This window comes from Apodemus sylvaticus, chromosome 3 (genome assembly GCF_947179515.1).
Source record: "Apodemus sylvaticus chromosome 3, mApoSyl1.1, whole genome shotgun sequence".
Taxonomy (NCBI): Eukaryota; Metazoa; Chordata; class Mammalia; order Rodentia; family Muridae; genus Apodemus; species Apodemus sylvaticus.
Genome location: NC_067474.1, coordinates 129,321,269 through 129,393,357, shown reverse-complemented (window position 1 = coordinate 129,393,357; position 72,089 = coordinate 129,321,269). Strand labels below are relative to the sequence as shown.

Genomic DNA, 72,089 nt, shown 5'->3' with positions numbered 1-72,089 from the left:
TGATATGTCTGTACTGAAAGAATGAAATGTTCATATGAAATTAAGGAGAATATGAGTTTTATAAAAATATGGCACATCAAAAGATGAGGAAGAACGTGCATGGAAAGATCTATGAAACTGGATGAGTGCAAACACAGTCACAGAGTTGAAGCACAGAAGAGACACAGACCTGGGAGATTATTATCTTCAAGTTTCTTAACTCCTCTTTCCATGACTAGCATCCTCAAGAATTTTGTCTCTCAGAAGTATTGGCAATTGATGGATTCTGTGGGTAGGAGTAGTAGAGCCAACTTAATTTATAGATGTATTCCAGTGCCCAGACTCCAGTAGATAGCCTTACATATGCTATGCACATACTGATATAGCTTGATGCTAAGACTGTATTACAAAAGACATTTCATTACTGAGTCAGAAAACATGGAAACTTCATACTAGGATTGACCCCAAAATTTCATCCCTACTGGATGGAACTTTATACCTACTAATGGAACAGAACTCAGATTTAATCATAATTTGAATTGTTGAGCTAGTTTTCATAGTGTTGTAGGGAATAGTAATTCACAAATCTTTATATACTGCTAGCTACAAATGCCCTATATGCCTACTGGTGCAATAGTGGCACAAATGTTACAGGAGTAACCATCTACTTTATAATTAGATTTAAGCCTCATTACCTAATATGGAACTCATTCCTAGTATTGATAACTGGGCTGAGAATCTGTTCTTTGAGTTGGCTCTAGGGCAAAACCTACTTCTATTATTCAGCTTAATGGACACTGTTAAATTGCCTCTAAGTAGTTAAATTTATGCTATAGATTAGTGCAGTTCTCAACTCTCATCAAAAACCTTACTTTAGCAGTATATGGTGAATATTAAACAGACTCAGAACTGGTTGCCATGCAGAGAGTAAGATACCATAGAATGCTCAGCCCTAAACGGAACATCTATATTATATGCATCCCTTCTCCAAGGCCTAGGGATCACCATGGAAGGGAGGAAGAAAAACTATAAGAACCAGAGGTACATGAATGATGTGCAAGAAGCGTGTATTCTCTGCACATGACAGTGCCATTGAACACATGAACTCACAGTGTCTGTGACCACTTGTATAAGTTTTTCACACAATCAATCCAGCCAGAATCCAAGCATAAATGGGGAGGGAGTTATAAAGTTTCACCACTGTCAATTGATGGCTACTATGAGAGGGAGAGTCAGGACTTTTTTCAGGATTGTGGCACTTGATAGGCTGCCCATGGTCTACCAGATGGCTCTATAGCTATGCTCATACTGGCAGCACTAAGGTCTCATTGGAGTTGGGAGGGAGAAGTTGTAGAAGTATGGGAGGAATTGAAGAGGAAGGAGTAGGAGATAGATTTGATCAAAACACATTAAGTGCATGTATGAAATTCTCAAACAACAAAAAGACATATAAAACCTTTGAATGTACTAAAACAGAATGGAATATTAATAACCATCCATTTTATTTTTTATCAATTTTTATAGGCAATGTCTAGTGGGTGCTATCAATTGTGTCTATGGATATAAACATGCATATTCAGAATAAAGTTCAATCATGTACCCATTTAACAAACATCAGTAGTAAATTTCCTTTAGGTCTTGTGACTCCCCAGACATGGGATTTTGTCCATGCTTGTGACACCATGCATTCATTCTCTTGGTGGAACAGGACTCAGATCTAATCATAATTTTAATTGTTAACCTAGAAACAGTTACACCACCATGATATCACCCAACCTCTTGTCTGGTAAGTTAGTAGTGTAACACACAAGACCCACAGCTCAGTTGAAAGTTCTGCTTCTTTATGATAAAGGACAAAACCAATTCATATGGTTTCACAAGGGAGCCAGTCTAAGAGTGCAGACAGGCTGACAAATGTTTCAATGTCCCTGTCTTTTTCTACACAGAATGCAGTAGCTTGCTTTTATAAAAATATGGTATTCTCTAACTATCTAACATAGCCAATGGATTTATTACAACTTGTACTTTTGTCACACCACCATGTGCACAAGCCAGAGTCCTCTGAACTAAATATATTGATATCCAACATACTAGTGAAGGTATTTCAGTGAGAAGAGCTTCTATAGCTCACCATGGCCATGCTACTGGGTGTGACTCTGAAGCAAATGTGCCCACACATACATAATCCACACACTACTGGAGCTCAGTTAGGAATAATGGGTTATATAAGATATGACAATTACCAGGTTCCCAGGTGCATCTACAAAATTATTCCAGAGGGAAAATGTTCCAGGGTCACTTGTCAACATTCCTTTAACCTGCCCTGTGAAAACTGTGGATGCAGCCTGCATCCTTCTCCAATCTGCTTGGTGTAAGAGAAATCACAAGCTTTAGTCACAACTCCTTCTTAGCAATCTGTGGTCTGAGTTCCTTTAACTCTGCTACCTAGAAACTATGGGCAGGTTAAAAAAAACCAAAGAGCTCTTCTATGGTTTATCCTTGGCAGATCTGAAATCCTCAACTTCTGAGAGTAGCAAGCAGTAGCAGTCAACAGCCATGATCAGGAGGTGCTCAGAGTCGACCAACCGACATAACCCCACGGTGAGAGGCTGCAGAGGAAAGCAGCTGTGCGGAGAGGAGAGCCAGGGTTGAAGTGCTCAGCAGTTCTCCTGGGGGGACGCTCAGGAAGTGAGGTCTATAGTACATGGTAGCCCTGCTGTTCAGAGCTACAGCTGACCTCATCACCTCAGGATAATCATGACGTGTGAGTGTGTGACCAGGCTGAGGGCAGCAGGTGGTTCAAATCCTGCACCCATCTGTCTGCCATGAGGCTGTGGTAGGAACAGAGAACCACAAACCCCAGTGGATGCCTTGACTTTCATAGATTATTCCTTGGTCAGGGAGTTTGATGGTTTGTGGATTTTGAAAGCACAGAAATAGGACTGCTGACACAAATCAGTGCTGTGCTTTCGTTCACCGTTTCAGGTGTGCTTAGGAGACACTACCTAGAATATTATTCACCTCGCAGAGTATAAACTGTCTTAGGAGTGTGGAAGAACCTGCCTGGCCCATGAACTGCAAAGTTCAGTGTAGCTAGCAGAGGCTTCTGGGATACAAAAAGGGAAACTACTAAGGCAAAAAATAGCTTTACCAAATACCTGAAATTGACCATTAAAGCTTAGCATCGTCTATCTATTTATTCACAACTTGACTTAAGCTGGGGTTATCTAGGAAGACAGAATCTCTGTTGAGAAAATTCCTTCCTGAGATTGGTCTATAGGCAAGTTTGTAGGGCATTTGTTGATTAATGATTGATGTGGGAAGGCCCAGCTCACTGGGAATGGTGCCACCCTTAGTCAACTAGTGTTCGGTGGTGTAAGATGGCTGTCTGAGCCAGGAATGATGTGCATATTTTTAGTCCCAGCACTCAGGAGGCAGAGGCAGAGGCAGACAAGCCTCTGTGAGTTTGAGGCCAGTCTGGCCTACATAAAGAACTATAGGCCTTCAAAAAACATCATTCAACATGGCCCCTGCTTCAGTTCCTGCCTCCAGCGTTCTGCGTTGAATCCTGTCTCAACTTCCTTGGTATGGACTATAAGCTGTAAACATAAAATAAACCTGTTCTATCGAGTCCAGTGGGAGACTCAGGAGAACTCAGTAAGTGCAGAATCTGCTGCAAGTCTTTATTGAAAACGAGCCACTTTTTGATCTTAGCCATTCTGACTGGTATGAGGTGAAATCTCAGGGTTGTTTTGATTTGAATTTCCCCGATGACTAAGGATGTTGAACATTTCTTTAGGTGCTTCTCAGCCACTGGATATTCCTCAGGAAAAAATTCTTTGTTTAGTTCTGTACTCCATTTTTAAGGGGGATATTTGGCTCTCTGGAGTCTACCTTCTTGAGTTCTTTGTATATCTTGGATATAAGCCCTCTGTCGGGTGTAGTGTTGGTAAAGATCTTTTCCCAATTTGTTGGTTGCCATTTTGTCCTTTTGACAATGTCCTTTTCCTTACAGAAACTTTGTAGTTTTATGAGGTTCCATTTGTCAATTCTTGATCTTAGAGCATAAGCTATTGGTGTTCTGTTGAGGAAATTTTCCCCTGTGCCCATGTCCTCCAGGGTCTTCCCCAGTTTCTTTTCTATTAGTTTCAGTGTGTCTGGTTTTATGTGGAGGTTCTTGAGCCACTTGGACTTGAGCTTAGTACAAGGAGATAAGAATGGATCAATTTGCATTCTTTTGCATGCTGACCTCCAGTTGAACCAGCACCATTTGTTGAAGAGGTTATCTTTTTTCTACTGGATGGTTGTAGCTCCTTTATCAAAGATCAAGTGACCATAATTCTGTGGGTTCATTTCTGGATCTTCAGTTCTATTCCATTGATCTACTTGACTGTCACTGTACCAATACCATGCAGCTTTTAACATAATTGCTCTGTAGTACTGCTTGAGGTCAGGGATACTGATTCCCGCAGAAGTTCTTTTACTGTTGAGAATAGTTTCAGAAGAAAACAGGTGCTGACGAGGATGTGGAGAAAGAGGAACACTCCTCCACTGCTGGTGGGGTTGCAAGCTGGTACAACCACTCTGGAAATCAGTCTGGCAGTTCGTCAGAAAACTGGGAATGATACTTCCAGAGGACCCTGCTATACCACCCCTGGGCATATACCCAGAGGATTCCTCAGCATGTAATAAGGATGCATGCTCCACTATGTTCGTAGCAACCTTATTTGCAATATCCAGAAGCTGGAAAGAACCCAGATGTCCCTCAACAGAGTAATGGATACAGAAAATATATACAGGATATATGCAAAATGTGGTATATATACACAATGGAGTTCTATTAAGTCATTAGAAACAATGAATTCATGAAATTCTTAGACAAATGGATGGAACTGGAGAACATCATCCTAACTGAGGTAACCCAGTCTCAAAGAACACTCATGGTATACACTCACTGATAAATGGATATTATTAGCCTAGAAGCTTGAAATACCCAAGACACAATGCTTATCAAATGATGCCCAAGAAGAAGGAAGAAGTGGTCCCTGGTCCTGGAAAAGCTCAGTGCAGCAGTGTCAGGGAATACCAGGACAGTGAAGTGGGAAGGGGTGGATTGGGGAACAGGGGGAGGGAAGAGAGCTTATGGGACTTTCGGGAAGGGGGGATCCAGGAAAGGGAAAATCAGTTGAAATGTAAATAAAGAATATATCAAATAAAAAAAAAGAAAGAAAGAAAACGAGCCAACCCTTCCCACTGCGAAGGTTGGAGTGCGACCCCAAGTCCACTTATATACAGCATAGTTAGAGATTCTTTGCATGCTTAGTGCAATGGGGGTGGGGGAAGGCTGATGAGACAAGTCATACTTTTAACACAATACCATTTGGCAGGGAGGAATTGTGCAGCTGAGAGGGGGATTCTCCTCATCTTTAGAGTTATTTCTGCAGCACTATCAGGGCCCAGTTTTATGACTGTCTGCGACCTCTGAGGTCAACTCCCTTCTGTGATTCAAACGTCGGACCCCAATCTTCTTACTAATATTATTTCTTTCTCTGTGGTCCCAAGGACAGGCTCCAGCGGCACCTGGGAAGAGTTTGGCCGTTTATCGGGGAAAGTGCCAGCCCTGGCAGTGCAGAGGCAAGGGAGGGTGGCATTCCTTTGAGCATTTGTGGTTCCTCAGGGTGTCTTGTTAAAAGGGACCTTTTATGGGTAGTGCTATTCCAACTCTGACAGATCTGGTTCTCTCTGAGCCGGCCAGTGTGGGAGAGAGCCCTGTGTTTGTTGCCAGAGGGTGCAGTTCAGAAGCCAGCTGTCTGAAAACCCATCAGGCTTGTCACAGGCGGGACTGTGGGGAGGGAGAAAGGGGATTTCTGCGGAAAGGCATAGAAACCAGCTATCTGTACCTACACACTGAAGTCTCTTTGGTGAGGCTTCCAAGAAACAGAACATTTAACAGCAGAAAGTTAGCATCAGCAAATCAAGGGCTACAACAAACCCTTTCCTCCCTAATTTGCTTTTGGTTATGTCTTTATTACAGCAGTAGAAACCCAACTAGGACAGACTAGCACAAATCACAGGCAAGATAAGAGTTTCCAACTTCAACACTACAACTACATGGATGACTTTGATTTTTGAGAAGCCAGGACAACAAAGATGTTTTTAGAGAAAATGGATTAAGAAGCTGGAGTTCAGAGGAATGGAAAGGTAATCAATAGTTATGAGGACAAAAACTGATGGGGAGACTACAGGAATGTGACAGAGAAAAAGGCAGAGAGACAGGATGATAAGAGACTCCCCAGCACACAGGTGGAGAGAGAGGCAGGTGGGCTGATAGAAGCAGGAAGCAGAAACTCAGGCAGGCCTAGGAGCAGGGACAGATAGGATGGCAGGCAGCAGGCACTCAGACTCTGTTATTGTTCCCAGTAGCACTACTGGAGCTTCCTGAGATGCAGGTGGACTTTAATAGGAGTTGTTGAATAGGGATGGGGACCCTGGTGGGATCTGGCAGTAGTTCAAATCAGAGCAGGGTCAAGGCCAATGTGACCTTCAGGGCATTCATGGCAAGTTGCTTCCCAATACATTTCCTGGGTAAGAAAAAGCCAATAAAAACAAAAAACCCACAAAAACAAAAACAAAACAATAGCAAGAACAAAATGCTCTCCTGTTCTGTGCAGAGTTGGGCATGGATTGTTCTCTCACCAAGACTGCCTTTCCCTCATTCACACATCCACCTCTGCTCCTGTGTTTTGACAAGGCCTCCTCTTCTCCCAGGACTAAGTCTGGCCCAGTGCTATTGTGGAGAAGAGACTGAAAGGAAAGGCAGTCTAGTGACTGGCCCAACCTGGGGTCCATCTCATGGGGAGGTGGGGGGCGGGGCACCAAGGCCTGACACTATTACTGATGCTGTGATGTGCTTACATGGCTGTCTGAGAGGCCCTACCAGAATAGGTAATTCTAACAGTGTTTGAAACAGCCATATCAAAACCTATATTCTGTCTGTCTGTCTGTCTCCCCTTGCCCCCTCTGTAATTGTGTTTGTGTGTGTATGTGTGTGTGTGTGTGTGTGTGTTTAATTGGAGCTACCCTACACAGACGTTTATGCTCATTCCAGATGCTATAGATTGCCAAATAAAAAGTCTGGTGCTAGGAGTGTGATACTTCCCTTCAAATTTCTGGACAGAGATGTCATAGAGACACCCCGCCCCCAAATAGTACAAGCTATTGCCATTGTCCTTAGCTGCCCACCAGAACTTGATAGAAAGACCTTATAAAGACCTTGTTATCGACGACACCACACACACTAATCATGGCACAGGGAGAAATCCAATAGGTACTGACCAGGAAGCTTCCTCGCTGCTGATTAGTTTCCATTGGACTGGAAGGTCCATGCAGGCTGTGGGGAAAGGGCTGAGCCAACAATGGATTGCCCAGCTGTTTTAGTGTTAGGAGCCAAACTATTCTGAGAATCAGAAGACAAGGAGTAATCATAAGCCAGGTTCCCTGACACATTGACAAGACAGGAGATAGTCATGAGAGACAGTCACAGTGAGAGGAATGTCCAACACGAGGCCCTGAGCCTCAGGATCACAGACCGTGAACACCCGGAGAGTGGTTGCTGTTTCTGTCTCTCTGTGATGATGGACAAGACCGGTTCCAAATGGTTTCACATGGGAGCCAAGTCTGAGCGTGCTGACAGAGGCAGACAAATGCTTTGGTGTCCCTGTCCCTTCCAACACAGAAGGTGGTGGCTTGCTTGCTTTCTCCCACTGTGTGGCATTCCCAGGATACCACAGCTTGCACTTTTGTCATACCATCATATTTACACACTAGAGTACTGGTGGCCAACACACTGCTGAAGATATTTCAGTGAGACAATCTCTCTGTAGCCCGAGTGACCATGCCAGGCATGCCTCTGAAGCAAGTGTGAATCCACATTCACAGTTCACACACCATTGAGGCTCAGTGAGCAAGAAGGGATTGTCTGAGATATGGCAATTGTCACATGCCCAGGGACACCTGCAAAGCTACTTTAGAGGGTAAACATCTCAGGGTAGATGGTCAACATTCCTTTAACACACAAGATGAGGAATGTGGGTGCAGCTTGCATAATTCTCCAACACCTCCAACAGGTTTGGCATGAGCTGAGAGGACTCTCAATAAAGTCCTTCTCACTGGTGGGCTGGATTTGTTTGCACTGCCTTGGGTGAAATCATAGAGTGGTGAAGAGAAACTCTGGCAGTACTAGTCCTTTCTTTGGCAGTTTTTAACTCTCAGCTGATGTCAGCAAGACTTGGGAACAGTTAGCACTCTGCTGACTCGGTGCTTGTGTGGGCCCTGGGTACTAGAACCCTTAGCCCTAGATGAGTGTTGTAGCTCTTGTATAGTCCCAGTAGGCGTGGAGTTCTGCAGTCACTATCATGGTTAGTGTCATAGTACCAGGGCTTAAATGCAAGGAACCATCTTAGAGGCCTGAGGCCAGTACACACACATACACACACACACACACACACACACACACACACATCTGTCAGCAACTTGAATCTGTTCAAACAATTCCAAGAGGTTGACTGTTACACTATTCCAGGAATGCTGGCCACTAAACCATCCCGTTGCTCTTTCTTAAGAACGTGGAGCTGTTGTGAGATGGTTATGCAGGTTCCGTAAACTTGCTTAATTGCCTCCTGCAAAAGATATGGCACAGTACACACACCCGCAGAAGTGCACTGCACTCATTACAGGAATGAGGTAATCTGTGAATCTGGCTTCTGCCTTTATAAACCTTCTCCCAGCTTCAGTCAGGGCAACAATCTCCAATCTGACCAAGAGGGTTGTGGTCGCTGCTGCTTAAATAAAACTTATCTAATAAAAACTGAGCAAGCCGGTCATTGGTTGGCCATTCTCTCCGTCTCTGCTCCATTTTTGTACCTGAACACCTTGTAGGCAGGACACATTTTGGGAAGGTGTTGTGGGTAGATTGTTGTCCTTATCCCTCCACTGGGAGTCCTGGCTGGCTAAATCCCACTTCAGGTTCCATATCTCCCACTGCTAAGGTTTATTTCTGAGTCTTTTTTCTCATTAATTTATTTATTCAGTGTACATCCCAATATCAGTTCCCCCACTCCTCCCAGTACCCCCCTCACACAGCTCCTCTACACCTTTCCTCTTCCCCTTCTTTTCTGAGAAGAAGGAGGACACCCAGTGGATATCCTTCCACTAAGGCACATCAAGTTACTGCAGGTCTAGGGGAATCTCCCAGTGAGGCCAGACAAGGCAGACCAGTCAGGGGAGTGGGATCCACTAGCAGGGACATCCCCTGCTCCTGGTTTTTGGTTTTGTTTTGTTTTGTTTTTGAGGGGGGATCCACATGAAGGCCAAGCAGCACATGTGCTACAAATGTGTAGGGGGCCTAGGCCTAGCCCTTGTATGCTTTTTCTCTTTGGTGGTGGTTCAGTCTCTGGGAGCCTCCAAGGGTCCAGGTTAATTGACTCTGTTGGTCTTCCTGTAGCGTCCCTTTCCTCTTCGGGTCCTTCAGTCTTTCCCTTAACTCTTCCACAAGTCTCCCCAAGCTCCATCTGATATTGGCTATGTGCCTCTGCATCTGTTTCTATTGGATGCTGGATGGAGCCTCTCAGAAGACAGTTATGCTAGGCTCCTGTCTGCAAGCGTAATAGAGTATCATTAACAGTGTCAATGAGTGGTTCTTGGCCATGGGATTGGTTGGGCATTTCTGTCCCATGTACCCTTCCCACTCTCTTTCAAATTCATGACTTCTTTTAATTACACATGTGTGTGTATGCACATATATATACACACACACATATATTCCTAGTTACATAAATATAACTTGCTCATTCTGCATAATATTCCTGATATATGTTTTCAGGGCTATTTGGTATTGAATAACCAAGTGATTTGCTCTTCCCTAGAGAAGATTTCCCCATTCCATGTTAGCATGTCTATTGATCATCTTATTAAGGTCTTGTTTAAGCACTTCATGCAAGTAAGACTTCAGAGATGTAGCTTCTTTGACATTTCTAAAAGACCCACTCTCACTGCAAACTTTCTGATCCTCTGTCTCCTATACTCTTTCTACCCTCTTCCCCAAAATAATCCCATGCTTAAGGTGCAGGAATTGTGTTAGGCATGTACTAGTTAGTATTAGGCTTAACAACTCTGCACTGGATCAGTTAAAGTTTTTGATAATGGTCTCTATGTTTAGTGATATGCTATTTTTGCATTTCCTTGTTATCATTTTTGAGATTATAATATTATATTTCATTCATATATATAATTACAAAGTGAAGTTTTCTTGATGGAGGATGAGAACTACACTTATATGTGGGTATAAAGATAAATACGTAGAATGCAGTTAGGAGTTATATTGGTTCAGTAACTGGCAGTTGTAAGTGCTCCTCCAAGATCCACCATGATTTTGTCAGGCCTGGGTGGTTGGCTAGGTTTCCAGTACCAGCTAATGCATGGCTTTACTCTTGCCAAGCAGGTCTCAAATCCAGTTAGATTTGTTGACTACTGTCAAGGTATGCATGCCACCTAGTGGTTACTGTGGTCCATTGGCCCCACCGCTGGGTAAAATTATTGGTTGCCATTGATTTACGTGGAAAATATTTCTGATAAAATTGTAGAAATATATAGAAAAACATGTTAAAATTAAAGATTATCATGGAAATTATATAGATAAAATGATAGGCTTAAAGATAATTCTAAGTTGATTAAAGGTGGAATTATAAACATTTTCAAATAACATTGAAGACTTACATGGAAAATATTTCTGGTAAAATTCAAGAAATAAATACATAAACATGTTAAAATTGACTATTTCATGGAAAATTTTACATAAAAATGGTTGATGTAAAAACTCTTTCTAAATTAATTGAAGGTGGAATTAGAAACATTTGTGATAAAATCAAAGATTTATATTGGAAACATTTCTGATAAAATGGAGGAAGTATATAGAAAGACATATTAAAATTGAAGATTATCGAGTATAGGGACATTCATAGAAGTAGTACAGGTGGCGATGGCAGTGGTGGGGGTGGCGGCAGCAGCTCATCTGGCAGAGAGGGCTGCCACCAGCAGAACCGAGGTGACAGGGACCAGGCAGGTCCTGTGCCCGCTACCACTGGCCACTGCTGGCTAGCCGTGCAGAGGAGTTGCAGTGCTTTTTACCACACTGAAGCCCCATTAGACCTCTGCCTCCTGCCAGCCAGCTACGAGAGGCGCTCTGCCATCTTGGCTCCCGGACGCTAGAAAGATCTGACAGTGGCCAGGTACACAGACATAGTCTGAGGCTAACATCGCTTGGATCTAAGCCTGTCAGGCTTTTGCCTGCACCCAGGCCCTGGGCAGCTCAGTGTGCCAACCCGGCCAAGATGTTGTTTGCCCTGCAGACTGCCCAGCACTTGCAGGGGCACACACCACCATCTTAGCTACTGGATGCCAGAGAGATCTAACAGACAAAGTCAGCTAGCAGACATAGCCCAAGGCTAACATCGCTTGTGTCTAAGCTTGGCAGGCTTTTGCCTGTACCTCGGTCCTGGGCAGCTTGGTGGGCCATCTGTGTGCCAACCCGGCCAGGGGGTTGTTTGCCCTGCAGACTGCCCAACACTTGCAGGGGTGTGCTGCCATCTTGGCTACCAGACACCACAGCGATCTAAGGAACAGAGCCAACTACACAGACATAGCCTGAGGCTAACATCACTTGGGTCTAAACCTGGAAGGCTTTTGCCTGCACCCAGGCCCTGGGCAACTCGGTGGGCCAGCTGTGCTCCAACCCGGTCCAGGGGTCGTTTGCCCTGCAGACTGCCCAGCACTTGCAGGGGCGCTCCTTGCCATCTTGGCTTCCTGACAGAACCAGTTAGCAGACATAGACTGAGGCAAACATCGCTAGGGCCTAAGCCTGTCAGGCTTTCACCTGGACTCAGGGCCTGGGCAGCTAGGAGGGACATTTGTACACCAACCAGGTTGGGGGATCTTTTGCCCTGCAGAGAGATCTGCACTCGGAAAAGGTCCCCGCAGCATCTGCAATCACTCCCTGCAGGAGAAAACGGGCAACACCAGGTTCACAGAGACAACTTGGGGCAGATCACACTAGGGCTCCAGGGGCACCCAAGAGGAGGGCAGCACATCAGCAATCTGTGCCATGGGAAACTCAGTCATCCAGAGGTGCTGAAATTGCCTCACAGGCTCACAGGAGGCTCAAACACCAGCCAATGACAACAAGACCAACTAATGCCAGAGATAACAAGATGGCAAAAGGCAAATGAAGGAATGTTACTAACAGAAATCTAGGCAATATGGCAGCATCTGAACCCAATTCTCCAAGAACAGCAAGTCCTGGATACCCCAACACACCAGAAAAACAAGATTTGGATTTAAAATCACTGGTCATGATGCTGCTAGAAGAACACAAAAGGGACATGAATAAATCTCTTAAAGAAATACAGGGGAACATGAATAAGTTAGAAGCCCTTACAATGGAAACACAAAAATCACTTAAAGAAATTCAGGAAAATATGGGTCAACAGATAGAAGCCAATAAAGAGGAAACACAAAAATCACTTAAAGACGGTCAGTGGTGGTGCACACCTTTAATCCCAGCACTTGGGAGGCAGAGGCAGGCAGATGTCTGAGTTCAAGGCCAGCCTGGTCTAAGGAGTGAGTTCCAGGACAGCCAGGGCTACACAGAGAAACCCTGTCTCAAAAAAAGTACATATATATATCAAAAAAACAGAAAATTCTAAAAGCAGTGCCCTTTTAAAAAAAAAATCACTTAAAGAAATGCAGGAGAAATTGAGTCAACAGGCAGAAGTCATAAAAGAGGAAACACAAAAATCTATTAAAGAATTAAAGGAAAATACAAACAAACAAATGAAGGAACTGAGCAAAACCATCCTGGATCTAAAAACAGAAGTAGAAACAACTAAGAAATCACAAAGGGAGACAACTTTGGAGATAGAAAGCCTTGGGAAGAAATCAGGGGCCATAGATGCAAATATCAACAACAGAATACAAGAAATGGAAGAATCTCAGATGCCAAAAATACCATAGAAACCATTGACTCAACAGTCAAAGAAAATGCAAAATGCAAAAATCTTGTAACCCAAAACATCCAGGAAATCCAGGACACAATGAGAAGACCAAACCTAAGGATTATAGGTATAGATGAGAGTGAAGATCTACAACTGAAAGGGCCAGCAAATATCTTCAACAAAATTATGGAAGAAAACTTCCCTAACCTAGAGAGAGAGATGCCCATGAATATACAAGAAGCCTACAGAACTACAAACAGACTTGATCAGAGCAGAAATACCTCCTATCACATAATAATCAAAACCCCAAATGTACTAAACAAAGAAAGAATATTAAAGGCAGTAAGAGAAAATGACCAAGTAACATATAAAGGAAGACCTATCAGAATTATACCAGACTTCTCACCAGAGACCATGAAAGCTAGAAGATCCTGGGCAAATCTCATACAGACTCTAAGACAACACAAATGTCATCCAAGACTACTATACCCAGCAAAACTCTCAATCACCATAGATGGAGAAAACAAGATATTACATGACAAAACCAAATTTACACAATATCTTTTCACAAACCCAGACTACAAAGGATAATAGGGGGAAAAACACCAATACAAGGAGGGAAACTATACTCTGGAAAAAGCAAGATAGTAACCTTCTTTCATCAAACCCAAAAGAAGATAACCACTCAAATAGAAAAATAACATCAAAAATGACAGGAAGTAATAATCACTATTCCTTAATATCTCTTAACATCAATGGACTCAATTCCCCCAATAAAAAGGCGGAGACTAACAGACTGGATAAGGAAACAGGACCCTGCATTTTGCTGCATACAGGAAACACACCTCAGTGTCAAAGACAAAAACTACCTTAGAGTAAAAGGCTGGAAGACAATTTTACAAGCCAATGGTCTCAGGAAATGAGCCGGAGTAGCCATTCTAATAATATCAGATAAAAGTGACTTTCAACCTAAAGTCATCAAAGGACACTTCTTACTGGTCAAAGGAAAAATCCACCAAGAACTCTCAATTCTGAACATCTATGCTCTAAATGCAAGGGCACCCTCATTCATAAAAGAAACTTTACTAAAGCTCAAAGCACACATTGCACCTAACACAATAATTGTGGGTGACTTCAACACTCTACTCTCCTTAATGGACTGATCAGGAAAACAGAAACTAAACAGGGACACGGTAAAACTAATTGAAGCTTTGGACAAATTGGATTTAACAGATATTTATGGAACATTTCACCCTAAAGCAAAAGAATATACCCTTTTCTCAGCACCTCATGCTACCTTCTGCAAAATCGACCATATAATGAGTCACAAGACAGACCTCAACAAATATAAGAAGATCGAACTAATCCCATGCCTCCTATCAGATCACTATGGAGTAAGAGTGGTCTTCAATAGCAACAAAAACAGCAGAAAGCCCGCATACACATGGAGGCTGAACAATACTCTATTCAATGATACCTTGGCCAAAGAAGAAATAAAGAAAGAAATCAAAGACTTTTTAGAATTTAACGAAAATGAAGGCACAACATACCCAAATCTATGGGACACAATGAAAGCAGTGCTAAGAGGAAAACTCATAACCCTGAGGGCCTTCAAAAAGAAACGGGAGAGAGCATACACTAGCAGCTTAACGGCACACGTGAAAGCTCTGGGACAAAAAGAAGCTAATTCACCCAGGAGGAGTAGAAGACAGGAAATCATCAAACTCAGGGCTGAAATCAATCAAGTGGAAACAAAGAGAACCATACAAAGAATCAACAAAACCAGGAGCTGGTTCTTTGAGAAAATCAACAAGATAAATAAACCCTTAGCCAGACTAACCAAAGGGCACAGAGACAGTATCCAAATTAACAAAATTAGAAATGAAAAGGGAGATATAACAACAGAAACTGAGGAAATTTTAAAAAATCATTAGATCCTACTACAAAAGCCTATACTCAACACAACTGGAGAATCTGGAGGAAATGGATGATTTCCTAGACAGATACCAAATACCAAAATTAAATCAGGATCAAATAGATCATCTAAACAGACCCATAACCCCTAAAGAAATAGAAGGGGTCATAGAAAGTCTTCCAACCAAAAAAAGCACAGGACCAGATGTTTCAGTGCAGAATTCTATCAGACCTTCAAAGAAGACCTAACACCAATACTCTTCAAACTATTCCACAAAATAGTAACAAAAGGAACACTACCCAATTCCTTCTATGAAGCCACAATTACACTGATACCAAAACCACACAAAGATCCAACAAAGAAAGAGAACTTCAGACCAATTTCCCTTATGAACATCGATGCAAAAATACTCAATGAAATTCTTGCCAACTGAATTCAAGAACACATCAAAACGGTCATTCACTATGATCAAGTAGACTTCATCCCAGGGATGCAGGGATGGTTCAATATACCAAAATCCATCAATGCAATCCAAGCTGTCTGCCAACCAAGTCAAGGACACTCTCATCCAGCGGGACCCAGCTGGAGCTCCCCTGCCCTGCTTCCCTTCCTCTCTGGCCCAGATCCTAGCCCTGAGGGCCCACACTTCTGCTCTCAGCTCTTCTGTGACACCCAGCATCACCTGCGGTGTCCAAGACTGTGAACCTGTTGCCTTTGAGCTCTGATGCCCACCTGGCAGTCCAATGGGAATGCGCACATTCCAACTACCCTATTCTGCCTTACCCAGCAGCACAAGCTCTGGGCGGGATGCAGGACATCACCCATTAATCCACAACCAGTGCCCCACACCTCTCATCTCCCCATTCCCTCATATCCATCCTTTGCCTTTGCAACTTCCCTCATAAAATAAAAACATACAACTACCACCACCACCACCAACAACAACAACAACAACAACAAAACAAAGCTTAGAAAACATCATTGAAGTTGTAGTAAGTCACAAGTGTGTCCCACAATATATCTTTCTGTCCACACATTTTTACTTGCAAATGTTCATTGCAATAAGTCACTGGTCTGATTCAAAACCTCTGACTTCTGTGACACCTCAGGACTCCTTCCAATTATCCTGTTGTTGCCCTGTGTCATGCAGATCTTGCAGCTTTGGATCAGCAGAACTGACTGTTTCATGTGTCCTTACCATTTACAGCTGATATAAGTCTTGGGGTGGGTCAACTCTGAGCCCTGGATCTGGACCTGGGTGGTAGCTGAGCTGGTCTGTGCACCAGCTCTCCCTTATCCACACCACCAAAGCAAGCTCTCCAGGCCTGCTCTAGCTAGGCCACCTAATGCCACCATCAGCAGGAGGCAGGGTCAGCTCTCCTGCTCTCATTCCCTTGGGGCTGGCTCAACTGCACCCATCTGTCCAGAGCCAGCTCCACTGTGCTGTCCAGTCAAGGTGCAGGGGCGACTCTCCCAAGTGCTGCAGCCCACAGGGGGTTGACTCGCCTATGTCTTCACCATCAGGGTCAGCTCCACTGTGCTGCCCAGTCAAGGTACAGGACCCTCTCTTCTGAGTGCTACAGCCAGTGAGGGGGCAGGTCTAGCTTTTCTGCTCTCCTACCCTTGGGGTCAGCTCTCCTGACTACCATAGGTGGTTAAGGGGGAGGGAGAGGGCATCACCTCTGGATCCCCACCACCTCATAGCAAATGAGTGATGGGGACAGATCTCCTGTGCTCTTGCCCTTGGGGTCAGATCACTGGCACCCCCACCACCAAAGCTAGTTCTTCTGTGCTGCTCAGGTGAGGTACATGGCCTGCTCTCCCTGGTGCTGCAACCAGTGAGCGACAAGGCCAGCCAGCTCTCCTGTGGTCATGACTCTGGGTCCAGCTCTCATGGACTGCTGCAGGTGGGGAGGGTGAGAGGGGGAAGGTATCACCCCTGCACTCCTCATGGCAGGGGAGTGGTGGGACCAGCTCCCCTGTGCTCTCACCTTCTGTCTCACTTACTCTCCCACCATCAGGGTCAGCTCTGCTGCCCAGTCAAGGTGCAGGGCTTGCTCTCCCAAGTGCTGCTGCTGGTAAGGGACAGGGATATCTCTCCCAAGATCATGACCCAACTTTCCCAACTACCAGAGGTGACAAGGGGAAGTAGGGGGGGCATCACCTCTGTGCCCATGATATCCCATAGCAGATGAGTGGCTGGGTCAGCTCTTCCATACTCATGACCTTGGGGTGGCTCATACACACACCTGCCACCAGGGCCAGCTTCACTATGCTGCCTGGGTGAGGTGCATGGCCTACTCTCCTAAGTGCTGGAGCCAGCTTTCCAGAGCACCACAGCCATTGAGGGGCAGGGCCAGTTCAGCACAGCCCCTGGAGATCCACATGGTATCCAGCAGCTGCCCTAACCAGGGATATCCACACGTTGTCTAGTGGTATTATGGGCCACAGATATCATCAACACTGACCCCTATTGCTGAATAGCAACAGACCCAGATGCAACACTTCTAACATATAATGGCACAAGGTTTACATTACTGTTACAAAAAGGGAGGAAAGGAAGCATAATGAGGAAATACTGGGCCAAAGCAAGACCAAAAACCAGCCAAGAAAACTCCAAGCTCTGCATCTCCATGTCTCCATGTCAAAGCAGTCTTCAGGTCTCCATCTCCTTTCAGCTTGTTTACAGCAGCACAATACTTGGGCTGGTTCTACACTTTGGTAATAGCTCTCTTTGGCAGGTGTCTCACAACTCTGGCATCACCAACATCTTGGGGTCTCTAAAGCAATCCAGGTTTCGCTTTCACAGCTTTACAAAAATGACCTCTCTGGGCCTCTGTACATGGACATCCCTGACACATGCCTGGTCTCAGTGCCTTTTCTTAGCCATGGAGGGAGAATCCATAACCCCTTTCTTCTATCCTTGATTCTAAAACCAGAACCATGTGGCCAAAGCTGCCAAGTTCTGCAGCTTGCTGGGGCTGAAACTTGGCCCCTTCCTCAAATTCATTTTTACCAGCCTTCTGTTTTTGATGGTTTCCTTCTCTGCCTATGTTTGGCTGTCCTGAAACACATTCTGTAAACCAGGATGGACTTGAACTTGGAAATCCACCAGCCTCTACCTTTGGTGTACTGGGATTAAAGGTATGTATCACCATGCCCAACCCTAAGCTTTCTTTAATTCCTTTTATAAATTGGAAGCCTAGCTGGGTGGGTCTTGCTGAGGTCACTGTGCCCTTTATTCCACTTAGCATCAGGAGTCTCTTTATTTATACTTTCCAGTGCTCCTTTTCTCCCAAACTGTACCTTTTGTATTTTTCTATGCTTAGCTTGCTCCTTTCCAGTATAAATTTGCATAATAACCAAGCAACACAGTAAATAAGAGGCTGTTTGGAAATTTCTTCTCCCAAAGCTATGAATCCATAACTCTTCAATTTAGCTTCAGGAAGATTTGAGGGTTGGGTGGAGACAAGGGCAAAAAGCCACATTCTTCACCAAAATATCACAAGAGCAGTCTAGGCCATATACTAAAATTCTTCTCCTCGGAAACTACTTTAGCTAGGACCCCACAGTTCAAATCACTCTCAGCAGCACTATCTTCCATGCTTTTACTAGTAGGTCCCGTTAAGCCTCATTTAAAGTATTCAACTGATTTTCTAATCCAAAGTCCCAACGTCTACATTCCTACAAACAAAAGCATGGTCAGGCCCTATCATAGCAATACCCCAGTCCCTAGTACCAACTTCTGTCTTAGGGTTTCTCTTGCTGTGAAGAGACACTATGACCATGACAACTCTTAGAAAAGAAACCATTTAACTTGGGACTGGCTTATACTTCAGAGGTTTAGTCCATTATCCTCACAATGGGAAGCATGATGGCAGGCAGGTGCTGTAGAAGTAACTCAGAGTTCTATATCCAGATCTGAAGGCAGCAGGAAGAGAAGGTGACACTGGGCCTTGCTTGAGCATCTCAAACCTCAAAGTTCATGCCCTCTGCCCCCACAGTGGCATACTTCCTCTAACAAGGTCAAACCTACTCCAACAAGGCCACATACTCTAATAGTGCCACTCCCAATGGGCAGATGAAGGCTATTTTCATTCAAACCAACCAGGCAATTCAGTATCTCTACACACCAAAGTTAAGCACATCTTCTCATCTTGAGACCCCTGAATTGACAACTATGAGCTCAACAGAGTTATAAGTTCCTGATTTACAATCTAAGGTTGTCTGTTTTTTAGGGGCTTAGTCTACTACAGTTGTGTTAAAGCCTAGGTAAAATGTCAAGGCCTAAGTAACGGTTACTTGGCTTGCCTTCCATTATAAGGAAACTGTAGGTACTGAGACCTGTGAGGCTTGTAACATCATACAAGCGACAATTAAGACAATGTATAGGTCTGTTGCCAAGGCAACAGCTGCCGTTTACCCAGAATTCCATAGCCTACCTTTACCTGTAATCACGTCACCACCAGTATATAACCGGGCAGTGCTTCTTCCCATCTCTCTCTTTTTTCTTTTCTCTTTCTCTCTTTCCTTCCCGCCTGCTACCCCTTTCCCATCTTAAATAAAGTCCCACGTGGAACTGTTTGGCCTGGTATATCTCATTGTGGCCCACGTCTCCACCGCATCCCACGGGCCCCGCGTGCGTGCGAGCGAGCATGGCGAGCAGACAGGACATTTTTGCGCAGAAACCAACATTTTGGCGAGCCAACCAGGAGATCCTACCTACGGCTGCTACGCTGCTGCACTCCCTTCCACCCTCGCCTCCGCTGCCCGTGCCGCTGCCTCCACGCACTGCTGCCCATGCCACCACCCCCATGCGCTGCTGCCCACACTGCTGCCCGCATGCACTGCTGCCACACGCACCGCCGCCTGCTGCCGCTGCCGCTGCGCAACCCGAGACTCACGGGCTCCATCACCTGGAACAGCATATGGCTTGCCACGTGGGTTGCCTCCAGGCCACTAGACCAAACAGTTCCATGCTCCCAGATATCGGATTGCACTCTTTTAGCAAACACCATCGGCTTAATTGGTAAGGTGCTTCTGTTGTCTAGGGGGAATCTTAACTGCAGAAGAGATCTGGCCAACCTTTTCTGGAGCTAGGTGCCTCCCCACCTAACACTCGTGTTAGGACACTCAACCTCAGGTGTATCCTAATCTGGAAGTGATCCTGACTTCCCCCCTCCTCATTGACTTTTACAGTTGCAGACCAAATCCTAGACCAGGCGGGACGCTTCCTCTGGCTTTTAAAGCCCCAGCTCCTAAAGGCCCTCACTGACGGTCTGGGCTCTTTGGCTTAGCTGCATTTTAGTTGTTACTGCACTCTTCAGGACGCTGAATTTATAGTCAACAACATCCCACCCACCTGATGGGTAATAAGAGTGTCTTTGTCGGTACCTCCAGGCGCCCCATTGGGATGTCTCCTGGAAAATCTCAAGTCTCTGAAACTAACGCACGATTTGAGGCGGTCAAAACTAAAAAACCTCTGTAATAAGGTCTGGACTCAATATAAGCTAGACAATAATTCCAAATGGCCACCTAATGGCACCCTAGATCCAATTGTTTTAAGGGATCTTAATACATACTGTCAGCAATCCGGTAAATGGGACCAAATCCTATACGTTCGGGCCTTTATCTATCTCCGGTCTAAGCCTTCTCTTTGTGCTGCCTGCTCCCCATCTCAGCTTCTCCTAGCCATGAAACCTACTCACCCTCCACTAGATGGCGTTACTTTTGACCCCGCTGATGAACCACCACTGTCCACCCACCACAGACATATTGAGACTGCAAAATCCCAAATTGCAGCCTCAGTCTCTCCTTCTCACCAGGTCTTGGAGTCTACCAACCTGACCTACCCAGATCCCGCCTCTCCCTCTCTGCCAGCTAAAGGTCACCACAGATGCCTTGAACTGGTGCCAACATTTACCCCTCTGATTATGCGTTCTAAGACTACAGCCAAATCCCCAAGTTCTCCTCTGAGGATACCTGAACCAGTACCAGTCCTTCCTCTAAGGGAAGTGGCTGGAATTGATGGTCTGGTTAGAGTACATGTTCCCTTCTCATTGAGTGAACTTTCTCAAATAGAAAATAGACTGGGTTCTTATACTTCTAACTCCTCTAACTTTATTAAAGAGTTTCAGTACATTACTCAATCGAACAACTTGACTTTCCATGATATTCATATGATTCTTACTAACAAGTTACTTCCTGATGAACGCAAGCGAGTTTGGGAAGAGGCAAAAACCGCATGCAGACGAAATTCATCAGACAGACAGAAGCTATCCAATTGGATATGAGACAGTGCCTGACCAGGACCCTCAATGGGATTACAATTCCACAGCTGGTATTTTAGCCAGAGACAGGTTTGTTACATGCCTTCTGGCTGGTCTCAGAAAGGCAGCTTTAAAGCCAATAAATTTTGAAAAACTCCAAGAGGTTGCCCAGGACAAACAGGAAAATCCATCTCAGTTTTTAGAACGCCTCACAAAGGCTTTGTTACAATAAACTAATCTAGATCCTGAGAATCCGGAAGGTAAGCAACTTTTAATGACTTATTTCTTTTCCCAAAGCTACCCCGACATAAGAGCTAAACTTAGGCGCTTAGAGAGAGGGCCCCTGACTCCACAGGCAGAAGTTGTGGCGCTGGCCTTCAAGGTATACCATGAGAGAGATGGAAAAGCCCGAAAACAAAAGTACCACATGCTTGCAAAAGCTGTCTGACCAGCACCAGCTACAACCCCGGGCCCCTGGCCTTCCAAGGCTCAGGTACCATCAGCTCCCTGCTATAGATGTGGTCAACCAGGTCACTGGGCAAAGACTTGCCCCAACCCCCCGCAAGCCAAGGGGACCATGTCCTAGGTGTCATCATGAGGGACACTGGGCTGTCGATTGGCCTTGTGTCACACAGAACAGAGGGCCATCCTACCCAGAAACCCCTTCAACTGACCTCCTAGGCTTGGCTATGGACGAATGAAGGGGCCGGAGCTCCCTCAACCCAACCTCGCCCATCACCAGCAGGGAGCCCCGGGTAACTATTGTGGTATGTGGGAGGCCCATCTCTTTCCTTTTGGATACCGGGGCCACTTAGTCAGTCCTGGTGGAGTTCTGGGGTCCCACCTCACCCTCACGTCTTCCCATAGTCGGGATAGGAGGACAGCCTTACCTTCCTCATCAAACCCCACCACTTAGCTGCACTTTTAGAAATATACCCTTCACCCATTCCTTTTTGGTAGTGCCAACTTCTCCCGTTCCCTTATTAGGAAGGGATATTTTAGTTAAGTTGGGAGCTTCAATTTCTTTTGCTCCCCCCACTCGCCTGAACTCAAGCTCGCCAGCAGTTCTCCTACTTCTCCTTCTAGCCAATCAACCTACTAACAGTAACATGTTATTTCCTCTACCAGCTTCTCAGGTGGACCCCAGAGTTTGGGACGTCCAGAACCCCTCTGTTGCTAGACATCATTCTTCTGTTGTCATCCAGTTACTGGACCCTACCAGGTACATCACCCAAGCTCAATACCCTCTCTCTCTCCAGAGCCTCAGAGGACTTAAGCCTATCATTTCTGACCTCTTAAGGAAAAAGCTCCTTCGTCCCACTTCTCCTTTCAATACCCCTATACTAGCAGTTAAAAAACCTAATGGTACCTATCGCCTGGTTCAAGACCTCAGGCGCATTAATGCTGCAGTGGTTTCTCTCCATCCTGTTGTAGCTAATCCTTACACACTTCTTTCTACTATCCCCTCAGAAACTTCTCATTTCTCAGTCCTAGATCTAAAGGACGCATTTTTCTCTATTCCTCTTGACGCCCAGTCACAGAACATATTTGCCTTCAGCTGGACGTATCCTGGCACCCACTTTTCTACCAAACTTTCCTGGACTGTTCTACCTCAGGGATTTCCAGACAGCCCACACCTACTTGGCCAGGCTCTAGCTTCTGACTTACTTTCTTTATCACTCCCTAGATCTAAAATCCTTCTTTATGTAATGACATCCTTGTCTGTAGCCCATCTCTAGAGATTAGCCAAGTAAACACCTCTGCTCTTCTAAATTTCCTTTCCAGTCGAGGCTACAGGGTCTCACCTTCTAAAGTCCAACTGTCCACTCCTCAGGTTATTTATTTGGGATTAACAGTTACCCCAACCCACAAGGCTATTACCTTAGATAGAAAAAATCTGATTCAGTCTTTAATTGTTCCTTCTACAAAGGAAGAGATTTTATCATTCCAAGGAATGGCTAGCTTTTTACGTTCCTGGGTTCCTTCCTTTTCCCTTCTCTTTCGACCCTTATATGAGGCAGCATTAGCCCCCACCCACGAACCTCTTCTCAAATCTGTTGCCAAGCCCTTTCAGAGGCTCCAACAGGCTCTCCTTAAGGCCCCAGCTTTACATCTCCCCGACCTCACTTGCCCTTTTTCCCTCTATGTAACTGAAAAGGAGGGATTTGCCCTTGGAGTCTTAGGCTATCAACTGGGACCTTCCTTTGCACCTGTAGTATACTTGTCAAAAAGACTGGATTTAACCATTTAGGGATGGGCACCTTGTATTCGTGCCTTAGCAGCTGCTGAACTCCTTATTCGAGAATCAAAGAAATTAACCTTGGGGTCTCCTATAACTGTGCTCTCTTCTCATAACCTGTCACAGCTCCTAACTTACAAAGGCTTGCAGACTCTACCTCCCTCCAGAGTTCTTTCTCTCCAGGTAGCGCTAATAGAGGATTCCACACTCACCTTCCAATCGTGTCCTCCTCTTAATATTTCTACTCTTCTCCCCTGACCTAATACTAACCACTCCCTGTCTCATTCCTGCACTGAGACTTTAGAGCAACTGTTACCTCATCCTTCACACATACAGGAGGGCACATTGCCTCAAGCCATTTATACTTAGTACACAGATGGAAGCTCCTTTCTATATGAAGGGACTAGAAAAGCTGGCTATGCCATAGTGTCAGACACCGAGGTGGTAGAGGCACAGGCCCTTCCTGTACACACCACTAATCAACAGGCTGAGCTGATAGCTCTCACCCGTGCCTTTCAACTGGCACAGGGACAATCCCTCAATGTCTATACAGATTCCAAATATGCCTTCCATATGCTCCTCTCCCACGCTGCTATCTGGAAAGAGCACGGGTTATTTACCACAACAGGAGGATCGGTAACTAACGCAAACCACATTTTAGTCTTGCTGAAGGCCTCTCATCTCCCCACAGCTATTGGGATGGTCCACTGCAGATCCCACCAGACGGATGACTCTATTGTATCTAAGGGAAACAACCGAGCTGATGAGGCAGCTAGAGCTGTGGCCCTTAGGGGGCTAAACTCATCTCACCTTCCCCAAGACATCCTTACACTACAATCCACATCTCTACCTCCACTGCCTGATACTCACCAAACTCTATCCTATCTTCACCAGCTCTTTCATCCTAACAGCCTAGCGTTATCTTCTTTTGTTAAGACCCACCTACAACCTACTTCTGAAGACTTAAATTTCTTAAAATCTATCACTGCTTCTTGTAAAATCTGTCAGATGTCAGATTCCAACTCTCGGTATCATAGTACCCCTTTCCCTACCCATCAGGCTAGAGGTTCCCTTCCTGGAACTGACTGGCAACTTAACTTTACCCATATGCCTACAGTCAAGTGTACCTGTTGGTCTTGGTGGACACCTTCTCGGGGTGGGTAGAAGCCTTTCCTACCACTAACAAAAGGGCTCAGTTTCTGATATCCTCCTCCGAGAGATCATCTCCCCCGATTTGGTGTTCCAACCTCCCTTCAGTCAGACAATGGTCCTGAATTTACTTCCCAGATCTCTCAGAGTCTATCTAAGGCCTTAAACATCCCTTGGCATTTTCATATTCCTTACCATCCTCAATCTTCAGGTAAGGTAGAAAGAACTAATCGCTCTTTAAAAACAACTCTTGCCAAGCTGTCACAGGAACTTCACCTTGACTGAGTAAAACTCCTACCTCTGGCTCTTTTCAGGCTACGAGCTCTCCCCAAGCGACCTCTTCTGATCTCACCCTTTGGACTTATGTATGGACATCCAGTTTTAACTCCTGGTCCCTCACCTAAATGCTCTCCCCTCCCAGACCACGTACTCACCCCATTGCTTTGCCACCTTTGCTGTCTCCTACGGGACTTTGCTGACCACCATCTACCGTGGCCATAGACTGTCTCCTGTCCACTACCTTTCAACATTGGAGACCAAGTCCACTTATCCCCTCCAGATCATCGGTCCTCACCCCTCTCTCCCAAATGGCAGGGCCCTTTTAAGGTGATTCTTGCGACACCTACAGCCACTAAACTCGAAGGATTTCCTCATTGGGTTCATCTATCTCACCTTAAACCTTTCATCCCTCCACCTAAAGATAACTCTTTTTCATACACATCAACTCTGACAGGACAGTGCTCTATTAAGCTCCGGAGGACATCAAGACCATCCACCTTGTCCCCAATTCCAGAACATGAGACTCCACTCCGGCAGCCAAGCTCGACCTCATTGGATTAGACATGGGTTTCTTGTCCTACCCCTGCTGTTCTTCATTTCCATCCAGGGCAGTCCTTACATCTGGAGATTCGAGGTTCAAGAAACCCCCACAGATAACAGTCTTTCCAAATAGGGTCAGGAAACTGCTCCATAGCCGGATGTCAGGAACCGATCCAAATTGCGATCATCCCTGTATCTGTTATCCCATCTAAATATTATGACCTCTTTACTTGCTTTCTCTTTGACTAGACAGAAGATTACTGTAAAAAAATGGCCAGACGAATATGGGGGCTGCCCATATTGGTCTTGTCAGATACATATGCTAGGATCACGGGTCAATCATTTCTTCTATCAACACCGCAAGACACTTTTCTTCTGCATACAAGACCCGTGGGATTCCAGGTGGGAAACAGGAGTTGTTGGTAAGCTCTATCGTAAAAACCAGCCCAGTTCCCTAGTAAGTACCATCCATATTCAGAGAAAGTATATCTCAATCTCCCAACCCCCAGATATTGGAAAAGTAGGGGGGATAATTAAACACTCCTCTGAGGTTCTTGATTCTTTGACAGCACCCCTCAGAAATGGCACTAACTTGTCATTTTGCCTGTTGCTTCAAACCTTGACCTCAGCATACCAGCTTCTTAATGTCATCAGGCCTGGCTGCTTTAAAGATTGTTGGTTATGTGTACCCCCAGGAATTGACTCAAAACTGTCACTTACAGCTTCTCCAGTGATACTGCCAAATAACCTTACCTCACCTTTTGTTAGCTGTCCTGACTCCGATGTCACCATGACTCCGTACCTTACCTCTGTCCCTCTCTTTGGCATGGCAAACTGTTTTAAGACCTCTGGGACACGTTCTGTAGGAACATTAAGCTCCCTAGACTGTAATAAAACCATAAGCCTTGATATATCATCTCTACCACAATGCCCTGCAATCCAAAACACGTCAATTCTTTGTGGCACTCAGGTATATCATCGCCTACCTGCCAGCTGGTCAGGAGTTTTCACGTTGGTACTCCTTTTCCCTGAGCTGGGAGTAATCCAGGGAAATGAGCCCCGGCCAATCCCAGTTGTAGATATGATAGCTGCTCCACACAAGAGAGCAGTTCAGATCGTCCCGCTCTTGGTTGCTACAGGAATAGCCATAGGTGTTGGAACTGGGGTGGCAGGAATAACGACTTCTCTGGCCTAATACAATACATTCACTTCCCAGTTTAAAAGTGATCTCCAGGGAATGACTGAAACTGCTTACTATCCAGAAGCAGACTGATTCTTTGGCAGCCGTGGTGCTTAAGAACTGACAAGGCCTAGATGTTTTGACAGCTAAGAAAGGTGGTCTTTGCCTGTTCCTCCAAGAAGAATGCTGTTTCTATGTCAACCAATCCGGGATAGTGAGAAACAAAATCCAGGAGCTTCAGACAGACATAAAGAACTTCAGAGATCGTGAGATCTCCAGCTCTGACATTTTCAAAAACCCTATATGGAAATGGATACTCCCTTTTGTAATGCCTTTTCTAGTCATCTTCCTGGTGTTATTGTTTGCTCCCTGCCTAATTAATCTTGTTTCTACATTCCTCCAATGGCAAATGCAAAAAATTTCTAACCAAACTATTAATCAGCTTCTGTTACAGAATTACCAGCTGCTGCCCACGGAAGAGCCCCCGTCCCCAGATGTACCTGATGCCAACATGTACCAAGTGGACCCCGATAATGAAAGTCAGCTACACCCTGAAATTGACAACGCCCCTAGACAGCAGGAAGTAGTTTAAGAGATACTGCGCCCTCACTCCTTTTCATCATCGGGTCCCCCCCCCTTTTTTTCCTTTTCTTTTTAATGGAAGAAATGCAGGAATGTAGGTACTGAGACCTGCGAGGCTTGTGACGTCATACAAGCAACAATTAAGACAATGTATAGGTCTGTTGCCAAGGCAACAGCTGCCATTTACTCAGAATTCCATAGCCTACCTTTACCTGTAATTATCTCACCACCGGTATATAACCGGGCAGCGCTTCTTCCCAGCTCTCTTTTTTCTTTTCTCTTTCTCTCTTTCCTTCCCGCCCACTACCCCTTTCCCATCTTGCGAACTGATCCATCCTTATCTCCATGTACTAAACTTCACTCCAAGTGGATCAAGGACCTCCATGTAAAACCAGACACTCTGAAGCTAATAGAAAAGAAGCTGGGGAAGACCCTTGAGGACATCAGTACAGGGAGAAAGTTCCTGAACAGAACAACAATAGCTTATGCTCTAAGATCAAGAATTGACAAATGGGACCTCATAAAATTACAAAGTTTCTGTAAGGCAAAGGACACTGTTAAAAGGACAAAACGGCAACCATCAAATTGGGAAAGGATATTCACCAACCCTACATCTGATAGAGGGTTAATATCCAATATATACAAAGAACTCAAGAAGTTAGACCCCAGGGAACCAAATAACCTTATTAAAAATGGGGTACAGATCTAAACAAAGAATTTTCACCTGAAGAAATTTGGATGGCCGAGAAGCACCTTAAGAAGTGCTCAACATCATTAGTCATTAGGGAAATGCAGATCAAAACAACCCTGAGATTTCACCTTACACCAGTCAGAATGACTAAGGTCAAAAACTCAGGAGACAGCAGGTGTTGGCGAGGATGTGGAGAAAGAGGAACACTCCTCCACTGCTGGTGGGGCTGTAAGATGGTACAACCACTTTGGAAATCAGTCTGGAGGTTCTTCAGAAAACTGGACATGACACTTCCGGAAGACCCTGCTATACCTCTCCTGGGCATATACCCAAAGGATTCCCCGGCATGCAATAAAGACACATGCTCCATTATGTTCATAGCAGCCTTATTTATAATAGCCAGAAGCTGGAAAGAACCCAGATGCCCCTCAAAGGAGGAATGGATACTGAAAATGTGGTATATTTACACAATGGAATACTACTCAGCAATTAGAAACAATGAATTCACAAAATGGTTTGATCTGGAAAATATCATCCTAAGTGAGGTAACCCAATCACAAAAGAATACATATGGAATGCAATCTCTGATAAGTGGATATTAATTAGCCCAGAAGCCCTGAATACCCAAGGCACAAATCGCATAACAAATGACTCCCATGAAGAAGTATGGAGAGGGTCCTGATCCTGGAAAGGATTGATCTAGCATTGGAGGGGAATATAAGGACAGACAAAAAGGAGGGAGGTGATTGGAGAAGGGATGGAGAGAAGAAGGTTTATGGGACATATGGGGAGGGGGGATCCGGGAAAGGGGAAATCATTTGGAATGTAAACAAAGAATATAGAAAATAAAAATATTAATATATATATATATATATCAAAAGTCATGTAACACAAAAAATAAATAAATAAATAAATAAATAAAAAATAAAGTCCCACGTGGAACTGTTTGGCCTGGTGTATCTCATTGCAGCCCAAGTCTCCACCACATTCCGCGGCCCGTGAGGCGTGCGCGCGCGTGAGCACAGCAAGCGGACAGGACATTTTGTGCAGAAACCAACAGAAACCTTTTTATGTTTTTGCTGTTACTATGAAATTATCTAATGCCAAGACTGATTACATATTCTGTTATTTTCTATGCTCTTGGAAACCAATCACAATAGAACTCACTAGAACTGTTTTGTATAGTTACTCACAATAAGCTTAGACCTGAACCAACCACACAGCAGCACTTCCTGCCCTGTGTATAAGCTTTTATGGTACACGCTGCCCCTGAGATGGACCCCCAACATAAGAAAAAACCTGCCTCAATATAAGAAACTATTTGGAATAAGACTTCCATTTTGAGTAATGGTTGAGTAAAGTTTTAAGTTCCCAAGACCTTCCTGGGAGCTGACATCCTGGTTGGCAAGTTGAGACATAAATGTTGAACAAATCCCATGTTGGTAGACAAATTAAGGACATAAATATTAGACAAGGCAAGTCCCCTTCACAGTTGAATACCCAACCAAAGTGAGCAAGATAAGTGAACAAAGACATGTTCCTGAGGAAATCCCCCTATCTCTAAACCCAGATTGATAACGTAACTTGGTACAGATGTTTGTGGATTTGAGGATTAAAAATCCTGTAGTATCTTCACTGAACCAGAAGAGTCACTTGCAGAAGGAAAAACTTTTTTTTATTCGATACATTCTTTATTTACATTTCAAATGATTTCCCCTTTCCTGGATCCTCCCTCCACGAAAGTCCCATAAGCCCTCTCCCCCTCCCCCTGTTCCTCAATCAATCTCTTCCCACTTCCCTGTCCTGGTATTCCCCTACACTGAAGCTCGGAATACCCAATAAACAATTCACATATCAAATGATGCCCATGAAGAAGGAAAAACTCTTACACAAGCAAATATACATAAATTCACATAAATTCATATACAAATTCATACATACATATTCATATATCTTCATGCATTCCACCTGGACCCAACCACATACTGAACTCATAATTACATATTTACCCACATATATCTATGCTTAGATATACTGAGCTCATAATTACATACTTACCCACATATATCCATACTTAGATATGTATACGGAGCGAAAGACCAAGTGTCAGCAGAAAGAACATACTCGTTCTGGATGAAAACTGAGCTACAATCTTTATTGCATAGAGAAAATAAAAAGCTTCTACCCTTTTATTGCTAAATAAATTAAACCCAACTCTGTAAGAAGAAGACTTTGTCCTCTTTAATAAGATTAAGTCTGCCTTGTGTTAAGAAAAGACCTGTTCCAGCTGGGCAGTGGTGGTGCACGCCTTTAATCCCAGCACTTGGGAGGCAGAGGCAGGCAGATTTCTGAGTTCGAGGCTAGTCTGGTCTACAGTGTGAGGTCCAGGACAGCCAGGACTACACAGAGAAACCCTGTCTTGAGAAAGCTCTCTATTGAGAAAGCTCTGTATTGCTCTCTTAATTTCTAAGTTCCTCTTTAACTTCTAAGTTTTTCTACCCTGCCTTCCTCCTCCTGCTCTGATGTGATAATGCCATTACAATGTCATCATTCCTAATTTCTTATACCTTTTCTAGGGGAATAGATCACATGGGTTTTCTAAGCACCCTTTTCTTTCTTTCTTTCTTTCTTTCTTTCTTTCTTTCTTTCTTTCTTTCTTTCTTTCTTCCCTCCTTTCTTCCCTCCTTTCTCCCTTAATTTCTTTCTTTCAAATGTTCATTAAAAATTCAAACATAATTTCAAATCATAAATTGAATAAGAAGTTTACAACAGAGATATTTACATATGTGTTCATTAAGACTAGACATTCATTATCTGTAACTAACTTTGCAGGTTCACGGAGAATTAAAGACTACACTTAAGTTATCAATGAAGTTTTGTATAGATAGACCCAGTTTTTATCCTCTGTCCTTGGTTAATTGTTTTACAACCTCTTGGAATGTATTCTAAGTTGTAAATGCTTGTTTCTATCTCAGAAGAAATTAACATGTGACACTTGAAGACTGGCAGAGTTCTTATTGCAGTTTTAATGACAGAGAGGACTTAATAGCAGTTCTCATTATAAAGAGCTTAATAATTACTAGTATAATGTTAGGAATTCTTATAGAATCATCATTAAGAATTAAATCATCTATTTGTCTATATAGTGCCACTACATGACAGTACATCTTAGTTGTTCTGCAGAAATCTGCTCAAAAAGGGCTAATACCTAGTGATCGTTATATATTTAATAATATCAGGAAAATTATATTAATAACAGGAATTTTTCCTCAAATGTAATTCCTTAGCCTTTCCTAGAAGGGCAAGTCCATCATAGCTTTACAGTCCATGGAGGAACTACCTCAGGAAGATCATCTGCTACGTTTTAGCTTCTGCTAAATGGCTCCTGGCAAAGCATGATACAAACATCTCTCTGCTAGCAAACATGATAGCAAGTACATTTCTGTTTTCCAAAGCCATCTGGCTGGTGGCTTCAAGCTAGTTAGATATTTCTTTAAGGGCATCCCTGGTAGAGTTAATCAGTATTTCTGGATTATTTTAATCTTTGTCTATTGTTAATCATAATATAAACTATTTAAATCTTATGACTATTTAGTTTTTACTCTTAAGTTCATCTGGAACGTCCCTGAGGACTCCTTATAGCATCAACAAAGGACCCAGGTACTAACCTCTTAGCCCTGAGTTTAGCTTTACTCAGAGAAGAACTAAAGAGCAGGATAACACTGGACATAATCCTGCATTTCTGTGTACCATATCAGCAGAAAACTTGTTACAGTTTTTAAATTCTTCAATTATGGAATGACAGTTTGTAAAGTTATCTTTATTTATTTATTTTATTGAATATGTCTTCATTTACATTGTCAATGGTAAAACCTTTCCCGATAGCCCCTCTCCCCTAACACCCCCGAACCCCTCCCCTTCCTCCTCCCCCCTACCTCCACATATATGTCTCTCTACCCAACACACTCCCTCCTCCCCCCCCTCAGTTTCCCTTTGTTCCGGCCTCTGTTGAGCCTTTACCTGACCAAGGACCATTCCTCCCACTGATACCCAACAAGGCCTTCCTCTGCCACATTTTTGGCTGGAACCATGTGTGCCCCTTGGTTGATGGTTCAGTCCCTGGGAATCTTGGGGCATCGGGGTGGCCGAAATCATTGTTCTTCCCATGGGTCTGTAAACCCCTTCAGCTCCTCTGGACCATCCTCCAGCTCCTTCATTGGGACCCAATGCCCAGTCAATAGTTGGTTGCTAGCATCTGCCTCTGTATTTGTAAGGCTCTGGCAGGGCCCCTCCGGAGCCAATCATGGCATGCTCCTTTTGGTATACACTTCTTGTCGTCCATAGTATTGTCAGAGTTTGTTGACTGTTTATAGGATGAATCTCCAGGTAGGGCAGTCTCTGGGTGGCCTTTACTTCAGTCTCTGCTCCACACATTGTCTCCCTTATTGCTCCTGTGGCTATTTTGTTCCCTTTCTTAGAGGAAGCACCCTCACTTAAGTCCTCCTTCTTGAGCTTGGTGAATTGTAACTTGTTTATTTTGAGCTTTTGGGCTAACATCTGCTTATTAGTGAGTGCATACCATGTGTGTTCTTTTGTGATTGGTTTGCCTTGCTCAGGATGACACTTTTTAGTTCCATCCATTTGCCTAAGAATTTCATGAATTCATTGTTTTTAATAACTAAATAGTACTCCATTGTGTATATATACCATAGTTTCTGTATCCATTCCTCTGTTGAGGGACATCTGGGTTCTTTCCATCTTCTGGCTATTATAAATAAGGCAGCTATGAACATAGTGGAGCATGTGTCCTTATTACATGTAGGAGCATCTTCTGGGTGTGGTATAGCTGGGTCCGCTGGTAGTACTATGTCTAATTTTCTGAGGAATTGCCAAACTGATTTCCAGAGTGGTTTTACCAGCTTGCAATCCCACCAACAATGGAGAAGTGTTCTTTTTCCCCACATCCTCTCCAGCAACTGCTGTCCCCTGAGTTTTTCATCTTAGCCATTCTGACTGGGAGATGGAGGGAGGGTGCACAGTGGTGCTTCTGCAAGCTATGAGCACAAAGGTAGAGCCAAGGAGCCTTACAGAGGCCAACATCAAGCATGAGGAGGTGTGCAGCAGCCTACAACTTGCTCAGAACGTACCCTCGGGTGCCCTGCCTAGAAGGAAGATCATCCTGACTCTGGGCAACAGCAGGATATCAATGAGGTAGTAGTAACGAGGTATTTTCCTCTCAGCCCAGAGCTCCTGGAATAATGACTCCGTCTCAAAATATATTTACAAGTATCTAGGGCATGTAGCTGGGCTCATTCTCTGACTAGCTAATAATTTAAAATAACCCATTTATACTAACATATCCAACAAAAAACAAAAACAAAAAGAAAGAAATGTAGCTCCACAGTTGGTATCTTCTGGCAGGGTGTGGGTGTAAAAAGATTCAGTTTCCTCAAGCAGCTGGACCCTGGAAGTTTGACCAAGCTCCAGAGAGTCTATAGGCAACACAACGCTGGGTGCGGGAGGTCACAGATCAGGAGAGCAAACCTGAGAGGACTTGGAAGTGAGTGTGATTGGGGTGCATGATGTGAAATCCCAAAATAGTCAATAAAATATTTAAAAAAGAATAATTTAGTACCAGCAAGATGGCTCGGCAGATACAAAGGCTTGCTACTAAACCCTAATAACTGGAGTTCCCACCTTTAGCCATAAACATCTGCACTTTTTTGGCAAAAATGGTGGTAGGGTGAGCACAAGAGACTCACCCTGAAACAGAACAACAGAGGTGACAAGGGTTTTGATGGAGAGACCCAGTTCCTGGGATGTCATCCTCTGTGCATGTAAACACACATGAACAGTAATAGACATTTTACACTTCGTAATGTAATTGAAAGAGTATCTGCACAGAACATCTGTTTATTCTCACTCCACAAAAACATAAAAAGCCTCAGCTTTGGGCCAGGTTAGCAAAAGTACACTTTCCCAAAAGTGTCACAAAAGGGTAACAGTTTGAAGAACATTTCTGCATTCACTTTGTAAGCTGAAGAAATTTGTTTCCTGATCAGCTTCAGGATCATTGTAACATAAAAGATTGATTGATTGATGGGAAAGCATACAAGGCAATCATTGCCAATTTAGAAATTTTTAAAAACTGAGAAGCGATCCTTCCCTCAGCGTTCCTGTCCCATTGCTCTGCAGTCACAGGAACATCCCAAACCCTCACCATTATTCATCAGTCAGCCCAAGGGAACCAGAGACCAGAGCAGGCAAGACACGAGGCTGAGAGCAGTCAGGACCCAGAGCAAGGAGCTTCACAGCCTCCAGCACCTTTACCATGGCTCCTCTCTGAGAGATAAGACACATCGTCCTGACTGGGGCAAGGAGCCCCCCCACCCCCCCCCACCCCCCGCCCCTGAAGAACCTGAAAAGAGAAGGTGCTAAAAATTACCAGCAGAAACTGTTCAATAGAAGGTTCTGAGTCAGGCAGGGATGGCTGGCGACAGCAGAGGCAGGAGGATGCCCCTGAAACTCTTACTAATATGACACAACAGAAAGTGTAAAATATCAATACGTGGTCCAGTGAAGCCACTTCCCCCTAGAGTCTGTGGTGACTGCTTCCCTGCCAAATAAAGTCTGTCTCCAGAGGCTAGTGTGGGCGTGCGGGAATCCGGAGTGGGCACATTGACAAGGAGGAAAATAGGGAGTTTGTAACTGAGATTGAGTCTATTGCTCAGGGCGGTAACTCCAAGACTACTGTACGTCTGCCTTAGCACAAATAAATGGGCTGATTGTATCTGAATAATAGAAACACTCCGTAGTGGTACACCGCTGTCTGTCTCTTCCCATCTCCAGGGTTTGGTACTCTCACATAGCTTCAAAGAGGCCATGGTGGACCTTGGTGCACGCTAGAAATCGGGATAAGGAACAAGGGCAAAACATTCACAAGCACAGTTTGGCAGGCCACACTGCACATGTACAAGGGCCATACCCTCCTCGGCTCCCACCTAGTTCCTGTGGCTGCTCATAGATTTCCAGAGTGGGAAAGCAGGTCATTTCGCATAGCAGTTTATTTTTGTCCGTGAGAAGGAAGAGAAATAATTACCTCAGCCTAAGCATTATTTCAAAGTCTAAATTCAGATCTTCCACGATTGGAAACTGTCAGATTTAAAATAAGACACCCCGGGAAGGTACAAGAAATCTGTCTGAATCCAAGCGAGCACCAGTGAATGGATAACGCGCGGATTGGAAATCCCGAAGGACCGGCGTCTTCCCAGACAGGAGCTGACCCTCCCCCACCTCAGTTACACCAGAGCTCACTGGGGAGGGGGCTGGGTGATTCACGCCAGCTCCCGGCTGGAGAAAGCTACAAGCTTCCTACCACCAACCACCACGTCTTTCACCAACCACCCACTGCCCGCAGGATAGCGAGCTCAGAATGATGGAGGCCTCCTGGCTGGAGACTCGCTGGGCGCGGCCCTTGCACCTGGCTTTGGTGTTCTGCCTGGCGCTGGTGCTGATGCAGGCCATGAAGCTTTACCTGCGGAGACAGCGGCTGCTGCGCGACCTGCGCCCCTTCCCGGGACCTCCTGCCCACTGGCTCCTGGGACACCAGAAGGTAGATGGAGGGAGGGGCGCCGCAGGATGCTACACGGGAAGCCCATTGCTTAGCCGCTGCTTCCATCCCTCCCATGCTATTCTGAGCTATTCTAGGACTTCCAGCCTGGGCGTGGGGGAGGGTGGGGTGGCTCTCAGCTCCTCTACGATACTGGGGACTCTCGCAATCCCCCAGGGAAGGGTTGCTAGAGAGGGGGTTATTTGGGAAACCTGAATATTGTAAAAGAACACTAGGTGTCAGCTCAGTCTCCAGTCGCCTTGGTATGTCTTTTACATATTGTTTAAAACTCAATGTGTTGCTGGAACTCATCCTTATTGGTTGCAGAAAATGTGCAAAAGCGAATACAATAGTTAGCCCCCTTGGTTCATTTAGACCAGAACCAAACAAACAAGCAAAAACAAGAACAAAAAAAAAAAAATGTCTTTTTAAAGCTTCCTGTAAAGGCGGGAGTGGCCACACCCCATTGCTCTGCGGATACTGATTGAGGAAGGTTTGCTGAGTGCAAGGAGACCGATCATCACTTGTTCCAGGTTTCCTGTTTTTCAAATCCACTCCCTACCCAGACCGATAAATTCTCTCAACACACTGGGAGTAGCAGCTGTGTGTGCTAAGTCCCGGGTCTACAAAAAGATAAATCTTTTCCCTGAGGGCCCCCAGTAAGGTACAGACTTAAGCACTAAGAGAAAAATGAAAATCCTGGGGTGGGAGGGTTGTCATGCCTCCTCTAGGATCTCCCTGCGGGATGGGGAGGGGAGAAAGAACCACTAGCTGTGAAGGAGCCTGCGCAAACTCCAGGAAAGGGTGGGCTGGAAAGCCTGGACTGGGCTTTCTGCTCCTTGGCTTTCTAGACTATATCTCTGCCACCTACAATTCCCACGTGCCATGTTCTGACTCGGGCCCCTTCAAGTACACTCAGATGCACATAAAGGATGCTTTCTTGTTTTATCTTTTCTTTCTTTTTTCTCTTTTCTTTGTTAATATATTTTGATTGTTTGGAAGTTTGAATTTCAGGTTTAATGTGGACAATCATTATAGCCCAGGCTGTCCTGGAACTCACTATGTAGCCCAGGCTGTTTTCACACTTGCAAGGCTGATCCTTCTACCTCTGCCTCCCAAGTGCTGGGATTACAGGCGTGAGCCACCACGCTTAGGGACTGCATTTTCTCCATCCATCCAGCAGTATACACTTAGACTGACTCCCAAGTCAGCCATTATAAAGTAGAAATACAGGCTGTGGTGAATATAGAAGTCAGATGTCTTATTGAAATAGTAATTATTTATTTAGGGCATATACCCAGAAGAGAGACTTTGGACTTTTTAGATGTATGTATTTCATTTTATGTGTGTGAGTGTTTTGCCTGAATGTGTGTATATGCACTGTGTATGTGCCTGGTACCCACAGAGATCAAAAGAGGATGTCAGATCTTCTAGAGCTAGTTATGGATGGTTGTGACCTGCCATGCAGGTTCTGGGAACCAAATCCAGGTCCTCTGCATTAGTAGCAAATGCTTTTAACTACTGAGTCATCTGAAAAATATGTTTTTAATCTGGTTGTCACAATTTTAGTTTCCATGAGGTCTGACTTATTCTCCATATGTTCTTCTAGCAATTACCTTATATTACATAAACACACCACACTTTGACAATAGCCATTTCTTCCCCCCCCCAAAAAAAAAAACAAAAACAAGGAAGGTTTCTCTGTGTAGCCCTGGCTGCCCAGAGCCCAATTTGTAAACCAGTCAGGCCTTGACCCAGAGATCCACCTGCCTCTGTCTCCCAAGTGCTGGGGTTAAAGGTGTGCATCACTGTCGTCCAGTAACAAGGGCCATGTCTTTGTATTATTATTATTATTAATGTATTTTCTTTACTTTTTACTTATTCACTTTACATCCGCTCACTGCCCTCCCCTCCTGGTCACTCCCTCCCACAATCCTTCCCCTATTCCCTATCCCCTTTTCCCTTCTCCCCTGAGTGGATGCCCCCCCCTGCTGGGTATTCGCTGGTCCCCCCACCCCTCCCCTTGGCACTTCAAGTCTCTGCAAGGCTAGGTGCTTCCTCTCCCACTGGGGAAAGACTAAGGCAGCCCAGCTAGAAAAACATATCCCACATGCAGGCAACAGCTTTGAGATAGCCCCCACTCCAGGACCCATATGAAGACCAAGCTGCACATCTGATATATATATGCAGAGGCCAGCCTAGGTTCAGCCCAGATATGTTCTTTGGTTGGTGGTCCAGCCTCTGAGAGCCCCAAGGGTCCAGGTTAATTGATTTTGTTAGCCTTCCTGTTGAGTTCCTATTCCCCTGGGGGCTGCAATACTTCCTCCTATTCTTCTGTAAGAGTCCCCAAACTCTATCTACTGTTTGGCTGTGGGTGTCTGCATCTGTGTGAGTCAGTTGGTTGGTGGAGCCTCTCAGAAAACAGCCATGCTAAACTGCAAGCATAACAGAGTATCATTAACAGTGTTAGGGATTGGTGCTTACCCATGGCATGTGTCTCTAATTGGGCTGGTTATTGGTTGGTCAGTTGCTCAGACTCTGCTCCATCCCCAATCCCTGCCTTTCTTGTAGACAGAATAAGTTTTGGGTCAAAAGTTTTGTGGGTCGGTTGGTGTCCCTATTGCCCCCTGGATTCCTGCCTGGCCACAGGAGGCAGCCTCTCCAATAGCCATTTCTTAAGCTCAGTATTGTTTGGCTTAGCAATTTGAGCTGAGTGAGGTCAGGATTTTTCTAGGTGACTTTAGTTACCTAGGTGACTAGGCTGACTAATGTGCCACAGTTCAGTTCACAGCAGGCTAATTAAAGGCTGTCATTTACTCTAAATGCCTTGGTCTCTTCTGCCTGCTGTGTTATCATTCAGCTAGATAGCTGGATAGCACAACCCTGTTTACCTGGTGTCAAGGTCCCAGGATAGCAAGTGAGCAAATCTGACCTTGCAAGCAGTTTGTAAACCTCTCAGCCACATTCGCTGCACTCACATTGATTGACCAGAGCCATTCATAAAATCAAGTCCAGAGTCAGGGCCGAAGAGCACAGAGTGCATTCATATTCTATATCATATCTCCCCTCATGTATTGTAGGTTTCTATAAATTTTTTTCTAACCCCTACATACTGTTGTTTCCTTTCTATTTGGATATTATAATCTTTTGCTGCCTAACAAATTTCTCTCAAGTTAAGCAGCTTAAAGCAACAGTTTTTATTTCATGCAGTTTATATAAGGGTTGGGGATTCAGTAATGGCTTCCCACAGTTGGGTGATGCTAACTCCAGGTCTCTAACAAGGTTATATGAAGATGGCAAGGACTGCAACCATCTAAAAGGTGGATGGACAGAATCCACCTCCAGGCTCACTCACATGGTTCTTGACAACCTCGGCAGCCTTGCTCTTTCCACAAGGCTACTCACCACTAAAGTGCCCATTCGTCCCAGGATACTGGGCTCCTTCTTGGTTTGAGCATCAAAAGCCCCACATCCTTGATCACTTCTACCACAAACAAGCAAAACATTAGCCCTCCTACCATCAATGAGACTGCTTCCTTCCCCCAGGACAGGAGGAGGGAGATCAAGATGGAGAAGTCAAGAAAGAGGCAGCAGTGTTCTTAAACCTGGTTGGAACTTATCTGACACCACTTTTACTTTGAGTAATTGGTCACATCAACAAATCCTGGTACACTGTGGGAGAGGACAGCACAGAGGTGGGATCTTAAGGGCTATCTTGTTGGTGACTACCATAGTGCATTTAGCTTAGTGTTTTCCATGAAGAGGCTGTCCTCAAATGTCATGTGGTTTGAGGCTGTATTTTCTTATCCTATGAGATACCACAGAGGTTTGGAAGTCTTCTGCACTCAGAAAGAATTTTCCTAGAGAGTAATATGTAAAAGCCACTGTGGAGGGAGCAGAACCATCTGTATCTCTGTATTTTTTTACAGTTATATAGAGAAGAACTGTTCTTTCTGCTCCGTAGGAGGAGGCCCAGTGACTTGGCTTTCTGGGAGTGAGGAGGTACAGAGCTAGGACATCTGATTTGTTAGACAGCCTTTACCTAGGTCCCTATTGTGGTTCAATGGCTCACTCTTAACTTCCACAGTGTCTAGTTTCTTTAAACCTTAGTTCCTCTGGCTTGGTTTGTGTAGAGAGCAAACTCTTCTCATTAAGTCCCTTTGGACAACTGAAGTCCACGCTGATTGAAGAAAGAGAGACTGAGATTCCCTTCCTTTAACCTGTCACTTCCTCACACCTAAATCACTGTTCCTAACCTGTTCAGTCTGTATCTTGTTAGAGTTCATTTTCAACTCCATGCTTTCCAGAATTTAATTAAGAAGTCCTCAATTGAAAGCTGGGAAAAAAATCTAAAAATTATCCCACAGATCTATTCTGCCAACTACTGAGACTGAAGTGTTAAAGAGGCAATTCTCACAAAAGGCAAAGAAATAACTTATCTCCATTCTGCTTTTACTCTCACTAAAATCTGCAGGAAAGCACAAGTTGAATTGCTGTAAATGTTCGCAGTACCCTTGATTTCTGTCACTGTCTCCTTGCAGACTGGCCCATGGAGACTTGCCTAGCGCCACAGTCAGATTTGCTGCTTCGATTGTGAATGTCTCCGGGTATCATTCTATCATCTGCTTTTGCTTTATCAGTTCTCAAGCTATTATCTAGTGTGCACACAGATGTTTAGCTATTCTGTCTTCCTAGGAGACCAATATTGTTATTGTGAAACATCCCTTTTATTACATGAGAATCCTTGCCTTAAAGTCTACTTTACCTCACATCACTGAAGCTACATTGGCTTTCTTTGGTAATATGAATATGTTAGATTTCTCCCAGGCATGTGAGGCCTTTTAAAAATTGTCTCCTGTCAATACATATATAGTATTTTGTGAATTATGTTTGCCTTTTGGTTGGGAAACTTAGTTTATTTACACACAATGTAACATATTATTGACTTGTTCAAGAGATAAACTTGTTTAATATGTGAAAAAACTGAAAACATATTTGTCAAAGACCAGTTTTGACATCCAGGGTAAACTGAGGCAGGGCAGAGAGTTGTTGATTGACTGGAGCAAGGATGCGCCCTAGGGGGCCAATAGAGAATTCCTTGGAGGCAGGAAGATGCTGGTGAAAAAACTCCGTGGGGGCCAAAAAAAGACCAGTAAAAAAAAAAAAAGAAGAAGAAAGGAGAAAAGAGAAAGAAGCACACACACACACACACACACACACACACACACACACACAGGAACGATGACGCCAACTTCAGCAAGCTCCAACAAGCAAAGTTCAACAACTTTTTTGTTCTCCCATAGCTTACAAATCTTTCAAGCTGCATAAAATTGCAATGTGACTACATTTTATTTTTCCTTTAATGAATGATTAGTTTTTTAAAAACATGTTTCTCCAATACTTTTACATGAAAAACATTACTCAGTACAGGTTAAAAAATGATTCCCAAGAACCTACATTCATTCACAACTAAGCAACCTGCTACAGATTAACAAACTGTGAGCAAGCAAGGTAATTTTCTCAGCCAGTTTTTCTTTCTGGCAGGCTGCAATTTGCAGTTACAAAGAAAGGATCAATTATTTTATAGTTTATCTTAAAAATAATCTTAAAAAATTTTAAAAATCACAAATCTAAACTTGTATATAAAAATGATCAGTCATTTCCACTTTAACTCCTCAGGGTGCACATCTACTCATTAACAATTTAATTCCTATCAGGAATCTGAGGGCAAATAAATGCAAGAAATCAATCATATCTTGACCAACAATTCAGCTTTAGCAAAAGAGGCACAGTTGCCATTGTTCTTGTTCCCAACCTTAAGAAAAATCCCTAGCTTAACTATTGAGAGTGTGCCTTTCTGAACTTCAAATTGCTCCCTAAGATTTTCTACATCAGAGCCGCTAGCAAAAACATCTTCATCTAACTTCATTAACAATTTATTTTTCCAAATTCCTTCTCAGTGTAGTGGTCATCGCTAACAATCTATATCTCTAAGTTCTTTCCTAGGATGGTGATTAAATTATTAAATTCTTCTGGCAGCAATACCTAAGAGATATCAAGCATCATTTTTGTGATCACCAATGATACTGCCCAGTGAGGGGCTAGACCCCCCTCCTTAGAATGTTTACAGGGCACATAGATTAGGGAGGGTGTCAAACCCGTGAGTACAACATGCAGAGCCGTGTTGCACAGCAGAATGAAGTCCTCAGGATGCGTTGTCCTCGGGGCTCTGCCTCTCTGAGGCTCACCCATCATGACTGTGCTAACTAGTAGGCTGAGTTCCATGAGTTCTAACACCATTTGTTGTTCCTTTCACACAGGACTGGACACGTGTCAGACACTTAGTGAATCAAGGTGTTAAGTTCCATCATGGCCACTCCACAGTCAACAAGAGCCTGTCTGAGCTTCACATTGTGGTCTAGATCTAAAATGTCTTCATATGTTCATGTGTCTAAACACCCAATACCCAGACGGTGGCAGTTTGGAGAGGTTGACTGGCAGACATGAGACACTGGAGGAGGACCTTTGAGGCTTATAGCCCAAGCCTGCTCCCAGTCTTCTTGTCTCTGTTCCCTGGCTCTCCACGATTTGAACAATCCATGAGCTCCTGCTGCCGTCGGACAGTGAGGCATAATGCTGCGCTTCCCTTGCTGTGATGAGCTGTGTCCCCTGAAATAGTGAGCCAAATTATTTCCTCCCTAAGTAGCTTCTGAATATTCATTGTCTGGTATGTTATAGGCTCTCCACAAATGCTCTCTGTTTGTGAGTTATAAATATTTACACTGTTAGAAAACATCATGATAGCTTGTGATGGGAACATCAGCGTCATTTCAGGACCTAGGTCTTAAGATCTTGACCTTTTAGTAGACCTAGGTTTAGGTCTAGAGATCAGTTCATGGATGAGAGTAGTTGACACACAGTTTTGGAAGGCTATTTTCATCATCTTCTGAGGATAAGAATAATACCACAGAAAGTGGTGTGAAGTCACACAAGGAAGAATTTCAACAGCCTTAGATCTCCTTCAAGGTGGAGATACCCACAACTGTGTTCAAATGTGTATAGGAATCCCAACCATACATGCATACACCATAAGGAGATGCAAGGAAATATTATTTTCAATGATTTACAGGGAGTACTTAAAGTCACTAGCAATCTTGTACCTGAAAGGTATAGGTGAGAGAGATGGCTCAGTGGATAAAGTGCTTGCTTTGAAAGCAAAAGAACCAGAATTCAGATACCTAGAACCTATATAAATGCCAGGTAAATTTTGTTTAGAGGCCCTCCCTTCAAAGTATAAGAATGAAGGGGATAGAGAGATAGCTCCACAATTTAGAGCACTCAAGTCCAATTCCCAGTACCCATATGGTAGCTCACAATCATCTGTTGTTCAAGTTTCAGAGGATCCAATACCCTGTTCTAGATTCTGCAAAGACAAGGCATGCATGTGGCACACATATATACTTGCAGACAAAACTAATATACATGCACATAAATCTCTAAAAAACTAAAGATTAAAAAGGAATTATTGAGTCCCGCCATCAACCTCTTTATGCATATGCAATCATATGTATGTGCACCTTCATATGCAGGTGTGCCCACATACATTCAAACATGCACATACACATGTACACATATCACATGGAGATATGGGATATATATATATATATATATATATATATATATATATATATATATATATATATATATATGAGAAAGAAAAGAGAGAGAAGCAAAAGTCCCTCTCTGACAGTATTATTTGTACTTGGTGTTATAAATGCTGGAAGCCAACTGTGCATGATAACTCACTTCTATAACCCTGCACTCAGCATCCTGAGGCAGGATTTGATATGATTTCAAGACCAACCTGAGCTACATTATGAGATCCTATCTCCACAGAAGGAAATTAAAAAATTCTGGAAGCTGAGAGTTCTGTCTGTATGTTTGTTTCAAACTCCAGGAACCTGTAGAAATGAGTGTTTGCTATTTCAGGAAAGAACTAGATGTTTTTGTAGAAGGAATTGGCAGGTTTATAAAGAGTGGTGTTTATTGTTAATGTCATGAGAAAGATTCACTAATGAGCAGTTAGAGAACAGGAAAGGGAGAAGGAATGGTGAGCTAGACAGTGGTCGTGTTCAGTTTACCCACAGAAAGCTTCTAGTATCTTCCAGCATAAGAAAACCTACTGTGCAGCCAGGTAGCTCTGTCCCTCCTCTAGGCCTGTGACGTCCTTGGCAGGTGTGTGCGTGTGTGTGTGTGTGTGTGTGTGAGAGAGAGAGAGAGAGAGAGAGAGAGAGAGAGAGAGAGAGAGAGAATTGTATCACCTCACTCTCTGCTGGGAAAAGCTCACAGAATGTTTCACATAGCAAGGATTTGGTCCAATGGTGGAACATGTATTTATACTGAAAAAACAAACACACCAGCCTTGTTTATGACATTATCTCCAAGCTTAGAGATCTTAGAGAAAGATTTTCACCTTCCTACATAAAGGAGTCAGTTCTCTCTGCTGTGCAGCCCAGTGTGGGCCATGAACTCACCCCCCTGTGTCTATAAGAAAAGCCAAGACAATGCCAGCCTCGCCGACTCTCTAATTTCCTGCCTTTTTGTTTTTACTATAGTTTCTTCAAGAGGATAATATGGAGACTCTTGATGAGATTGTCAAAAAGTACCCTTGTGCCTTCCCCTGCTGGGTAGGGCCCTTTCAGGCATACTTCTACATCTATGACCCAGACTATGCAAAGATATTTCTGAGCAGAACAGGTAAGAAATGAGATGGAAATCTGAGTCCTAGTCCTGCTAGGAGTTGCATGTGACCCAGGCCCAGTCTGAATCAAAGATTAGCCCTGGGGCTGGAAGACAGCCAGAGCAAGTATGAGAGGGGACAGATCTGCCCTGGCAAGGGGAATCCCCACGTACATCCCAGTTCCTTGTTTAGCTTTGGCTCCAGGGCCCCATAAATCCCAGGTCCCCCAGCAGCATGGCCAGAGGCTTCCTTTGTCTCCTTGCTTTGGGGACTTTTAAGTCAATAACACTGCTTCACACTGCATTATGAGCTCAAGTCTCCAGAGGAAATCAGAAACCTACCTCTGCGGGTCTGAACAGAAGCTAAGGTGATACATAGAGCTTGAACTAGTCGTGAGTGCTTTCCCTAATGCGGTCTCTTCTGCTTGGTTCTTCAGACCCAAAGACCCAGCATCTGCACCAGCTCCTGACTCCGTGCGTTGGTATGTCTGCACTGCCCATTCTCAGTCCAAGTCACTCTTCCACAGCAGAGCATTCCACAGAGACTCAAATCTGAACTCAGAAGCCTCAGGAAAGGGACATTAAATACACCTGACATGAATCAGGGGAAGGGCGTGTGGGAAAAGGAAGAGAAAAATCCAGAGGGAGGCAGGGGACACAAGGGCAGTAGGGGTAGAGGCAGAGGAAGGAGTCAAGGGAGCACCGAGCGTAATGACATGTAAATATGAAAAGCCCATGATGCAAGCCAGTGCTTTGTTTTCCCACCTAAAAATGTTATTTCTAAAATTTAAAAATGGAATCTTGAGACATGAATTCAACCCCCCGTCCTACATTAAAAAAAGAGGGTCATAATGGCATGCACTTGTGATCCCTGAGGAAATGACACCAGGCGGGTGTCTGGGCTAGACAGCGGACCTAAGCTACAGTAAATTCCAACCTAGTGAGAGACCCTATCTCAATTTAACAACAACAAAAAACAAACAAACAAAGAAGCAGTGGATGACACATGAGCACACACTAAAGAGTAAGACCTAAGAGGAGAGTCATCTAGGAGACAGTTAAAGGTCAACCCAGGGTCAAAGGTCAACCCAGCAAAAGTCGTTACAGAAAACACCTTTGCCTGTTTCTCTCCTCAAAGTCCCATTTTCAAGGCAACATGTGTGTGAACTCTTCAGTCTTAGCTTCACCAAGGGAGGATTTAATCCTCTCTTCCCTCGTGTGTCCTTATTTTTGCCTTTCTTTTCAGAGTTCTCTTATTTTTATATGCCTCTCAATAAAATTTTTCTCAGACATGCAGTTTGGCTTCATCCTGCTAGCAGATAAATTAAGCTGTTTTCTTCCATGTCGCTGATGTTTATTTTAGACCAGGAAGGAATTAAATGAAAGAGTATAGGCTTTGGATTCAGAGCCCCTTAGACTCCCAAGCTGCTGTTCACGCCAACAGACTACTTGAGCATGATCTTAGGGAAGAAATTTAATCTCTCTAAGATTCATTTTCCTCATCTTTGAAATGATCATGAGAGTCAGTGCTGTGGCTGCTGAGAGCTGAGTGCCCGATTCCCAGCACTTTATGTGACATCCAGTGTTGATAGCCAGCCTTCTAAGGGCACCAAACCAAATGTCACACATTTGTAAGCACTCAAAAAGGGGAGTCATTCACAGAATCCCAGCACTGAGAGTGGCGGGTGTGACCACAAAGTCCCCACCCTAAGATAGAAATTATCTGCAATTAATACCTTCTGGGAGATGAAAAATCAGTGTTCTCCAATAGAGAGTCACTATGTGAATTAACCACATATCAGGGCAGGGCCCATTCCCAGGAGTAGTTGGCCAACGCAAAACAGACTCCACGGATTATTGTGCACTTTGTTTCGGTTTGGTTTCATCTTATTTAATTCCTCTTGTTTGCTTGATCATTTTGATTTTCATTTTTTGTTTTTTAATGTTTTTCCTTTTTTGAGAGAAAGGAGAGAAAACATGAAGTTGAGTGGACAGAGAGAAGGTATCAGGAAGAAGTTTCCGGAAGCCAAAAAATATGATGAAAATACATTGTGTGAAAAATGTTAATAAAATTTTTTTAAGAATTATTTATTTTATGCCTATGAGTACATTGTTACTGCCTTAAGACACACCATAAGAGGGCATTAGATACCATTATAGATGGTTGTGAGCCACCATGTGGTTGCTGGGAATTGAACTCAGGACCTCTGGAAGAGTAGCCAGTGCTCTTAACCGCTGAGCCATCTCTCTAACCCCTAATAAAAAAAAAATTAAAGGATGTTATTCAAACTTAAAGTCTTAACTCAAGGTTAAGTGTCAAGTGTGTGTGCCTTCATTGAAAACACAACGCAGAATACCACATTCCATCACTGTGGAACTAAGGCTCACCAGGCCGCTAAGCCTTTCAGGCTTTAGAGCACCTTCTCACAGCGTTAAATGCATTAGCCTGCGTGTCTGCTGGTGAATCAGTTACAACAGGCTGTCTATGTTCCTCATCTCTCCTCAACTAATAAAATGCATGCTGTTATGTGCATTCTCTTCCTCAAGGAAGAGGACTCCTGAATTTAGATGGGCCCAGGTGGTTCCAACACCGCTGTCTCCTAACTCCTGCATTCCATCAGGACATCCTAAAACCATGTGTGGACATGATGGCCCACTCTGTGAACGTGATGCTGGTAAGTAAACTAGATTAGTTTATATAGTGGATTGAGAAAAATCAAAGCTGATTGCTAGAAACTAATCAGAATGCAAGTACCCACTGAATAATGATGTCTATGTAAACCTTTCCTGGCTCTTCAGGTGAGTTAGACACAAGAGGTGGTCCTCTTCCTTAGAGTCTAACACTCTGAGGCGGTAAGCTCAGATGTCAGGCACTGTAGGAGACCCATAAGGAAGCCATGTGCAGCTAACTGGCTTCAAATTTCAGCCTTACCACAAATAAAAGCTGATTTGCAGAACAAGAAACCCCTAGGCAGAGCGATATGAGCAAAGGTTTGAGGCTGAAATGGACTTGTCTGATGAACATGGAGGGCTGAGAAAAGGGTGAGTGCCTCTCATAGGTAGTGGGGGAACTTTAGGTGAGTGACACCTTCCAAAGGGGCATGGGGCTGCCTTCAAGGGGCACCCTGGTTGCATGGCTTTCTGGTTTAGAGATGAGTTTTATCAAACGCTCTATTGACACAGAGGTTTCACTTTTTTAATGTTAAAAGTAGACAACCAATTAATACAATTTCTTCATAAACTTCAAATACCACAAAGCCAAATTTCCCTTCTTACCTGCAAGCCGATACTCTGTTCCCAGGAAACAGTTGTTACAGGTTGTGGCTTGGTCAGACTTCTGCAGGAATGGAGTGGGACATCAGTGGGAAGGAGTTCTCCAGGCAGAGACTGGGAGAGCACCAGGTTCCAGGAAGGACGACAGAGACAGGGAGCACGGTTGGGGATAGCGCCTTCCTCAGTGTGCTCAGTGCCTAGAACAATTCCGCTGCACCAATAACCATTCCATCCCCTCATTTCTGCCCTCTGCGCTTCTCAGGCCCATGTTTCCCTGCTCACATACTCCTTCCTTCTGCTGAATGCTTCCGGAGCGCCACAGCTCATTTTTTTCCAAACCTAGCACATGGGCTCATCAGCTCTCCTCAAATGCCTGAGTAAAAATATCACACTGAATTCGATTAATAGGTACAACTAATATATATTCATTTTTAAAAATACAGATCCTTTAAAAAGGTTAACCCCTTTAACTATAAGTCATCTGACTAAATAATAGACACTTCAGTGAAGGGCTTTCAAATTCTGCTTTGTATTCATTCTCCAAGCATTCAGTACCTAATTTGTCACCTGTAGGTGGTCAGCATTCAGTACGTGGGCTGACACCTATAAGTACTCAGCATTCAGCACCTAGGCTGACACCTATAAGTACTCAGCATTCAGCACCTAGGCTGACACCTATAAATACTCAGCATTCAGCACCTAGGCTGACACCTATAAGTACTCAGCATTCAGCACCTAGGCTGACACCTGTCCACAAACATAGGTTGAACTAAATGTAAACATTTCCTTTCATTCTCGTTTTTATACAAAAAGGTGTTTGTTGTGATAAATACATTTATAACTGGAGAATGGGCACTTTGGGCAGTTTAGCAGTCAGACAACACATTTCAGGTTGTGTGTGTAGGCCTCTTTCTGTGGGAAGAACCAGCTCCCTGAAGCAACTCCTTTTCCAGGCCTCTTCTGTTTCCAATGTTTGAATCAGAAATATGTTTTAATTTTTTTAAGTTAAATATAATTATAAAATCCCTCTTCCTTCTCCTCCCATCAATTCCTTTTATGTTATCATCCCTTGTTCCCTCTCAAATCTATGATCTTTTTCTTTAATAATTATTGTTACATGTATATATAAATAAATACAAATACAGCCATTTAATGTTGCTTACATGTATGTTTTCAGAGCTGACCATTTGGTATTGAATAAACATTTAGGGAGCTCATTCCTGGGGAGACCTATTTGCCCTGTCCCAGGTTATATATTACTAATACATATATAGTAAAGGAGCATTTAAGATTGCAAAATATACATTGCATGTGGCTTTCTTGTACAGTAATTTCTTGTGTAGTAGTTACTTGCCTGTAGCTCCTCATCTAAAACTGGATATACATTGCATGTGGCTTTCTTGTGCAGTAATTTCTTGTGTAGTAGTTACTTGCCTGTAGCTCCTCATCTAAAACTGGAGCCTCAGATGTCTCCTTCCATGTTAGCATGTCTATTAGTGTTGTCCATAGCTGAATCTAAGATGATTTTGAAAAGCATTCTGAGTTTATTTGAGGTGCAGTGTGGTGGTTGAGAAGTGTGGTGAGGTATCTAACAGGCTGGGGGTTGAAGGTAGAGGAAGCCCCAGGAAACCCACGTGTTGCAGTCTTGCTTAGATGCTGTGTGGAACTCTGTACCATTTGTAGCAACGCTGAGACAGTTGTTGAAAGACCATTTGCCAGATGTGACATGTGAGCCATGTTCTCTCTCACTGGCCTAACGTCGAGTGCTTCCTTTCCTCGTGCCCGGAATAAACACATGGGTGATTTACTCCTGGCCTTCAGTTCCTGTCAGGTCAGGGTTTTGTCCCTGAGACAATAAGGGGGAAAGCAGTCAAGTACAGGCCATTTGATGATGGTGATGATATTGATCTTGGCCTCCTCTGGCAGGATAAATGGGAGAAGATGTGGACCACTCAGGAAACAACCATCGAGGTTTTTGAACACATCAACTTGATGGCCCTGGACATAATCATGAAATGTGCTTTGGGCCAGGAGACCAACTGCCAGATAAGCGGGTCAGTGATGGGACGGTAAACAAGTTCATTGTGATCGCAGTCAATCATTAACCCACTGCTCCACGTTTGTCTTCCAGCACCCATGAGTCTTACCTGAAGGCAACATTTGAACTTGGTGAAATCATATCTTCTCGCTTGTACAATTTCTGGCATCATCATGACATAATTTTCAGACTTTGTCCTAAGGGCCACTGCTTCCAGGAGTTAGGCAAAGTGATACACCAATGCACAGGTAAAAACACAGGCATGTCTTGGGTATGGGTTGCTCAAATCCATGCACCACCATGTCTGTCTTATGTGTAGAAGGATAGGTCTCATGGTAAGAAGAAAAGAACTCTTGTTCTTAGTGGAGCTTAATATGGCCACTGCTCAAATAATTGCAAGTTCAGTCCTTTAAGATAAATTTACTCCCTCGTTATCTGTGTATTATGCAATATTACTGTATGCAATTATATAATATAATAAAATATAATACATATATAGCAAGAGAGCATTTAAGAGTGCAAAATGTACATTGCATGTGGCTTTCTTGTGCAGCAAATTAGGTAATAATGCTTACACAGCTAAAATGCTTACACAGCATAGGCATGGAGGAAGGAGTAGATGTGGGTATGTACTCAAAAGACACATAAAGGCTGAGTATGGTGGTGTGGCACATGCCCCTTATCCCAGCACTCAGGAGGCTGAGGCAGGTGGTTCCTGTGAGTTCAAGACAAGCCTGAAATTTTGCCAAGTGAGTGTTGGGAATCGAACCTGGGTCCTCTGGAAAAGTAGTCAGTGCTCTTAATCATTGAGCTATTGGTCCAGACCCAACAGTAACTTTATTCACAATTTCATACATGTATACAATTTTGATCACTTTCATTCCCACAGTAATTTCTCTTTCCCCTCCCTCTCTTGCTGAACCTCTCCCTCCAACCACTTTCCCTCCCACGTTTGTGTCTTTTTTTGAACTTGCTGAGTTCAAATAGCTTTGCTTCCATGAACATGGATGAGAAGCTAAACCCATGATGTGTAGAAAATGTTTTTGAAAATCAAAGTATACTATCCTACCACCTTCCATCTAAATTCATGTAAGATTTATATGAAATGATAAAGTTGAATAGCAAAATCTACCCCAATTAAGACAGAAAGCAAACTAATTTTGTGGAGGGTGGTTGCACATATTCTGTCTGTCCCATGTTATTTTTTTTTTGGTCTGTCTGTTTGCTTACTTGCCTTCAGCTCCTTTAGATTTTTATGCTGGGTGTTTTCTCTGCTGGTGATCTCATTGGATAATTTCCATGAAAACAAGATTTAAGACTGGGAGGAAAATGATTGGCCACTTGCATCTAGCTTTCCAATCATCTTGCTTGTCCACTGGTAGAAACTAATTTTTGTCTCTTCTGTTTGAAACTTTTGTTAAAAGGTTGTCTATTGATGGAAAATAAACAACTCATACAAGTTTAATGTATTCAGATATAGTATACACACTCTGGACTCTGAATGCAGACATGACGCTTTGTGTGGGCGCTGTGTTGCTTTATAATGTATTTGGCTTTGATTGACTTAGCTGTGCCCCTTGGTAATGAAGACTTTCTCTATGCAGAAAAGATAATCCATGACAGAAAGAAAATCCTCAAGAATCAAGAAAATCAGGATGAAACCCAAACGCCTCAGAATCTTCTGGATATTGTTCTTGCTGCCCAGGTAAATGCACCAAAAGTCTAGGCCTGCTGAAACAGCTGCTCCCTGTGTGGGAGGGTGGATGAACTAGTGGAGTCAGGACAGGAAGATAGAATACAGCTAAACCCTAGCAGTAGACTGCTGCGAGCAATTGGCTCTCAGTGGAAAAAACTGAGAACTGCTGGGAGTCAGTGAATACTAACTTACCTGGTTGGCTTTATTCAGAGGTTTGCAATACCTGGAGTTTAGAAACTCACAGGATAGTTGGAAGCTTGGACAAGCACTTTAAAAGGAAATGCTGAGGATTTAGATAACATCTGGAAGAGTGAAGAAACTTTCCAAGTGCTTACAAAAAGCCTATTTTTCTTTTGTAACATTGGTTCTCCTTTGTGCTCTGAGTAAAGTAGGACTCGTAGCATGTCGTTGGTAAACTAAGATCGAAGCCTTTATTTGAGACTCTAGCATTCTGTAAAACTATCATTTTGATGGTGTCTCCAAATATCTGTGATGCACCTTTCATCCAGCAATCTTTGCTGGGTGTTGTAGGCTGAAGATGAAAGAGCCTTCTCCGATGCTGACCTTCAGTCTGAGGTGAGCACCTTCATGTGGGCAGGACATGACGCCTGTGCAGCTGGCGTCTCCTGGCTCCTTTACTGCCTGGCTCTGAACCCTGAGCATCAGGATAGATGCCGGACTGAGATCAGGAGCGTCCTGGGAGATGCGTCTTCCATTACCTGGTAAGATCTGCAGCCCTGTGTATGTCATGTCACCCTGCTTCTCTTCTTGGGATCTTTGCTTCTTTCTTACCCCAGCGCCTTAGTGACCACAGTGTCCCAAGGTATGTGTATGCCAAAGCAGAGGAAGCAGGCCACTTCTCTCTTCCTTCTGAAGAGAGCCCTGAGTTAAACCAATCTTCTGCAACAGAAGTTCAGTATCCAGAAATCACCCCTCACTATTTTTTGTCACAATGTTGCATTTGGTTCTTTCACCCAAGTTCTGGCACAGTTGAAGTGAGGAACTGACCATAGGCTTGCATTTGAAGTTTCAAAGATAAGACTCCACATGGACTCCTGTGCTGAGAAAGCTGGAGAAATAGTTTAACATTAAGATAGCTATAGATGCCCTAGCCCATCGCCGGGTCACTAGTGTCATATTCAGGATAGGGTAGACTTTGGCCTTTGAACATGGTATTAAATAGTACACTTAGTTATTGAGTTTTAGAAAATGTAGACTGCCAGGCAAAGGGGTGCATGCTTTAATCCTGGCACTTAGGAGGCAGAGGGAGGAGGATCTCTGTGAGTTCAAGGTAAACCTAGTCTACAAAGCAAATTCTAGGACAGTCAGAGCTGTTACACAGAGAAACCCCATCTTGAGGCAGAAGAGAGAAAAGGTACACTGAGGACATTTTAAAAACTGAGACACTATAATAATGACTAAGATTTGGTATGGACCTAGTCCTCGGAGATCTGCAGTCTAAGGCAAGACAGAGACCTTTATGCTGTAAAATAAAGTACTCTTGGTAAGAGCAATGACAGAGATTTGCTGACCACCAGATTTAGAAGACAGATTCCTACCCTGGCCAAGGATGAGAGCCCCTTGAGGATCTGACATGTCTAGGAGAGTAAACCAGGACAAAGTCTCAACTCCGCTTCACCAGACTTAATGTATCTTGCTGTTAATAAACTTCAGATAATGGACATGCCCCTCAGACATGCTATTTGAAAGAAACGATGTATCTCTGATAAGTCATTCCAACTACCCTAGTCAAAGGTACAGAAGACAAGCATGCTAAAGACCACTGAGCCTCATTTCACAAGCAAAGATCAGATCAGAAAACAAAGCTTGAACTTCTGAAGGTAAACAAGATATCACTTTAAAAGTGAAGAACCAAGAGCCATTTCCTACCATAAGATGGAAGCTTTGTCTAAGGAGAAAAGAATCTCCGTCATCTGGGAGACGACTCAGCCATACAGCACTGGGAGCACAAGCATAGGACCTGAACTCGATCTCCAGCATACATATTAAAATAGGTAGATAGATAGATAGATAGATAGATAGATAGATAGATAGATAGATAGATAGATAGATGGATGGATGGATGGATGGATGGATAGATAGATGGATGGATGGATGGATGGATGGATGGATGGATGGATGGATGGATAGATAGATAGATAGATAGATAGATAGATAGATAGATAGATAGATAGGTAGATAAGCCAGGGGCAGCGAGCCAGCAAGACAGCTCAAGCCTGTTCTGAATCTAATCCCTAGAATCCAGAAAGAGAGAACTGACTCCACTAAATTGCCTCTAAAACTTCACATGTGTGCTGTGGCAAATGCGCTACACACACACACACACACACACACACACACACACACACACACATAGAGCCATCTATATAGCATAAAATACAATGTTAATTAATGGCATTTTACTTATTAAAAAAGTGTGCATGTTCATTTGTACATACAAATTTATAGTTTACAATATGCTGTTTTGACCTATTTCTGCATTTTGAAATAACTAGACTAACGGGCATATCCATTAACTCTGCAACTATTTTTGTGGCGAGGAGATTTAAAAAAATTCATTGAGCAATTTTTAAATGTACAACAAATTATTAACAGCAATTACGACAATGTAGCTCCTCCATATCTGACTGAAATTCTGTGCCTCTTGTCGGTCACATGCCTGGATGGCCGCTACTCTACTCTCTCCATCTAAAACTCAGCTCCTTCACAGCCACGTGTACCTGGGTTCACGAGTGTTTGTCCATGTCTGGCTCTTGTTACTTTGCATGATGTCCAACAGGTCCATCGATGTGTTGTCTTTCTTTTCTCTGGCACACAGCATTGCGTTGTGTGTGTACCACATGTTCTTTATCCACATCTCTGATAATGACCCCCAGGCTGATTCTTTTCTGAACTGTAGTGACTAAAGCTGCAGTTGATACAGTAACTTCATTCCTTTAATTCCTGCAATTCCTGGATGCTGTGTCACTTCTTTTTGTAATTTTTCAGGCACTTCCGTGCTGATTTCCATTGGTTGCATTGATCTGCATTAACACCGACATTGTGCATGGATCTTATTTCCTCCAAATCCTCATGAACATTTCCCTCTCTTCTCTCTAACATGTGTGACGTGATGTCTCACCATTGGCTTAACTTTTATTTCTCTAGTGATTTTGGATGTTGAGAATTTTTTCACATGTCCGTCAAGTGTTTGTAGGTCAGTTTTTGAGAAATTGCCTATATAGGTCCTTTGTATGTATTGCCTTGAATTATTGAGGTTTTTATATATATTGTCAATATTAGTTCCTTATCATATGTGTGGTTTACAAATGTTTCCCATTTTATAGGCCATCACTCTGTTATTTTCTTTGTCATAATAAGGAATTTTTTCACTTAGTGTAAACTCATCTCTGTTTTTGTTTTTGTTGCTTATGCCTACAGGAGAAAGACTCAAAACACCTTTGCAATTACCCACGTCAACAAGCATCTCTCAGTCATTGGTTTCTCTAGTAGTTTTACAATCAGATAGTACTTTTAAGTCTTTATTCAATTCTGAGTTGAGTTTTGTATACAGGATAAGAATCTCATTGTATTTTTGATGTGTACATAAAGCTTTCACAACATCAGTCACTGAACTGAATATTTTCCGCATTGTGTGTTTTTGGCACCTTTGCTGAAGATTTATTGTCCATAAGTATATGTGTAGGAATAGGTTTGGTGCAAGTGTAGATGCAAATACAGGTGCAGGTGCAAGTACAGGTGTAGGTGCAGGTATAAATGCAGGTGCATGTGCAGGTGTGGGTGCGGATGCAGGTGTAGGTATAGATGCAGGTGCAGGTGTAAATGTAGGTGCAGGTGTAGGTGTAAATGCAGGTACATGTACAGGTGCAGGTGTGGGTGTAGATGTAGAGTTCCAAGCTCTCCACCTGCTCCATTTGTTTTTTATTACTTCAGCTTCACAATGCCAGACTAAGAGCTGCCTCACACAAAGGCACTTTGGTCTGTGGAATCATTGCTGCTGAGGAGAGGGCGGTCCAAGTGGGGAGCATCCTGCCCCATCATCTCCATGACTAGTCTGTTTTTGTTTATTCCCTAAACTCGGAAGACTGGTATGTGTGTTTCCAGCATGAATTCAATGCTTGATCTAGTCTGTTGTAAATACATACGAGACAGATAAGTCTGGCTGCAGTGCTGCGTGCCTTTAACCCCAGCAGGCAGGCAGGTCTTTGTGAGTATGAGACCACTATGGCCTACACAGTGGCCAGGACAGCCAGAGCTACATAGTGAGAATCTGTGCCAAAACAACAATAACAACCAAAATTATTTTTTGCTTTTGCATTAATATGGTCAAATTTGTTTTTTCTTAATTATGTAAGTCAAGAGTAGACACAATTGCCCTTTTAGTTCCTGGCATTGGTAGAAAAAGAATACAGACCTTAATTTTTACATTTTTATAAGGCCAACACCTACATTAAAGTAATTTGTCAAAAAAGGAACTAGAAATGAGATTAGGCAAAATGAGCAAATGTATGGAGTCATTTCTTGATCTCATTTGACCTGCGAGTATGCAAACAAACCTTTTTATCTTTTCTTTAGGAAGAGTTCTTTTCATCTGAAGGCAAAATCTTAAGGAGTCTCACAGAGCCCTGTCTGCTTACATCACAAGCCACTCTTGTGCCAGTAACTAGCCTGTCTAGCCCAGGGCACCTCAAATCACCATCCACATGCCCACCCGCTTGGAGCCTCTCTCTCCATCCCACCTTGGTCCAGGAAACCAGTAAAGTGAGAAGGGTTTGTTGTTGTCTTATCTTATTGACCAACTTCTCCCTACCCTGAGGTCCTGACCCTGTCAGACATGATGGAATCTAGTATGAAAGGGAAAGCAGCTGGAACTACCATGGTCATGCCAAAGGTTTGGCAAATACTTTGTGTTCCTCCTTTCTCTCAACTGTTACATCTGCAAGCACACTGAAGACCCTCTTCCTGGAACTGTCTAGTGGCGGCTCATGGGGCAGGGAACTCTGGGCACAGTGCTTCTCCATCTGGTCTCCAGCTCTCCTCCTGCGGTCAGTTCACGGGTCCATCAGACATCCTGTGCACCCCTATCTTGCTTCTGCTACTCCCCTCTGCCAGTCTATCTGCTCTGAGTCACTTGTCACTCGTTCTGTGCACCCCAAACTCCAGGGAGCACACATCAGATCCTCCAAGTGACCCAGAGTAAGCCTCCTTTGTTTAAGATGAGTAGCACTTGACGGACATGTGAAAATATTCTCAACATCCAAAATCACTCCATTTTCTAAGGTACTTCAACGTTTCAACAATTCTCTTTAAATTATTTTTTTCTCTCTTAATCTTCTTTAGCCTCTTATTCAGTCTTCAACTGTTCCTTTCACGTCCTTGCTTTAGACGCAGAGCTAAGGGTTGTAACACTGCTTTTCAGAAATCTTGTTAGGCATCACGCATCTGTGTGTCTATCACTTTTGGGGACTTCAGTTGACATGGAAACAGGATAGATTACACTTTAACCTTATGCTATATAAACCTAGACAAAAATCACTTTACCCCAACAGTAATGCTTACCAGGAAAATAACTCAACTAGAGAACAACCAATAAAAAGTGGATTTGAAATTTAAGTCATTTCCTCCTTCCTTTGTCCTCACAGGGAACAGCTGGATGAGATGCCATACACCACAATGTGCATCAAGGAGTCACTTCGCTTGATTCCTCCTGTCCCATCCATCTCCAGGGAACTCAGCAAACCCCTTACTCTCCCAGATGGACACTTGCTGCCTGCAGGTCTTCCTGTTCTTCTCCTAAGCATGAGATCATGAAGGTCACAGTGATGACGATTCCTAGGAGTTGGAGCTTTGGGGAACCTCTGGGTTGGAATTAGGCAGCTACTGAAACCTCAGAGGATAATTCCTCAATCATATGTGAGCTTCAGTGACCTTCCTAAGCCACCCAGTCAATTGGAGAGCTGTTAGGTTCCAGCCTTGTGTTGAGAACTCCATCCAAGGGTTTTTGTCCATTATGGGACATTGTCTCTATGATAATATTTGTGAGACTGAGTGTGAGATCCAAAGGACATAAGCATCATTATGTTAATGTGAGAAAGGGAGTCTATCACCATATCAGCCTTAGAAGGGAATAATACTTTTCATTTTCCTCTTGGAATGTGATCTTAACAGACATGTGGTCAGTATTCTACAGTTTACAGGCACTTCTACAATATTTCTAATATCTCCAAAAACCCATTGGGGATCCCATATATGCACAGAAGGTTAACAGGCATGAAGCAAAGCTAGAACTTGTAGAGACCCTGTACTTGAAGTGCCCATGTCTGGGAGGGGCACATAGGTGGCAGTAGGATCTCATGAGGCACTCTTTCCCTGTGTTTGAGTACCAGCAACTCATCAGGAGAGCTGAGGCCAACCCTGCAACCTCTTAATCTTGTTGACAAAACCAGAATTATTTTGGATAAGAAAATGATACTCAAATTCCCTCTCCTTTGTCTTTTTTTTTATCACGACCATATCAATATTTGCCCCAAGTCTCCACCTTTTATAAGTGAACAGTGCCAAGAGAAATTTGCCACTAGTAGAATAACAGAGCTGTCTCTATGAAGTGCTATCTAGCTGTTAAAAAATACTTAAGTAATTTCCAAACAAAGCAGAAAACTTAAGCACAGTTTAGTGCTTTGTTGGGACACCGACAGCTTCCTAGGATAAAATCATGAATTAAATAAATGCTTTGAAAACTGAAGTTTAAACCCAAGTCTGTCTCCGCCCTGTCCATCCCTGGTGGAGCACTGGTACACAGCTCGCTCAGCGGGAGCTAGCTCTTTTCTCCCAGAAGAAAGGTCTTGGCAGAGAGCACACTACAGCACCCTTTGCTCTGTTTCCCTTCTGCCTCAGGAATGACCGTGGTTCTTAGTATTTGGGGTCTCCACCACAACCCTGCCATCTGGAAAGACCCAAAGGTAAGCTTGTCTTCTGTGGACGTGTTTCAGAGAGTGATGCTGAGTGAATCACATATCCAGAGCTAATCAGGCAAATGGCTGTACCGTGAAAGTAAAAGACACCAGGCAAACAAACATAACAAACATAAAAGTCAGAAATGTGCAAAACTCACCGCTAATGATCTCATCCTCACCTCATATCCTCTATCTTTACTGCGATCTGAAAGACATTAGTCCCACAATCTGTTCCCAACTGTCACTGTCTCTGTCTCTCTCCCTCACCTGACAAGCTCTTCCAAACACCTGCAGCGGGAGGGGGTGGATATCTGCAGGACTGTGGCTGGTCAGCAGAGTAAGCTGGGCAGCTCCGCCTCTCTTTTATTGTATGAAGCTGTCAATATCCTGGTGATTCTAATGGCACGTTCAAGTGGCTCAGCTCCAACATGCCATAAAGAAGCTATTTGTAAAGATATGGGCAGAGTTTAGGGAAAGCAAATGAGAATGGATAGCTCTCGGAATCATTTATCTTTATTAGATAGGCCCCAGAAGGGAGGGTTACAGAACCTGGGGGAGGGGAAGAGTTAGAAGCTAGGGAGGAAACATCAGATAAGCCCATGCAATAGAGATATTGCTAACCTAAGGCAGTCAGCAGGAAGGAGCCAATGAACATTCAACATCCCAGACTCACTGTAGCCACTCTTCAGATCCCCACCAATGCCTTGTATTATCAAAATCCAGTTGGAAATTACAAGGGTCAGCTACCTGGAGACAAGGAGAAGTGTAGCAAATCTGACATGATTTTGATATTCTTGAAATTCAAGACATAAATACTAGTGTTCTATGAAGACCATTGGGGCTTTAGATATACTCTGTAGAATAGGAAGCTGGACCGTTACGTCTCACTTGGGTTTGGCTTCTAAGTGTGTGAATTCTTAGACTGCCTAGCAGACAACTTGAGCAAGAGCCAGATTTTATTTATTTATTTTATTTTACTTATAATAAATAAGAGGCATTATTTATGTGATCACTGAGCAGCTTGGCTAACTGGCATTGCAATGTAGAGTTTGAAGACAACTGTGTCTTCTCTCAAAGTGAAATATTTTTGAATGGAGATGTGTACATCTCTCAAAAGTGAGATACTTCCCTAATTATTTATGTTGATTACACGATAAACTCTTGTTCAATAAAGTCTATTATTAAAAATTAATGTTGTCCAAAAAAAGCCAGGCAGTAGTGGTATATATCTTTAATCCCAGCACTTGGGAGGCAGAAGCAGGTAGATCTCTATGAGTTTGAAGTCAGCCTGATCTACAGAGCAAGTTCCAGGACAGCCAAGGCTGCACAGAGAAACCCTCACTGGGGAAAAAACAAAAGAACAAAAACAAAACGTAGTGTTGTCTTGTTAGCATGTGGCCAGCAGAATGTTTTAAATTGCTTCTCTGGTGAGTGCTTTTGTTGATCTGCAGTAAATAGCACCTTTAAAATGTGCTGTTGGGGGCTGGCGAGACGGCTCAGTGGTTAAGAGCACTGACTGCTCTTCCAGAGATCATGAGTTCAAATTCTAGCAACCGCGTGGTGGCTCACAACCATCCATAATAAGAATCAAGTAAAAAACCTATGGGAGGGAGAAGGGAAGGGGTGAAAATGTGCTGTTGGCAAGATAGGGTTGTTTTCTCTTTTCAGGTCTTTGACCCCTTGAGATTCACTAAGGAGAATTCGGATCAGAGACACCCCTGTGCCTTCCTACCATTCTCTAGTGGTCCAAGGTGAGGTGAACTTAAAGCTGTTGAAAATGTGCACAAAAAGCTTGCCTACACCTATTAGCCCTTCAGCTCCATAAATTCCTCTCCAGAACCTATCTCTTCACAAAGAAAAATGCCTCTTTCTGTCATGGCCCATATGAGTCAAGGCTCAGGAAGCAATCCTGCAGTTTAAACATTGCTCACAGGCTCAATGTCACCTCCCCTTACAGGAGAAATATGCTGTCAGTGACTCCAACTGCCACCTACTCCAGGGAGGACATCACATCAGAACCTCCAAGTCCACAATCTTGCAGAGAATGATATAAACATAAAGCCCAACAGTTTCAATGATATTTGGTGTAAAAACTCTGCTTTACTGTTGTGTGGTATGAGACATTTTTTTCAGGAAGAAGTAGCACAAACACATCTACTCACTCCAGAAAGATTAGCCCTAATAGACCAAAGTAAAAAATGTATTAGAGTCTAGCTTGGTGAGACACCATGGCCAAGACAACTTATAGAAGAAGTTTAATGGGAGATTACAGAATCAGAGGGTAAATCCATGACTGTCATGAAGGGGGGGCAAGGCAGCAGGCATGCAGGTGTGACACTGGGGCAGTAGGTAAGAGCTAAAATCGGATCCACAAGCACCAGGCAGGCAGACAGACAGACAGAAACTTGGAATGGCTATGTTCTTAGAATATCCCAGAGACACACATCCTTCAGCAAGACGCATCTCCTAATCCTTCTCATACTGTTCCATCAACTGTGGACCAAATATTCAAACATAAGAACCTTGGGGGTAGGGGGCATTTCCGTTCACACCACCACAAGCTGCATCACCCCAAAGCCCAAGCCAGTACAAGTGACAGATCACAAAAGCTGCCATCCTGGAGTTCTCTGCACAACGTGCAGACATCTGGACAAGTCTGAGAGGACTCTGGGTAGCACAGCTGGTCAGTCTCCTTCCCAGCAGCTCTTTACTACTTCTACAACTCTGGGAAGGACCCTCACGAATCTCCCAAGTCACAGCTTATCCAAATGTGAAGTCCGTTCACCTCTGGAGTTTCCTAAGTCCTCTTCCCTACCTCCTGCAGAGAATGTTTCTATCAGAGGAAACAGCTAGGCAGCTGTGGACTCCAGACTTATTATTCTAGAAACTTACCCCTCTCTCTCCCTTGGTGTCTACAGGAACTGCATCGGCCAGCAGTTTGCCATGCTGGAGCTAAAGGTGGCCACTGCCTTGACTCTGCTCCGTTTCCAGGTAGCTCCAGACCTCACCAGGCCCCCTGCCTTCTCCAGCCACACTGTCCTCAGACCCAAGCATGGAATCCACTTGCACCTGAAGAAACTCCCTGAGTGTTAGATACTAGGACAAATGACTAAATCTGTCTGTTGTGAAGTTAAATTTACAGCCAATGGTCCAGGCAGATGGAGGAGAATCTAAGGCCGATGGGAGAGCTGGAGGACTGTGGGTTGGGGCATTTTGATAGCTGCATGTTACCCAAAAATATTTTCAGGCAACACATGTGACCCTGGATAAGTATAACTTGGAGAGACTGTTGAAGTATTTTCTGATGATTATTACCAAGCTTGTCTGAAATGAGAATTTCTGAGTTCACTGGAGACTCAGTTATACCATGTGATATTTTTCTGGAAGTTGTCTTTTTTTTTTAAAGATTTATTTATTGTTATATGTAAGTACACTGTAGCTGTCTTCAGACACATCAGAAGAGGACAGCAGATCTCATTAGGGATGATTGTGAGCCACTGTGTGGTTGCTGGGATTTGAACTCTGGACCTCTGGAAGAGCAGTCAGTGCTCTTAACCACTAAGCCATCTCTCCAGCCCCTGGAAGTTGTCTTTTGAGAGGTTATTTCGCTGAAGCAGACACATGAGAGGATGTTTTGCTGAGAACAGACACATGGTGGTTTTCTGGAAGCTGTCTGGTGAAAAGGCATGTGATGTTTTGCTGAAAGGGATTCTTGAGAGAATACAAGATGTTTGGAACGAGTCTAAGTGTCACCCGACAGACAGCGGCGACCTCCCGCCTTGGCCCACCTTGCTTTCTTCACTGATCTTCGCTTCTCATGGCTCCGTAGAGAGAGACTCACCAGAGAGCTTCCGGTGCCATTCCAGCTGCTTCTTGCCACTTCAGCGGACGCGTTTCAGTTTCTTCTGGATCAAGCTGCTGCTGATTCGGGTTTGGTGTTTTGCTGGTGGACTGGTCTGCTGACAATTAATAGGTCCATGCCCCCCTTGTCCGATTAACCATCTTCCTCCCCTGTCTTTGGTCAGTGGGGTATAAGAGAGGTTGAAGTATTAAGAATCTTTATTAAAGTAGGCTTTGAAAAATCTAAGCCTACACCTGTCACTAGCTGACATCTATTTATTTTCTGTTTTTTAATTGTTTTTAGAATTATACAAGTAACAGGATTTGTGCTGAGTGAAAAACGTTTCCAGCACTAGGAGGTGTACATAAAACCCCACCTCACCCCAGCCACTGCCCGGACAGAGCCTACTGCTGTTCCTAAAAACAGAGTTGGTATGCCTCCTTCCTGATGCATTCCCACATATTTCATAAAGAACATTTGTGTGTGTTCTTAAACATGTGATCATATTTGTATTGTTCTTGCTATTTCTCAATTAATAAAAAAACCACGGTAATCCTTATCCCAAGGTTGTGATATATGAGTGTTTTATAATTTGTTTTAAAGTATTCTACTATTGGATAATTAAATTAGTTATAATTTTTAAATGTATTTTTTGACCTTTTCTCTGTTCATTTCTCTCTCTCTCTCTCTCTCTCTCTCTGTGTGTGTGTGTGTGTGTGTGTGTGTGTGTGTGTGTGTGTGTGTGTGTACTGAGGTATACATGTGTATCCAGGTGTGTATTCACATGTATACAGAAGCACATAGAAGCCGGAGCTTCAGGTATCATTTTTCAAATGTTTTCCCCTTTCCAGGTCTCCCTTCTAGAAACCCCCCTACCCCTGCCTCTATTAGGGTATGCCCCCCATCTACTCCTGCCTTCCCTCCCTGGCATTTCCCTACACTGGGCATTAAACCCCCTCAGGCGCAAAAGCCACTCTTTCCACTGATGTCCAACAAGGTCATCTGCTGCATACGCAGCTGAAGCCATGGGTCCCTCCATGTGTACTCTTTGGTTGGTGGTCCAGTCCCCAGGAGCTGGGAGGGGGTCTGGCTGGTTGACACTGTTACTCCCCCCATGGGGCTGCAAACCACCTCAGCTCCTTCAGTCCCTTCTCCAACTCCTCCTTTGAGGATCCTGCACTCAGTCCAATGGTTGGCTGCTAGCATCCACCTCTGTATTTGTCAGGCTCTGGAAGAGTCTCTCAAGAGACAGCCATATCAGGCTCCTGTCAGCAAGCACTTCCCAGCATTTGTAATAGTGTCTGGTTTGGCAACTGTGTATGGGATGGATCCCCAGGTGGGGCAGGCTCTGGATGGCCTTTCCTTCAGACTCTGCTCCACACTTTGCCTCCATATTTCCTCCTATATTTTGTTCTCCCTTCTAAGAAGCACTGAAGCATCCACACTTTGGTCCTCCTTCTTCTTCTTGAGCTTCATATGGTCTGTGAATTGTATGCTAGGTATTCCAAACTTTTGGGCCAATACCCACTTATTAGTGAATACATACCAAGTGTGTTCTTTTGTGAATGGGTTACTTCACTCAGGATGATATTTTCAAGTTCCATCCTGACAGCGCCCATGCTGCCACAGTGCCAAGTATCAGGTGTAGGCCTGGAGGATTGAAAGAAGACACAGACTCGGGTCATTCAGTAAGGAGAATGCCAAAGCTTTACTGAGGGACCAGCAATATATACTAGAGGCCAAGGAAAACAACAGGAAAAAACAATTATAGCCATAGGTTAGACACCAGGGAGGTCCCTACCACACTGGGCAGGAAAATAGGAATCAAATTAAGCTGCAGGATGTTCCACAGGATGTTTCTATGCAAACAGTTCAGCTGGGGGCATTGAGCTAAGCTCACCAATGTCCAACAAGTCCCCCTTTTTATTTTATAAAAAAAAAATAGCATCTGTCTTAGGTCACATTCCATCCAACTCCCATTACCCATCTCTGGGAATCTCTACCAGTCCCAGAGCCCCTGTCTTAGGTTGGTGTGGACTGCAAAGGAGTTGCCTGTCATAAACTCAGTATTCTCAATACAGGCTAAGCCAAATTTGAGCAGATGCATTATCCTGTGCCAAAGACATAAGCACTTGTTCAGTTACTGCTCTGGACTGGTTCTGTTGTTTGCACATACGGTTTAGAAGGAACAATCCCAATGTGGCAGCTCCACAAGCCAAAAGCCCTAGTGCCATGGACCCAGCCCATTGTTTAATCAGGGATGGGAGTCATGCCAAAGTCTCTCTTATGGCAATACAAGGTAACAGGGAGCCGTCCTTCATCATTTAGAGGGATAGGCACAATTCCAGGAATTTTCACAACCACAGCTACATTTTCATACTCTCAGCAAATTGTCAATACACACAATCTGCTAAAAAAAAATTCAATTTCTTGTCTTCTTCCTGTTCATTAGAGACTTTTCAAACTGCAGAAAAGAATGTGGTTTGCTTGATGCAGTTCTTACTTTCACTTTGTTTCTTGCACCATATATATATTCTTCAATACGATCCTTTCCGGCTTTTCTTGGACCGATCCTGTCAGGAGCTCCACTCTTTCCCAATTTCGGTGGGACCTCCACTTGACAGCTCCTGCGCTGCCACAGTACTAAGTATCAGGTGTAGGTCTGCCTGGGGGACTGACAGAAGACACAGACTTGGGACATTCAGCTAGGAGAATGCCAAAGCTTTACTGAATGACCAGCAATATATACTAGAGGCCAGGGAAAACAACAGGAAAAAACAATTATAGCCATAGGTTAGTCACCAGGGAGGTTCCTACCACACTGGGTGGGAAAACAGGAATCAAATTAAGCTGCAGGATGGTCTGCAGGATCTTTCCTGTGCAAACAGCTCAGCTGGGGGCATTGAGCTAAGCTCACTGATGCCCAACACATCCATTTGTCTGCAAATTTCAGAAAGTCATTGTTTTTAATAGCTAAATAATATTCCATTGTGTAAATGTATTACATTTTCTGTATCCATTCTTCTGTTGAGGGACATCTGGGTTGTGTCCAGCTTCTGGCTATTATAAATATGGCTGCTATGAACATAGTTGAGCATGTGTCCAACAGATTAGGAAAAGATCTTTACCAATCCTACATCTGATAGACAGCTAATATCCAATATATGCAAAGAACTCAAGAAGTTAGATTCCAGAGAGTCAAATAACCCTATTTTAAAAAAAGATGGGGAACAGAGCTAAACAGAGAATTCTCAACTGAGGAAACTCAGTTGGCCAAGAAGCACCTAAAGAAATGTTCGACACCCTTAGTCATCAGGGAAATGCAAATCAAAACAACCCTGAGACTCCACCTCACACCAGTCAGAATGGCCAACATCAAAAACTCAGGTGACAGCAGACGCTGGAGAGGATGTGGAGAAAGAGGAGAACTCCTCCATTACTGGTGGGATTGCAAGCTGGTAATACCACTCTGGAAATCGGTTTGGTGGTTCTCCAGAAAATTGGACATAGTACTACCTAAAGAGCCAGCTATACCACTCCTGGGCTCCAAATTAACCTACGTGCCCCTAACCCTCCATTTTCAAAGGGTCCTTAGGAAGAAGTAAATAAGCAAGTTCTGAATCTGCCAATGAGCCATGTAACAGGGCTGGGACAGGCACAGCCGGTGGTTGGCAGGCAGGTACTATATCTATACATGGTGACCCGCATGGCAGTTCTCACACTATAGCTTGACACCAGACTGTCACAGCAAATGTGAGAAGCATCCTCTTTTTAATATCCATTTAGGGAGAACTGAAATGCAGAAAGACTTGTTCAAGCTCATACAGCCAATGTAATTGTCTAGCTGAAGCTAGACATACAAACGAGGCTAACTCACAGGTATTCATTCAACAAATGTGGAGCACTTCCACTATGCAGGCACTGCACCTGCATTTCTGTGGATGCTTGGCCCTCCAGGAATTCACAGACCAGAACTTGGTCCACCTGATAAGTTCAGTATGCAAAGAGATGTCAGAGAACCATCTTGGAGGGGGTGGAGCCCACAGAAGGAAAACCAGAAATCCTAAGCATGGTCAGCACAGCACTGAGGCAATCAAGAATATGATAGGGGAGGGGAGGTGGGAAAAGTCAGCACATGCAAAGGAAGAAAGCTGAATCACAGTGTGGCCATCTGGTGGCCACTGTAGGCATTGCAGACAAAGCAGCTAAGCAAAAACTGGAGAGGCAGTTGTTCACATTCAGTATGCATTGACTGTAGGCTTTCTGAAGGCAGGATAGCTCTTTTATTGATTGCCACAACCTCACAGAATGGATATTATTTTTGCTCTAATTTGCATACTTTGGTACTGATTACCTTAGTAAATAACTTAGCCAACATCACACTGTCAAATTGAAGATGACATGTACCCAGGAAAGACTGACTCCAAACCCAAGCCCAGAAGAGGCTTTGGGCTACTCATGTCTTGCAGTGCTCAAGGGTCACCCTGTAGGCAAAGGGAGCCCATCTCTGGGACAGAGCAAAGAATGAATTTGAAGTCAAAACACCAAGGTTCAAGGTCCCTAGCTGGCTGGGGAATTTTTCTTCCTCTAAAAGTGAGGCATCCTGTGGATATCCAGCTGACAGAAAGTGCCCTACACATAAAGAGTAGCTCTCAGATGCTGTGTCAAAAAAGCACCATCCCCAACACGCGGCTTGGGTTTGAGGACAGTCCCTTCTCATCCCCTTGCTCTAGTTGTCTAGCCCTAGGGATCTGACACACCTTCTGTAGCTCTTCCGCCTTTCTCCTTTCCTCTCCCTGCACTCTGTGATCCTTCTCCCTGGTGCCAGCCCCAGCCTCACCATCCTCATCTTGTACAACTCAGCCCACTGCTGGAATAATCCAAAGGCTGGTTATTTATTGATGGCGTCCACTCTATACCTGTGCTGGCCTCAGTGATGTAGAACAGTTTTGCAGAACCAGCTCTAGAGTGACCACAGCCCTGCAGCTGTAATCCTGGAAAGCAGCTAGGTCCTGCATCGCACGTGCTTACCAGCTGTGGCTGGGAGTGGTGAGACCCTCTAGCCTGCCTCTTCTCCATCTCCACATGTGACCCTGGACAGGTAGTGTCCCTTACATGATGTCATATTAATCAACTAGGCTGTGATTCTAAAACTCTGACTAGGTCTCGTATCTAATTCAGTTCATTATGTAATGTGGAATTGATTTTTAAATAATTAACATGCTGTGCACTGGGTGCTGGGTGCTACTCTAGGTTTCATATTCTCTCTCTCTCTCTCTCTCTCTCTCTCTCTCTCTCTCTCTCTCTCTCTCTCTCTCTCTCTCCATGGTCTCACTATGTAGCCCTGACTGGCATGTAATTTATCTTATTATGTAGATCAGACTCAAATTCAGGCTCTTCTTTTCTCTGCCTCCTGAAAGCTGGGATTAAAGTTGTGTGCCATCAAAAGTCATGGGAGTGGCCAACTACTATCTGATTGGGTTTTAGACCCACTCCATAAGATGGATCCCAGGCCTGGCACTGCTTGAGTGGCCAAGAATCTGAGATAGGCCATGGGCCTAGAGGAAAACAAAACACTAGTAGTGCTAAAGGAGCATGCAATATAATGACTCTTAACAACATTCGGATACACCCATAGATCAGGTGCTGCACAGTAATCACCAGAAAAGCTTCCTCCTGCGGTACATAGGAACTAACACTGACTGGACAATGTGCAGAAAGTAAGAAACCTTGAAACACTCAGTCCTAAATGGGATGTCTTTACCAAATCCCTCTCCTCAGGGCTCAGGGAGCTATGCAGAGGAGGAGCAGCAAAAGAGCTTCCAGTGGGTGTAAGAGCCAGAGACGGGGGAGGCACCAAGGAAACAGTGTCTTACAAACATAAGACTGGTGCACATATGACCTCACAAAGACTCTGGTGGGATGCATGGGATGCATGGGTTGCACAGGATGCATGGGATGTACAGGATGCACGGGATGCACGAGCTGCATGGATGTACGAGATGCATGGGATGCACGGGATGTATGTGATATGATGTATGGGATGCACGGGATGTACAGGATGCATGGGATGCATGGAATATACAGGATGCATGGGATGCATGGGATGTATGTGATGCACGGGATGTATGTGATGTATGGGATGCACAGGATGCATGGGATGTACAGGATGCATGGGATGCAGGGATGCAGGGATGCACAGGATATATGTGATGTACAGGATGCATGGGATGCAGGGATGCACAGGATATATGTGATGTGCAGGATGCATGGGATGCATGGGATGCAAGCGATGCCCACATACCGATCAGATGGGATCCCACTGCTGAGAGGAGGAATAGACATGAACCCCATCCCTAGCCCAGAATCTATCTCCAAGTGACAACCACTTGAAAAGGAAAGATCAGCTTTCTCCAATGGTGTCTCACTGAGTGTACAAAGCACTCCCAAGGAAGGCCCCTTGCCCAGCAGTAGACGGCCAACATAAAATTAACTCAGTGATACCTTTAGAGCTGTTTTGTGTCAAAATGCTTTATCTGGGCATTTGGGGGCGGCATTTGGGGGCATTTAGTTTGTTTTGTTGTTGTTTTCTAACAAAATATTTTTACTGATTCTTTGGGTATTTCACATCATACACTTCTATCACATTGGATAAAGTCCTTCCTTGTCCACCCCACCCCACCCCACTTCCCTTGTGACCTCCTCCAGAAAAAATAAGTACAACTTGTGTTATCTCTATATGCCCCGGAATGTGGTCAGACTCTGAGTCCTTCCCCATGCACCTCTGCTGGAAGCCATCTACTGTGGCTTCCTTCACATCCTTCACATCCTGAGGCTACCCTTCAGCATCCTATCACAGTTTTTAAGAGTTCTCTCCAATGGCTTCTCGTTTAAGTCAGTTTGGAGTATTTTGTTTATTTGTTTGTTTTTTGGTTTTGTTTGTTTGAGGAGCAGAGGTAGGGGTTTTCACAGAACTTTCTCATGTCTCTCTTTCCCAACAGTGCATCTGCAGTCATTAAGATCACTGCCAAAGTAGCTAACTTACTGGTCTTTACTGTCCACAGAAGCATGGATCATGAACTTCCACATGGCTTCATAAACAGTAGGGCCACTGACCCAGATAAGAACCTCTGTTGCAGCTGGGATCACGGACATCATCATGGCTTCAGGCCACAGCATAGACCACAGCCGTTGTCCAGCCTTGGCCTCTGGCAATCAACACAGACACAGTCCCATTAAGACCATAAACCCAGACATGGTCCTTGACAGCATCAAGGATCCAGACATCACCATGGCCCAAGGGTGGCAGAATCGGTTACCCGGATCAGTCTGGCCCCGGAAGCAGCATTGGCTATAGACATAATCATGACTTCAGGCTGAAGCACAGACCACAGACATCAGTGTGGCCTTTGGCATGGTCTTCCGTGGTAGCGCAGGCCACAGACATCAATCAGCACAGACCCAGGCACAGTAAGACCACAGAGCCATGCAGGGCCCTCTGCAGCAGCACAGACCTGGACATCAACTAGCCTTGCTTTTCAGCTTCTGCAGTTTCACTTCTGGCTAACTGTTCTTGCTAACTAAAATATGTCAATCCAGGACATGGTTTTCAGGCTTAAAACTCACCCTGAGGAAGGCTCGGGGCTATCCTGGGATCCCAGCATACATGCCAATCAGCTAATAAAGACTTTCTATTGGCTTAAACAATAGCCAAGCAATCTTCTCTGGTGGCTACCTCACAGCAGTGTTTCCTTTGCTGTCCACACCATCTCTGTCAGGCAGCACTTACTGCCCTATTTCAATTCTAGGGGCTCTTGTACTGCTACAAGTCCAGGCTCTTTTGGGGTGTGTGTGTGTGTGTGTGTGTGTGTGTGTGTGTGTGTGTGTGTGTTCCTGCCTGATGTGGGCGCTGGGAACTGAACTATGGCTCTCTGGAAGAGCAACCGCACCTAGCTAAAGCTCTTGGCCTCTGAGCCATCTCTCCTGCCCTAGCCTGGGCGCTTAACAAGTTAGAGAGCACACAACCTAAAGCAGGACCTCTGGCCCAGACCAAAACTACATTCCCAATTTCCCCTCCAGTTCTGGCCCCGCCCATGTCCCTCTGCCGGCTACTATGGCTACTATGGCCACGGTTCAAATGCAGCTTCACTGCACGCACTCCCTGGCTCCGGACTCAATCATCCTCACCACGATCCACTAGCATTCACGATGCCTGTGCAAACTGGATAAAGAGGCCTCTCCATCTTAGTGGCACAGGCTGAGGGGTGCAGGGCTGGTTAGTACCCAAGCCGGGGACCTCTCTGTGCCCTGGCCTGGCTCCAACATGTTTCAGCTTGCTTGGGATTGAAGCTGCGAAGCTGTGATTCATCCCCTGCCCCCCAATCTCTCTCTTTCCTTTCTCCCTCCCTCTTTCTATCTCTCCTTCTCTCTCCCTGCCCCTCCCTCTTTCCCTTCCTCATCCCACCTCTCTCCTGCCCCCAATAAACAGAGCTTGCCGCCCACAGGAAATAGCCGGAGATGCAGTAAACATAGGCACAACTGAGAGGTGCCTAAGACTCTGGCAGAGAAGGTCTGATTCTGGGCATGTAAGGGGATCCTTATCAGAAACTCAAAAGCTCCTCTGAAGCTAGGCAGAGAGGCTCACACCTGTAATCCCAGAACTCGGGGAGACTGAGGAGGACCACATCAAGTTCAAGTCTGCGCTTCAGAACGAGATTTTTTTTTTTTTAATAAATTAAAAACAAAACAAAAAAATTCCACTGGTTAGTCTTTCCCACAAAGTGTAGGCCACCAGGTGGCAGCAGAGCCGCCATTCCAAAACTGAGTATCAGATGACCATCGTTGACCTTCAACGCTGTGGGGGAGGGGCCGGCATGCACATATACATCCACATCCACATGGGCTGGAAAATATGGACACACAGGTGCACAGACTTTTGACGTTTAGTCCCCTTCCTCTGCATCTTTTCACCTTCCTCCAGCTGCCCTTGACCCTGTCCACCCTTGTCACAGTACCCGTGTTAGGAAGAGTGGCTCTCTTCCTGCTCCGGTGCTGTGGGGCTTCTAGAGAAGGAGCTAGAGCAGGACAGAGAGAGAGAGGTACACGGAAGCAGGTAAGCTATGTACTGAGAACGCGCCAGGCTGGAGCTGCCTGGAGGCTGGGATGGGCGGAACCTAGGAGGAAGCGACGCCTCCTTCCCACGCGTCTTCCTGGAAAGTCTTGGGGGCAATGCTAATGCATCAGCTGCCCTGGTTTCTTCCCAGTATGCCACCAAGGACACTACTACAGCGCCAGTTTCTTTGGGCAGAGGCTGTGTGATCTGGAAGCGTAGGGATCCCGTGGGCAGACTGTGGCGCTTAGACCCCGAGCCAGGTCGGCTAGGAGGCAGGGGCCTGGGCGCCGAGGAAAGTGCTGCTGTCTCAGCTCTGTGCTTGCTTTGAGGCTGGTCTGGGCAGACTAGGAAGCAGGTGAGATGGCCGCACAAGCCTCTTTCCCCTGGGCTGGGGAAGGAAGCGCTGCCTAAGAGTTGCCTGAAGTAGTAGTCCTGGAAGCATGCGCTGTTTCTTGCACATTACTCTGAGTATGAAGGAGGTAGCCTTGAAACTCATCTCTTTCTCCTGCCGCTCCATCCCATGTGCATAGACAGAACCCCACAGCCTTAATCAAAACCAACCACAGTCAGCAAGTTCCCCTCTAAGACTACCTTGTATAGCCTGGGTGGCTGTTTCCCTGCCTGCCTGACTCGAGTGTGACCTGTCACCCTGTGAAATCCACATGTGTGGGGTGGAATAGGAAAAAGAAGGCTACAAGTGCTCTTCCAGGAATCAGAAAATGAACTAGACTGTCCCAGACAGCAGGAGAGGTTCGCTTGTTCCAAACCGTTGTGCACCGGCCCAGTCAATGGGAGAGAAGAGCCGGAGGCGAGGTGACACCAGGAAGTGAAAGCTTCCCGCAGGTGCATAAAACTTGCAAGCCAAGCATAAACCTTAGGGAAACTTGGAGGTAGGGAGAACGGGGAAGAATGGGCTAGAAGTAGAAGAGACGGGAGGA

The 72,089-nt window shown here is 44.3% G+C and overlaps 1 protein-coding gene across 2 annotated transcripts; it reads left to right on the top strand.

Annotated features, from left to right (window-relative positions):
• The first annotated feature begins 35,304 nt into the window (after nt 1-35,304).
• LOC127680046 (cytochrome P450 4X1) lies at nt 35,305-61,291 on the top strand. 2 transcript variants are annotated; one of them, XM_052175615.1, is made up of 12 exons: nt 35,305-35,481; nt 44,094-44,235; nt 44,655-44,699; nt 46,765-46,892; nt 49,417-49,544; nt 49,622-49,776; nt 51,133-51,233; nt 51,756-51,946; nt 56,888-57,021; nt 58,140-58,204; nt 59,867-59,949; nt 61,117-61,291. In XM_052175615.1, the coding sequence occupies exons 1-12, from the start codon at nt 35,305-35,307 to the stop codon at nt 61,289-61,291; spliced, it is 1,524 nt and encodes a 507-aa protein (XP_052031575.1). The 2 variants fall into 2 exon arrangements, with proteins under 2 accessions (XP_052031575.1, XP_052031576.1); XM_052175616.1 differs by lacking the exon at nt 35,305-35,481 and adding an exon at nt 39,566-39,601.
• Nucleotides 61,292-72,089: the final 10,798 nt, after the last annotated feature.

What these genes read in the sequence shown, in the direction of transcription:
- LOC127680046 (XM_052175615.1), top strand. Translation starts at nt 35,305, where the DNA reads ATGGAGGCCTCCTGGCTGGAGACTCGCTGGGCGCGGCCCTTGCACCTG. An exon ending in TGGACACTTGCTGCCTGCAG is followed by an intron (nt 57,022 to 58,139) that starts GTCTTCCTGTTC and finishes CTTCTGCCTCAG; the next exon opens with GAATGACCGTGGTTCTTAGT. An exon ending in CCATCTGGAAAGACCCAAAG is followed by an intron (nt 58,205 to 59,866) that starts GTAAGCTTGTCT and finishes TTCTCTTTTCAG; the next exon opens with GTCTTTGACCCCTTGAGATT.